The 60,948-nt window shown below is 40.8% G+C and overlaps 4 protein-coding genes across 4 annotated transcripts; 2 read left to right on the forward strand and 2 right to left on the reverse strand.

Moving 5' to 3' along the window:
• Positions 1-17,452: 17,452 nt before the first annotated feature.
• On the reverse strand, positions 17,453-29,896 carry gba2 (glucosidase, beta (bile acid) 2). Its single transcript, XM_083903480.1, has 17 exons — positions 29,460-29,896; positions 27,448-27,539; positions 27,054-27,169; positions 26,525-26,743; positions 25,569-25,808; positions 25,356-25,458; positions 23,910-24,063; positions 22,071-22,196; positions 21,775-21,959; positions 21,031-21,135; positions 20,826-20,933; positions 20,206-20,357; positions 19,922-20,034; positions 19,317-19,459; positions 19,063-19,178; positions 18,633-18,824; positions 17,453-18,289 (listed from the first exon to the last, which is right to left on the reverse strand). The coding sequence occupies exons 1-17, from the start codon at positions 29,651-29,653 to the stop codon at positions 18,071-18,073; spliced, it is 2,577 nt and encodes an 858-aa protein (XP_083759606.1). The 5' UTR covers positions 29,654-29,896; the 3' UTR covers positions 17,453-18,070.
• Positions 29,897-31,387: 1,491 nt separating this feature from the next.
• rgp1 (GP1 homolog, RAB6A GEF complex partner 1) lies at positions 31,388-36,513 on the forward strand. Its single transcript, XM_083902561.1, has 9 exons — positions 31,388-31,528; positions 31,750-31,865; positions 32,586-32,719; positions 32,922-33,005; positions 33,555-33,704; positions 33,992-34,138; positions 34,316-34,443; positions 34,540-34,717; positions 35,849-36,513. Exons 2-9 carry the CDS (start codon positions 31,750-31,752, stop codon positions 36,070-36,072), a joined length of 1,161 nt encoding a protein of 386 aa, XP_083758687.1. The 5' UTR covers positions 31,388-31,528; the 3' UTR covers positions 36,073-36,513.
• Positions 36,514-37,104: 591 nt separating this feature from the next.
• On the reverse strand, positions 37,105-39,030 carry msmp1 (microseminoprotein, prostate associated 1; the record flags this gene model as incomplete). Its single annotated transcript, XM_083905597.1, has 3 exons — positions 37,105-37,306; positions 38,693-38,801; positions 38,922-39,030. 3 exons carry the CDS (start codon positions 39,028-39,030, stop codon positions 37,105-37,107), a joined length of 420 nt encoding a protein of 139 aa, XP_083761723.1.
• Positions 39,031-42,612: 3,582 nt separating this feature from the next.
• pik3c3 (phosphatidylinositol 3-kinase, catalytic subunit type 3) lies at positions 42,613-59,744 on the forward strand. The gene is made up of 26 exons (XM_083903290.1): positions 42,613-42,976; positions 48,121-48,309; positions 48,667-48,810; positions 48,949-49,078; positions 49,274-49,300; positions 50,545-50,631; positions 50,984-51,079; positions 51,207-51,278; positions 51,376-51,480; positions 51,752-51,844; positions 51,947-52,132; positions 52,994-53,124; positions 53,475-53,556; positions 54,002-54,069; positions 54,176-54,281; positions 54,372-54,488; positions 54,883-55,014; positions 55,108-55,236; positions 55,476-55,545; positions 55,838-55,902; positions 55,994-56,078; positions 56,174-56,248; positions 56,340-56,508; positions 57,778-57,868; positions 58,663-58,788; positions 59,504-59,744. The coding sequence occupies exons 1-26, from the start codon at positions 42,912-42,914 to the stop codon at positions 59,516-59,518; spliced, it is 2,655 nt and encodes an 884-aa protein (XP_083759416.1). The 5' UTR covers positions 42,613-42,911; the 3' UTR covers positions 59,519-59,744.
• Positions 59,745-60,948: the final 1,204 nt, after the last annotated feature.

Raw genomic sequence — 60,948 nt, forward strand, 5'->3', positions numbered from 1 at the left:
TTCCGTGCCCCACACCCTGGAGCGCCACAGCGGGGACAACGACCACCACCTACCCGCCTCACTGGAGCCCCAGAGCGGATACTTTTCCAGTACACATATACAACATACCTCAAAAGGAATATAAAATTTCATCTCGTCGAGCTATTTATATCAAAAATAAAATAAAATAAATAAAATCTACAAGGCTTTGTTGAGAATAAATACAACAAAACAAATCAATCACAACAAGGCAATAAAGGCAATTACAATCGAGGTATCCTTTCTAAATGACAAGATGAAATGTTATATTCCCTTTGAGGTATGTTGTATATAATAAATAAAATAAATAAAAATATTAAATTAAAAAAAAAAATAATAATAATTTTGGCCCAACACTGCGATAGTACCCAGCTGCAGCCACGGAGACCAACACCCTGGCGTGACAGATTTTGTTTAGTTAGTTTTACAAACAAACTTACAAAAATAATCACCGTTAAAACAATAAAAAATAGAAACCTTTATTGTAAAATTATGACATGACGATTTTTTAAATCTTCCTTCGTTCTTGTTTAAGATAAAAATCACTTCCGTCAAACCACTCCCGTCGTTTCGGTGTGTAAATAAAGTTTTTAGAAAAATAAACCCGTCCATTAAACCGAAAGTTACGTATGTAACTACGGTTCTATGAATCCTGGATGACCGCCAGAGGCGGTGCTTTAGCACTGGATATCTCCATCTCGCGCATGCGCAGGTCGAGTGTTTATACCAACAAAGTCATCCATGACCCCTGATGACACCGGCTAGCCTATATCTTCCGGTGACATCAGAGGATCTGTTCCTGCAGAATCTTCTCGCGAAACCACGCGTATTCTGAGTGACGGAACGCTCTGGCGGTCATCCAGGATTCATAGAACCGTAGTTACATACGTAACTTTCGTTCTATTTCATCCTTACTGACCGCCAGAGGCGGTGCTTTAGCACTGGATGACCATGACAACAAAGTCACGAGGAATGCCAGTACGTACCTCAGTGAGAGGGAGCAGTAGAGGCGGGCAACAGGGCCACACCCAGTGGGTGGGGGGTGGCCACATTCACCCGATAGAACCTGGAGAAGGTAGTTGGTGATGCCCACGATGCCGCATCACAGATGTCCCCCAGGGGCACACCGCGCAGTGCCGCCCATGATGTAGCAATGGCCCTAGTAGAGTGGCACCTCACCCCGGATGGTAGGGGGCGACCACTGTTTTTATACGCCTGGGTGATGACATCCACAATCCAGTTTAGGGGCCGGCGTCGGAACTGAAGTCTGTACCCGTGGGTTAAGGTGGAAATCACCCAGGGGTCCGTGGTGGAAGCAGCCCAGTAGCTGAGCTGCTGCTGGGAGAAACAGCCGACGACTGTTCCTGGCTGCATCCTGCATGGCTGCTAGCGCCCGGCCATCTGATGTTGCGTGGGAGAGTGCTCTGGTATCTCTCCAGCATGCATGCAACTCCCTCAGGTACTCATCTGACGGGGGCACAGTTAAGGCGATAGGGGCTGGTTCACGCCTGAAAAAGGCACTGGCGGGAGCCGATTGAGCCTGCGGAATGTCCACCTGCAGGCGGGCAAGGGCCATGCGAATGATGGCCCCCATAGAGTCATCCCCTGACCTGAATTCAGCTAGGATTTACTGACATGCGTCTACCTGCATAGCGAGAAGATGAAAAGGAACAGATCCTCTGATGTCACCGGAAGATATAGGCTAGCCGGCGTCATCAGGGGTCATGGGTGACTTTGTTGGTATAAACACTCGACCTGCGCATGCGCGAGATGGAGATATCCAGTGCTAAAGCACCGCCTCTGGCGGTCAGTAAGGATGAAATAGAACACTATTATCACGCCAGGGTGTTGTTGTCACGCCAGGGTGTTGGTCTCCGGGGCTGCAGCTAGATGCTACTCCAACACATGGATGTATTATATGAACTGGATAGAGCTCCGCCCCCTCTGCCTTGAAGACAATTTTTACATGGTGGCCACTGTGGGTACTGCAACAAAAAATCCCATGGAGCCCAAAAAGCAATTTTCCCATTGACCGCAATAGTAAAAGAGACGCGTGTAAAAGTGTCCACAGGACACCTCGAGACATGGACACGGGCTTTTATAAATCGTTATATTATGTATTTTTAGTTCATGGAGTTTCATGTTTGAAAAACATTCCTAAAGGCCATAAAAAGCCCAGACAAATCTTATTTCTCAGAGTGACGTCACAGCTGTGTACGAGCACAGCAAAGTGCGGTCATGTGGCGTCTCGGGAACAGCGCTGCTGTCCGTGAACCGTACGATATGAAAACTTCATGAGAATGTGAATAAATGAAGACAATGAGTGGGTTTCGTTTACATTTCTAAAATATTATGACAAAGCAGGTTTTAGTTGTTTATTCGGCGCTCATTAACATTTATTTTCAAACGTATTATCGATGTATTATCATTAGCATACTCCCATCATGCCTTTCACTGTTCATGTACGGGCCGAGCAAGTCGATAACGCGGACGGCTCGTTCACATAATATGTCTCTCTCTCTCGCTCTCTCTCTGAGTGAGAGCTGCATATTAATTAGCCATGTGTATTCTCCGTGATCGTCAGCTGATTGGCTGAAAAAGCAACAAAATCTCTGAAAAGTGAGATCGCCACACCCAAACTAGGAGCGATTCACAGCGATAAAAAAACCTTAATTCAAACACAAAGTTTATGGTTTTAAGACCCACAATACTGTGATTTGAAGCATGTAGTGGCTTCTTCAAAACTTCAACTTGTGTAATTTTGAAAAAAACGGAAATCACTAATTAAAAAAAAACAAACATTTTCCTGTTTTTCTCGTTTTGCGCTCGGCCGACTTGTTCCCGCTTGGTCCGTGGCGGGTCACATATAGACGAGAGGAATTATGGTAGGGACACTACTGCGCATGCTCTATGGGCCCCATAACCCGGAAATAAACGCGGTAGTCAAAAAAATTTTTGGCATATGCGCTGGGTGAGCAGCTTCATAGGAATGAACGGAAGCGAAGGGGCGGTGCTCTATCCAGTTTATATTATACATCCATGGCTCCAACACTGCGAGTCAACAGGTTGGTTGAAGGAGGCTCGGCAAGATGGCGCACTGAGCAGTCGTATCTGTCTGAGCTCCTAAACAAAGTCCCAATGTAACAGCTTTTGAGATCTAATATTCCACTTTCCTGAACAATTACAGCCCGAACATGAAAAAAAACTACAGCTCGAAACCTTCGGCGGCAAAAAAACCTCCTATTTATAACTCATAAAGACAACGAGCATGACTATTCAACGCCGATGGAGACAGCTAACGCTAGCAACAATAAAAGAATGACTACAACCCCTCCAAATACTCTCGAAAAATCACACACGGAGAAGAAACCGAAAGGTACGTCTCAGGAAAACGAATCCAACACATTTACTGACACCATTCTGAAAGCTATCGACTCTCTTGGAAAACGTGTCGACGACCGCATGGAGGATGTTAGCAAACAGATGCAACAACATAGCACCATGCTAGCTGCTATTGCTAAATCAGTGCAGCTCAACTCAGAGGAGCTAAAAGACTGTACAACGAAAATAAAACACATGGAAAAACAGATTGATTCTCTCAAAAAAGATAATGATGACATTAAAGCTCGTTTATTGATTCAAGAAAGATACAAAAGGATATGGTGTCTTCGCATCAAAGGGAAAAAGGAGAAAATGAATGAAAACATCAGAGCAGAAGTGGTGGAGCTTCTGGGTAGAATCGCTCCGGACCTGAAGACAAAGATGGAAGAAGCAGTCGCCCCACTCTGTGGGTTGTCCACGAGCGACAGAGAACAAGCATCGACAAATCATCATTATGTTTGCGAGACGTACAGTGAGAGATGACATCTAGAGACAGATGAAGGCTTCTCTGTGTGTAAAGATGAAGGGATCCGCTTTGCTGAAGACCTGACCCCAGAGGACTGGAGGTCCAGGCAGGCAATCTGGCCAAAAATTGCCCAGGCGAGGAAGGAAGGCAAGGCGGCAGGCTTCAGGGGCCCATTTGGGTTCATAGAAGGCAAACGCATTATGGCTGAATCTCCAGATATGGGCTAATTTCTGAATGTGAAATGGTTAAACAGTGGAACATTTTGGAAAATGGGACTTTTTCCTCAAGACTTTTCTACTCCACTTCCCTAAACCTCTTCGTTAACTTTGTTCATGTGTTCTGTGTTCCAGTTGAAATCGGACATTTCTTTTTTTTCTTTTAATACAAGGGGACTTAAAGACTCAGTTAAGCGCAAAGCTGTTTTTCTGTTCTGCAAGGGGCAACAAGCAAACAACAAAGCATTTTTCTCCAGGAAACTCATTCTGATGAGTCAGATGTTAAATTCTGGTCACAACAATGGGGTGATAAAATTTTCTATAGTCACGGCACAAACCGGTCGGCTGGAACTGCCATCTGTTTCAACAGATGTCCTGGGAAGATTTTGTGTAACAAGGCGGATAAAGATGGACATTGGGTTGCCTGTGTTTTGAATATCGACAATTTTCTCATTATTCTGATTAACATTTATGGGTATAACAATGATCAAAAGAATAAGAACTTGTTGCATCAAATTACGATACTCATAAAGGAACTTAATTCAAAATTCCCCACTGATCACATAGTAGTTGGAGGCGATTTCAACGTAACCCCTGATGAATGGCTGGATAGGTGGCCTTCAAAATTCTCTAGGGAATATAAAAATTCAATTATGGAAAATTTAGCTAATAATAACAAATTAATAGATATCTGGAGAACCTTGCACAAAGATGTTCAACAATTAACCTGGCACAAACCTAATGGTCAAAGTATATCTCGTATTGATTATTGGTTGGTGTCACATTCTATTTCTCAATGTTACAGAAAAAACAATCTCTAATGGTCCTTTAAGTGATCACTGTACTATTAATCTGAGACTAAAACATAGAGACCAGAATAATACATTTAAAGATTATTGGAAATTTAATTCCCAGTTGCTAAGAAATGTGGAATACTGTAACTCTATTAAAACATTAATTTTGGATATAAAAAATGATGGAGCTATTAGCACATCAATATCCAAGTGGGAATTTCTAAAATTTAGCATTAGAAAATCTTCAATTGCATTTGCTAAAAAACTAAACAAGCAAAAGAGAGAAGAAGAAACAAATGTGGTTAAAGAACTTATGAATCTTTATAGCAAATTAAATTGGACTGAGGAAGAAAAAATTAGAATTAAGAACCTGCAATCCAGACTGGATGTGATGTATTTGTATAAAGCCAAGGGTGCTTATGTGAGGTCCAGAGCCAAGTGGATAGAAGAGGGAGAAAAAAATACAGCCTATTTTTGCAATTTAGAAAAACGCAGACAAGAATTTAACTCAGTTTGTAGTCTAATGATCGACGGTGAGGAATGCACAGATCCTAAACGCATCTCAAAGGAAGTCTTCAATTTTTACAGTAACCTCTACAAATCTTCATACTCAGAACAATATGTCACATCCTTCTTTGACAAAATTAATAATCTGATTCCGGTAATTGATGATAACTTTTAAGAAATTTGTGATGAAGACTTACCTATGGAGGAATTTGATTTTGCTATTAATAACATGAAATCTGACCGCTCACCTGGGCCAGATGGAATAACAACACATTTCTATAAACATTTTTGGGAAGATTTAAAAACCCTATTGCTCCAAGCGTTAATTGAATGTATAAAGCAAAATCAACTTTTTTTTAAGTGATTTTGCAGATTTTTTATCTGATTTAGTTCTCTGTTCAGATAAAATCATCATAGTTGTTGCGGAGATTGTTCACACTTATTAATTGTAAATCAGTCGATAATCAATCCCCTTTAACTACACAGTTCTTTGGATTTCGTCAAACTCATACATGGTAAGGCAAACTAAGAATGTTGCACTTACCAGTCTGTAGTTTTGTTGAAATCCTGTTCGTGACACCAATTTGTTACGGAGATTTGATTATTAAGTGAGTCGACCAAAGATGGAGTTTCCTGGAGTCAGAGATGAGTTAAGTTGAAAAGCTTTATTGGAAGCAGCTCAGATCTGAGGAGAACTGAGACAATGCCGAACATCAAACAAGTATGTTAACAGTTGGGCATCCTCTGTCAGTCTGCCTGTGAGTCCCAGAGTTAGGATACTTAAAGGTGCTTCCTCTGCTGATACATGGAGCTGACCTTGGGGAGGACTGCGCAGTAGCGTCAGTCCTCTGCCCCAATCCGGTCAGGCTCAGCGAAAACATGAAGAGACGAATTCTGTAGACAACAGTGCTATACCGAGGTCGCTGTGACACAACAGTTTCAGCAGGCACTGTCCTGAATTGTTTAGGCTTGTGCTTAGAATTGGGAGCTGATAACTTTAGAGAAGGCCGAATAATATTTTTCACTTAAAATAGTAGGTGATTTTAATATTCAAGTAGATGTAGCCAATAATAGTCTTGGCTCATCTTTTAAAGCTTTGCTTGAATCAATTGGCTTCAAGCAGCAGGTTAACAAACCAACACATCGTCATGGACACACACTTGACCTTATCTTAACATATGGTATTGACATACATAACTTGGTAGTATTTGATGAGATGATTACCCTGTACATGCTGCCATTAGGCAACATTATCAGGAAACACAACATAGATTTTCATTGTTATGCAGACGACACCCAGCTATATGTATCTGTACGACCGGATGACCCAAACCCATCTATTAAACTCCAGGATTGTCTCATAGACATACAGACGTAGATGACTCGTAACTTTCTGATGCTTAACACAGAAAAAACTGAGGTCATGGTCCTTGGGCCAAAAGAAATAAGAGCAGCACTTGGAGCTCTAAACCTAGGCAGTAACACTTACTTGCACTACAGTAAGGAACCTAGGAGTCCTGTTTGACCAGGATTTATCACTGCATGAACACATTAAGCATATATGTAGAACAGCCTTCTTCCACCTTCGCAACATCAAGACAATTAGAAATATTATATCAAGACAAGACTCTGAGAAACTTATCCACGCCTTTATAACCTCTAGGCTGGATTACTGTAACTCGTTACTGTCTGGATGTCCTAGTAAGTCCCTGAGAAGCCTTCAACTTGTCCAGAACGCAGCAGCACGTATACTGACTCGAACCAGACGACGTGATCATATAACTCCTGTCTTGGCTTCTTTTCACTGGCTCCCAGTTAAAAATAGAATCGATTTTAAAATACTTCTACTTACATACAAGGCCCTGAATAATCAGGCACCTTCTTACATTTGTGACTTAATCACTTTATATCAACCGAATAGACCGCTGTGCTCCTTGAACTCAGGTCTACTGGTTATTCCTAAAATAACTAGAAGTAGAATTGGTGGTTGAACATTTAGCTACCAGGCTCCTCTCCTGTGGAACCAACTTCCTCTTTCAGTTAGACAGTCTGACTCGGTCTCTGCCTTTAAGGTGAGACTGAAAACCTACCTTTTTAACATAGCCTATAGTCGAAGCTAGATCAGGTAGTCCTGATTAGAATAGTCTATCTTATGCTGCCATAGGCTTAGACTGCTGGGGGAATTTCCCATCATGCACTTAGAATGAGCACACAGACTTTGCACGAGCCGCACTTTCTCTACCCCGTTCTCGATTTCTCATGCCTCACCACTTACCCGATGTTCCCCCATGAGATGTAGCACATAAATCTACATGTAGCTCATCTCTAACTGATGTTTAATCTCTTACAGTTCTGCTGACACCAGTGAACGACATGAGGTCAGGACAGGAAAGAGGACTCCGTCATCCTCAAGTCTCTGACCACAACAGTCTTCACTACAGGCTGTGATAAACCCAGTGATCCAGATGATCCTGGCATTTAAAGACTTTTTCACTTTTTATTCTTGTCATTGTGTATTGTATGTTTTGGGTAACATCTACTGCACGTCTGTCCGTCCAGGGAGTGGATCCCTGACCTGTGGTTCTCCCTTAGGTTTCTACCTTTTTTCCCTGTTATAAGGGTTTTTTCCCTGGTAGTTTTTCCTTACCCTGGTCAAGGGTCTAAGGACAGAGGATGTTACCAACCCTGTGAAGTCCCGTGAGACAAACTATGTTTTGTAAACTGTGGGCTATATAAATAAAGATTGATTGATTGATTGATTGATTGATTGAAATCAAAAAGAGCTCATGGAAACAATGAAACAAGGGGTAATTAAATTGATTCCAAAACCTGGAAAAGATAAGAAACTTCTAAGCAACCTTAGGCCTATTACACTTTTAAACACAGATTACAAGATCTTTACAAAAGTCCTGGCAACAAGATTAAAAACAGGCATCTCTGAAATAATTAGCCCAACACAATCAGGATTTCTTAAAGGAAGGTCGATCCATAATAATATCCGCTTGGTTCTGGATCTTATTGAATATAATCACTTTATTAAGGACGATGATTTTATGTTGTTTCTGGACTTCCGAAAAGCTTTCGATTCTATTGAACATGCATTTATTATTAATACTTTTAAACAATTTGGGTCTGGTAACATATTTCTTGACATGATTGCAATGTTACACACTGATATTAATAGTTGTGTTTCCCTCTCAGAAGGCACATGTCCCAGGTTCAGGGTTGAAAGAGGCATCAGGCAGGGCTGCAGCATTTCACCTCTTTTATTCATTGTAGCCACTGAATTACTAGCTTTAACTGCTATAAATTCTAACATTAAAGGTTTAGACATAAACAACCACAAGTTAATTATAAGTCAGCTTGCTGATGACACTACAATCTTTCTTAAAAATAAGGAACAAATCCCGCTGGCTTTGAATATTATAAGGCCTTTTTCTCAAGCCTCTGGTCTGCACTTGAACCTGGACAAATGTTAACTTATGAGCATTCATAGTTGTGCTGATTCTTCACTGTATGATATTCCTGTCAAAAATGAGATCAAATATCTAGGAATTTGGATAACTAAATGTGCAGACGTTAGTGAAAAAAAGAATATCCAAAATACTTTTGATACATGCAAAAAAACTTTAAACAATTGGCTCCAAAGGGATTTAACATTGTTTGGTAGGACAATGTAGGACAATGCTAACCAAGGTTGAATCATTATCCAGATTAATCTTTCCAGCATATTCCCTAGCCATCCCACCAAGAATTATAAAAGAAATTAATAGAACAAATCTCAATTTCATATGGAAAAATAAACATCACTACATCAGAAATAGGGATGTGATAAAGGACTATGAGGATGGTGGTATAAAAGCAATTGACTTTGAAATGATGAATGGAATTTTAAAGATCAAATGGCTTCGATCCTTCTTAAGGAATGATGATGAGATATGGTTTTCGCTTCCTTCTCTTGTCTTCAACAAAGTTGGAGGGATTGAGTTTCTATTAGTATGTGACTTTGAAATATCCAAACTGCCCATAAAACTTTCCAAATTTCACCAACAGGTTTTATTAAATTGGAAAATGATGTTCAAACATAATTTCAGCCCCCATAATGTTCCATTGTGGAACAATAGAGTGATATTGAGTCGAGGGAGGTTTATGGAAGACTGGATGACAAAACAAATTTGGTCCGTTTTACATATAATGGATGGAAATGGTAACATACTTGAACTGAATGATTTTAATGCTAAATATAGCACAACTTGCTCCAATGAGCTCTATGAGAAAGTCTCACAGAATATTCCAAAGGCTTTACTCCAATCGATAAAAAATAATATTTTGGACTTACCAACTCCAAATGTACACAAAGTGAAGATAGATGATCTGGACCTTGTAAACGATAAATGTAATAATACGTTTTTAAGGCAGTATTCAATACCTTATATCCTGTAATGATTAAGTGGCGTGGACCCGAAAGCAGACGGAGACGGAAAGCTATTTCAAAACAATATAAATTTATTTACAAAAATGTGTAACATAAAACGACTTCCCAAAAGTGGGAAGCGATAGGGGATAGATGGAGGAATAGGAGGAAAATTGTCCTTGCAGCTACTGCGGGGGTGACTCGGCAGGTCGGCGGAAATCCAGAGTGGAAACAACTCACGAACGTGGCACAGGAGATCCCAGGAGAATAGGGAGACCGGAACAGCCAAGGAGTTGAGGTCCGACTCCTCCACTGGTTTAAGGAGTGAGACGTGGAAGGTCGGGTGGACTCGTAGAGCTCTAGGAAGCTTCAGGCGGGCGGCGGACTTGTTGACCATCCGCTCGATGACGAACGGCCCAATGAACCGAGGCGCCAACTTCCGGGACTCGACCTGTAGGGGAAGGTCTTTAGAGGACAGCCATACCTTTTGTCCCGGGCGATAGTCTGGAGCCGGGATGCGGTGGCGATTGGCCTGCCTCTGGCTCTGGATGGAAGATCGTTGAAGGGATGACCGGACCTGTCTCCACACCGCGTGGCACCGGCGAAGGTAGGTCTGGACAGAAGGAACGGCGACCTCCTCCTCCTGGAAGTCGAAGAGGGGTGGTTGGTAGCCCAGGGTCGCCATGAATGGAGAGATGCCGGTAGATGCGGAGACCAGGGAATTGTGCGCGTATTCCACCCATGGAAGCATGGAACTCCAGGAGGCGGGGTGGCGGGCGGCGACACAACGGAGGGCACTCTCCATGCTCTGGTTGGCCCGTTCTGTTTGGCCGTTAGACTGGGGGTGATAGCCCGACGTGAGGCTGGTGGACGCCCCCAACGCCGAGCAGAACGCCTTCCAGACCTGGGAGGTGAACTGAGGCCCCCTGTCCGAGACGATGTCCTGCGGGAACCCGTGGAGTCTGAAGACGTGTTCGACTAGGAGATCCCCCGTCTCGATGGCAGTTGGGAGCTTGGTGAGCGGTATATAGTGGACGGACTTCGAAAACCGGTCCACCACCGTCAGAACCGTGGTGTTTAGGCGAGACGGTGGTAGACCGGTAACGAAGTCCACCGCAATGTGGGACCAGGGACGACGTGGGATGGAGAGCGGCTGCAGGAGACCAGCTGGAGGGCGGTTCGAGGTCTTCCCTCGGGCACAGACGGGACAGGCTCGGACGAACTCGGCAGTGTCCTGAGGCATGGAGGACCACCAAAATCGCTGGCGGAGGAACCGGAGAGTGCGATTGAGGCCGGGATGACATGTGAGCTTAGAGCCATGTGCCCACTGTAACACCTCCGATCGTGCCGCGCCCGGGACGAAGAGCCGATTGGGAGGGCCGTCCCCAGGGTCTGGTTCCTCTCCTTGGGCCAGACGAACCCTCTCCTCCACCGGCCAGGAAGCGGCTCCCACGATGCAAGCTGGGGGAATGATCGGCTCGGGAGACAGAGAAGGTGGATCAGGTGAGAATAGTCGAGATAGTGCGTCCGGTTTAACATTCCTTGACCCAGGTCGGAAGGTAAGGGTAAAAACAAATCTCCCCAGGAACAGGGCCCAACGTGCCTGCCTGGAGTTGAGACGTTTAGCGTCTCGTAAATAAGATAAGTTTTTATGGTCTGTCCAAACGATAAAAGGAAAAGACGCACCTTCCAACCAGTGCCGCCACTCTTGGAGTGCCAGCACGACCGCCAACAGCTCCCTGTTCCCCACGTCATAGTTCGCCTCGGCCGGAGAAAGGCGTCGGCTGAAGAAAGCGCATGGGTGCAGCTTTTGGTCGGCAGGCGAGCGTTGTGAGAGAACGGCTCCAACTCCAGTGTCGGAGGCGTCGACCTCGACAACAAACTGTAGGGAAGAGTCAGGGTGGGAGAGGATAGGTGCAGATGTGAACAGTACCTTGAGTCTCTGGAAGGAGTTCTCGGCGTCATCGGACCAGCAGAATGGTTGCAGCGGAGAGGTGAGTCGAGTGAGGGGTCCAGCCACCTTGCTGTAGTCCCGGATGAATCGCCGGTAGAAGTTCGCGAAACCCAGGAATCGCTGCAGCTGCTTCCGGTTGGAGGGGGTCGGCCAGTCCCTCACCGCGCTGATCTTGGCCGGATCTGGAGACAGCTTACCCTGGTCGATAATGAAGCCCAGGAAAGGAACTGATGAAGCGTGGAAGACGCACTTCTCTGCCTTGGCATACAGCTTGTTCTCCAGCAGTCTTTGCAGCACCATGCGGACATGCTGGACGTGTTCCTGCTCGGACTCCGAGAAGATGAGGATGTCATCCAAATACACGAACAGGAATTTGTCCAGCATGTCACGCAGAATGTCGTTGACTAGGTGCTGAAAGACTGCTGGAGCGTTCGTTAATCCAAAAGGCATGACAAGGTATTCAAAATGTCCCATTGGCGTGTTGAAGGCGGTCTTCCATTCATCGCCCTCTCTGATGCGAACCAGATGGTACGCGTTGCGAAGGTCGAGTTTGGAGAATACTTTAGCTTTGCACAGAGGGCTGAAGGCAGCGTCCATAAGCGGTAGCGCGTATTTGTTGTGGACCGTGATCTCATTGAGACCACGATAGTCGATACAAGGGCGCAGGGTGCCATCCTTCTTCTGAACAAAGAAGAAACCGGCTCCGACAGGGGATGAAGAGGGACGAATGAGACCAGCGGCCAGAGACTGGTTGACGTACTCTTCCATGCATGAGCGTTCGGTCTGGGAGAGATTATACAGCCGTCGGGAAGGTAATGTGGACCCCGGAAGCAGGTCAATGCCGCAGTCGTATGGTCGATGGGGAGGAAGAGAGAGAGCCAAGTCCTTGGAGAACACCTCCCCGAGGTCGTGGTACGCCGCCGGAATCGTGGAAAGATCTGGTGGCTAGGGAACCGGAAACGGAGAGGTCGAAGGAGCGGGCAGTGCTGAGCGGAGGCAGCGGGAGTAACATGGAACGCTCCAGCTGGAGAGTTGCCCAGACGACCAGTCGAACCGGGGATTGTGGAGCGCCAACCAGGGCAGGCCCAGCACGATCGGGGAGGAAGACGACGGAATCAGGAACAATTGAAGCAGCTCGTGGTGGTTGCCGGACAGGACCAGGGCGATGGGTCTGGTGCGATGAGTGACTGTGGCCAGGATCTTGCCGTCGAGGTCGTGGATCTCCTTCGGAGTCTCGAGCGGGATCGTGGGGATCCCGGCCTGGAGGGCAGTGTCCAGGTCCAGGAAACAGTCGTCTGCGCCCGAATCGACCAGACAGGGGAGCGTGATCGACTTCTGGTCCCACCGGAGTTGACCTGGGAGGATCACACGTTTCTTTGTGGCCCGGGAAACGGCACCGCCTGCCAACACTCCTGCGTGTGTTGGAGGGCTTAGTCCTTTAGGGCGTACTGGACAGTTTGCCCGTTGATGGCCCAGTTCGCCGCAGTAGAGGCAGGCCCCGCTTCTCACCCTCACCGTCCGCTCCGCGGAGGTGAGTCGAGTACGCCCCAGCTGCATCGGTTCAGGTGAACCAGGAAAGGTAGAAAAAGGAGGCAGAGGAATGGGAACCGGATTGTGGGGACGTGAGTGGCTAGTGACGCGCCGACTACTCGCCGTTCTCTCTCGATCCCTCTCCTGGATGCGATTATCGAGCATGATACACAAGGCAATGAGTGAAGCTAAATCGTGGGCGTCGTTCCGTGTTGCTAGTTCATCGCGTATTTCTCTATTCAGATTTCTAACGAACATAGCGCGCAGCGCCGCGTCGTTCCACGAACTCTCCGCAGCGTGAATGCGGAACTGAATAGAAAAATCGGCCACCGACGAATTGCCCTGTTCAGTGTTGATTAATTTGGTGGAGATGTCGGACTCCTGAGGAGAGTGATCGAAAACCTTGCGCAACTGGCTGGTGAACGACGAGTAGCTAACTGAAGCGGGGGCTGCGTTGGATAGCGTGGCCGTTGCCCACTGAGCGGCTCGCCCCGACAATAAGTTTACCACGAAGGCAATTCTGGCGTTGTCATCGGGGTAGGTGCGTGGTTGTAAGCTAAAAACTAGCGAACATTGAAAAAGGAAGCTTGTGCATTTACCAATCTCCCCGGAGAATCGTTCGGGGATGGGGACAAAAGGTTCCCGCGGCGAACTAGTGGAAGTGGCTAAGCTAGCGCTACTAGCCGCAACTACCCGCTCCGCGCTAGCGGAAACGGAAGTGGCGGAGGCTACGGGAGGGTCAGCCGACCTAGCAGCATTAGCCATGAGTTCGCGGAGTGAAAGAGAGATCTTAGACAGCATCTGACTATGGCGCCCGATGAGTACGCCCTGGGCGGAAATAGCCTGCTTAAACGCGTCAAAGTCCGCCGGGTCCATGTTGGTCAGATCGTTATGTAATGATTAAGTGGCGTGGACCCGAAAGCAGACGGAGACGGAAAGCTATTTCAAAACAATATAAATTTATTTACAAAAATGTGTAACATAAAACGACTTCCCAAAAGTGGGAAGCGATAGGGGATAGATGGAGGAATAGGAGGAAAATTGTCCTTGCAGCTACTGCGGGGGTGACTCGGCAGGTCGGCGGAAATCCAGAGTGGAAACAACTCACGAACGTGGCACAGGAGATCCCAGGAGAATAGGGAGACCGGAACAGCCAAGGAGTTGAAGACCAGCAGGAGACGTGACGACCTGGAGCGGAGACGAACGGGTAAGTAACTTTGTGAGGTAAGTACAGCGAGAGAACTAGCAGCATGTCTTTACCCATGTAAGTTCGAAAACGATCTGACACCGGTGAGGAGAAATGGCTCCGCCTTTAAGCCCCGCTGATTACACATCTGGTGCAGGTGAGGAGGAGCCGCGCAGGTGCAAATGATCACCGGTGTCTGGGAACTGGGTCAGCCACGCCCCCTGCAGAGTCAGAGGAGAGGGAAAGAGCAGCAGCCACAAAAACAACACTAATAATAAAATTGAGGAGAAGGTGCAGGTGGAATCGTAACATATCCAAGCAGAACAAAAAGCTCATTCATTCTTAACGATTTAAACAAATCCGAAATTTCAACTATTCGTACAAAATACTTAAAATTCCCCATTCCCCCCAAGTATAAAGAAGTTCACATTAAAACTATAAACAACATTTATCCTTCAAATGAATTTATGAAAAGCAGATTCAAATTTGTGGTAGAAAATTGTTATATATGTAATATAGATTTGGAAACAACGGAGCATGTGTTTTATGAATGTAAGACTGTCCAAAATTTGTGGAAATCTCTCCACGACTTAATGTCGTCCAGTTCCACAGACATGGACTTTTGGTCCTCTCAAAATATTCAATTAGGGGTAATCCTCAAACACAAAAAGACTGAGTTTTTAGTGAATAATCTCATTATTATCACAAAATTTTACATACACAAATGTCGATATGCTAAATCCCCCCCCCCCCCCCCCCTCTTGGCCCGCTCTTAAGAATGAACTTTCCCTGTTACAAAAAACTCTGAAACTAATAAATAGTCCCCAGGCAATTAAACTGTATACATTTTTAGTGGAATTGAACATTTCATAAACCCCTTGTATGTAATTGTTTTTGTATTTACTGGTCTTTTTACTTTTATGTTATTTATTTACTTATTTATTTTCTATTCTGTTTGTTTTTTATTTTATTTTATTTATCTCTCTATTTTGCCCTTATCTCTTTCCTGATTCTTGAATATGTTGTATGTCTGATTTAGACTTGAGATTGTCATTGTCAGAATTCCTCTTATTGGTTCCTCATAGGAGGTGTGATGTACTGTGGAGATATGTAGAATGTTGTCGTTTTTTAGGAAAGTTTATCATCATCCTTGTTTTGTTAATAAAGCATTTAAAAAAAAACAAAAACAGGTTGGTCGAAGACCTGCACGACAGCGCCCCCACAAACCCGGAGCACTTCCATTGGTGTTTTGGGGTTTGCAGTGCATTTGCCCCTGTCGGCCACCGTAATACAAGGACTATCTTTATCTTATCTTAACGATATGTGTGTAGTTAACTTAAAATCGTCCCTGGGTGGGCTTGAACCACCAACCTTTCGGTTAACAGCCGAACGCGCTAACCAATTGCGCCACAGAGACTATGCACTTCCTTTTCGAGGCTGGCCTGAATCCATGACCTACCTGTATCCGAAGGGTTTTCACATTTATTTCCACTTGCCGTATCCAAGTTATATTCCTGTTCACATGTATCCAAGCCTGTCTAGGATCACCAATGCATAGAAATATTCCTTTGACGTTCCGGTTATGAATGACGACCAATAGGTTCAAACAGTAAGACAACGTAATCCAATATCACGTACTGACCAGACGGTCAAAAAACCTTATTACACCTAACTTAATAAGCTAAAACGGACACATGAAACCCTAGCCTGCTAGACATTCTTAGTACATATATCAATGCATCTTTATATCATAGCCAGCAAAGACATCAAAGTGCCTATGGTGTCCTTTTAGCCAAAGAGCAAAATTAGCAACGAAGCTACACATATTTAACAAAGGCTTAAGGCCAACAGTTGACGTTAACTATTTACAAATGACAATGTAACAAGTAATCCTGTACCAACCACCCAAATCAACCCCAAACTAAACCCAACATTGGCTCCTACACTTACTATATCTTTTGTGTCTTGCTTCTGTTTGTATTCTCAGCAAAGACGGAGCAGGGCACTGGATAAGAAAGACGGTTTTTTATTTTCGAATCAAGTCCAAGTCAAAACGTCCCTGGGTGGGCTTGAACCACCAACCTTTCGGTTAACAGCCGAACGCGCTAACCGATTGCGCCACAGAGACTGTATATCTTAATGTGGGCGTGGCCTACACCACAATCTACCTGTATTCAATTGAAAAACTGCTCTATTTAATCTCATATACATCATGTACATATGTTGTATTGGGTAGTTTAATGGAATTTGTATCAACGATCTTAATCTGAAAATGAAAATGCTGAAATGGGCTGTAGTAAAGATGTAAACATACCATAACATGGACATACTTCAAACATGACAGGAACAGGAATTGGAAATCGAGACGCTGTAGTACATATGCCCGGCCTGTGAGTGGTGCTGTAACGCTAGAAGAAGACGCTACACACATTACAGGTACATCCATAATAATAATAATAATAATGTATGTTATGCTATATTATAGTTCACTATGGGTGAGCATGGCATGAAAAAGTGTCATATTTAACTCCATATACATTAAAGGCTGAGTAAGTACATTTACTTTAGGTATATACTGTATCTGTTTACAACCCCCCCCCCCCCCCCTCATGCAGGCAGAATAATGACTCATTTTCTTATATTCATAGATTTATTTTGCATCTCATACAGATTTAAGAGAACGATTTATTTTCTGAACAATGCAGTATGTGAACCCTTTTGAATAGTATCATAAATTAAATGCATGAATTAGAAGAACATGTGCCCCAGATTAGTTAAAATATAATTGAGACTGTAAAACACTATGATTAGGATTGACACACCTCCGACAGATGATTTCATTCCACCGTGGTTGTTTTTAATATATTATTACACGTTACAATCAGAGTTGGTTGCATCTTATTCAGCAAGATTGTCATGACATGAGTATTAGATCTTGATAAAACTTTAAATGTCACTGCCACATTCGAGCACAGTAGATATGGGCCAACATGCAACAAGGCACAAAGCGCTATTTTTCGAGAAAACACTTCCAACATTTGCCAATTGAGAAAAATAAAGTGACTCTTTTCAAGTGTCTATCTGAGCCAGTCATAAATCAACTTGATTTGGTCTCAAACCTTTACATATACTCATTAGTTTTAGCATATAAACGTGTTGCAAAGTAACTTCACTATGTCTGTACTACAATTGTAAATCGTTAAATGTAGTGTTGTTTACGCATGACCAGGAGGTTCAAAGATAATTTTGCAGGACAACTTTTAAGGAGCAATACATACTGACCATTACTTGGACAGAGCTTGGCCCATGCTCTGCACTGTACACCTCCACCTAAAATGTTAAACTCTACCCCTAACCCAACCAATACAATGGCTGCAAACAGTGGTTGCTAACTTATTAACCATGGTAGGTTTAACCTTAACCCAGAAAAAAAACACCAAAGGGAAATTCACAGTCTGTCATCAGTAAAAAAAACAAGTGCATATGGTGGTGGCTTTGCAGGTGGTTTTCCAGAGAAAACGTCATGGAAATCACTCACAAGTCAAGGTTGACTATAGTCTTTGCACTGGGAGTTGTTTTTGCTGTTTTTTGTCTCAAACTCCATCTCAGCTCTTGTTCTTGTCTCCAGCTGATGTGGGCGGAGTCTTCTGTGAGTTATCTAAGGCGAGCTGCATCGCCCAGATGCTCAGAGGCCTCATGTAAGCCAACGAGCGGAAGCAGCCCTTCTCATTGTAGGCTTCGGGAGTCTGGAACGCCATGCCACATCTTTCCCACACGGTCCGGTAGCAACCTTCTGCTGTTCGCAATCCCTCGTCCCGCATACCCTGAGTAATCAAAACAACCAAATAAGTGTGAGAAGTTTTGTTAGCATTACTCTATTATGAGTAAAGCCATTTTGGATTTGTATATTAATGTCCACTTGTATAAACACACTTATAGGTAATATATTAATTTTCTGCCGGTTAACTCAAGTAAGACTAAGTAAGCCTAAAGGGAACACTTTTTGACAGACTTGTTCTCTCACAGAAATCAACACCCAAGCAAATTCATATGCAAAAAAAAAATTTAAAAAACAACACCACAGGCAAACGCCCTTTTTTGTGGGTTTAAGCAGGGTTTGCAAATCCTGTGTATACCTTATACTCATTTTGTCCTCGACAAACTCACCTCATGGATCATAGTGGCTGCCAGTCCGTACACGACTCCAGTCCAGACCTCATCCGACTGGACGCTGGAGCGGTCGGGCACTCCTTCAGGACGCATGCCGTTCACTGCCCCCAGCTGGCCGCCAGCGAAGCTCATTACATTCAAGTCAAAGACGGATTTTAGTGTGGTCAGAATGTTTTCTTTTGGGAAAGCCTAAAGGGAGGAAGCAGTGTTCAGTGTCAGAATCCTGAAAACATTCCCGTTCAAGTTCATGGTAACCTGTCTGTCCTTTCAAACCTTCACACGATGTTGAACTCTAATCGGCTCCACACGACTCTCAGTATAGCTTTGTGTTGCAATTTTTGAGTCAAACCTTAATCATAAGATCGATATTACATGTGCATAGTACATAAGTCGTCAGCTGACAAACATTTGCTTTGCGTTTACTTGCCCGATAGTCTCCCTCTCCCAGCCCTGATGCTTTTAGGAACCAGTGGCCAGCACACTGGTCAGACATGACACTGTTTGAATGGGCTCCACCACTGCTGTCATAGTTGTAGTACTTTCCTAAACATGACATTAAATTAAAAATAAAGTCTCAAGCAGCTGATTATCACTCATTATTTGGACTATCCTAAACCTGCAAGATTATGTATCAATACTGCATATTAGCGCCCGAGAAACGGGGGGGGCGTTTGAACTCACCGTTCCACAGAAGTTTTTCGAACGCAACGCTGCCTCGGTCTAAGATGTCTCTGTAATATTGGTACGACTCCTCGTTGTCCAACAGTCTGGCAATCTTACACATCACACACAGGGATGCCAACCACAGCCCGCCACAGTACGCACTGTTAAAACACATAAAATCAACAACAGTTATTTTTCTTATAATGCGATCTAAATCTTACACACTTACAGATTATATGTACTTGGCCTAAGACAAAATATTACTTTATGTTTTTTTAAAGGTGCCATATGTAAGAATGTGGCCAAAAACGGTTACTACATTCAAATTCAAAATACCAAGGTCTTTGAGGTTTTTCATTTTCTGACGTAACTGGCAACCCGTGGTTGCTCAGCAGCTGAGGCTCTACTGACTGCAATGATTGGTAGACGGCGGTAGGTGGCGCCACATTCCAAAACATGATTTCAAAACATAAACATGATTTGCAGTCTGCAAAATATTTTTTTTAATGCAAATATTCTGCCTGTACTCTTTGTTGTTGGTGAGTTCAATATGTTATATGAACATTATTCCTGAGTCTCTGTAACATATTAGGACGATTTAGTTTTTCCCATCCTGTCCACACACTTGCCTTGGTCCAGTCACTGTCCAGCCATCATACGTCTGGTCAGCAAATCCAGAGTTTTCTATCAGTCCATCTCCATCAAGGTCAAACTTGAGCTCTGACTCCATCACCACCTGACACATGGACAACAGTTGGGGAAACAATTATGTCAGTAAAATGGCTGTACCAGTACTGAAATTCACAGTGCTAAAACACCACTGATAACTGAAACTAAAAGCTTACTGTCATGCGTTTTTTGATGGATTCAACTCAGAGTAAAGTGTTTCAAAGACCGTCTGTTATACCTTACAGATGGGCCACATGTCCTTCAGATACTGAGTGTCCTGGGTGAGATGAAAGTCCCTGTAGACCTGCAGGACAAACTTCAGGTTCAGGTCCTTCCAGTCTGCCGTGTCATGAATGAGGTAGGCATTGACCCGCTGCCACGGCTCATCGTCTGGGAAAAGAGTCATCATAAGCCTCGTTTGTATAGTTTGTTACATTTTGCAATTATTTGCATTTATACGAGAAGTTAGAACTGGGAATGATGTCACGCATCAACGAGTTCAACGTAGCTCAGACTAGCCACTATTAGCAATACCAGTTGATAATGACACTATATGTGGTATTTTACACACACACAAAGATTCAACAGTACAATGTGTACGACCAATTTACCGTTTGTCTTCTTTCCATCTTGAATTTATTGTCAGTGTGTCATGTCACGTTATTTATGTAGCTACCACAGCCAGTGGTGGGGAAACAAGATTTATCAGGAACTGAGAGAAAATTCACCATCACAACAAAATATGTTTTAAGGCTTTGCAGAACTGAGAAGAAACCTATGATTGCCTAAATTTAACCAATGTTTTTAAAGGAACTAGGACTTCCCTTGGGAGTTGTAGTCTTGTAATTGCGGTCTTACCTGGGTCTCCGATGTCATGAGGCACCACATTTTTGGTCTTCACATAAGAACGCTGCCCGTTCATCAGATGGAGTCTCTCTGTTGTGTCCTGCTGAATCACACTGCCGGCTGAGAAGAGAAGAGAGTGATGCTTGGTATGGACTTTATCGAAACACACACACGTGCTTTAATAATTGAAAAAACACTGACATAAAGATTCACTCACCGAGGTCATATTGTATACTCAGAGCGATTTTGGGCCACAGCATTATGAGTGCAAAAGAGGCATAGAAGTGCACGTCGTATGTGTTGTACATTCTGTACTCCTGACCTGAGAAACAATAAAAGTTAATTAAGACGTGAATCTTTCTTCCTTATTTTTGAAGGAAAAGCACTTTTTTTTCAATGATTATAACATTAAATGAATCAGAAATACACTCTATTGTACATTGTTAATGTGGTAAACGACTATTCTAGCTGCAAACGTCTGGTTTTTAATGGAATATGTACATAGGTGTATAGAGGCCCATTTCCAGTGTTCTAATGGTACACTGTGTTTGCTAATCACGTTAGAAGGCTATTGGATGATTTCTTGTGCAATTACGTTAGCACAGCTGAAAACAGTTTTGCTGGTTCTTTAACGAAAGCAAAGTTTGAAGGTCAAATTTATTATTTTGAATAAAAATTATTATTTCTAATCTTGTCAATGTCTTGACTATATTTTCTATTCATTTTGTAACTTTTTTGACGAATAAAAGTGTGACTTTCAATGGAAAACAAAAAAAATGATATAGGTGACCCCAAACTTTTGAACGGTAGTGTGTATGTACTTTTATATGGAGGTCGCCATGTCACATGGTTCTACAACGACATTCTTTCTGGTATGTGAAGGCTACTATCGAATAATACTATCAGTTCCCTGACTATGACACACTGCACCTTTAACCAATACAATTTAAATGACATTTACCTTCAAGGTAGGCAAAACGTCCATACTCCTTGACTACAGCAGGCTGAGCTGGAAGACCCCCGTCCTCGCTGCGAATGCCGCCGCTGACGTCGGCATCCTCCGGTAGCTCGGTCCACACAGTCCCTCCATCCACCACAAAGTACAACTCATTGAACAAGGCCGATTTATACCAGGAGGGGAGAGTACTGTAATACAGAGAGGAAATACAGGCCAAGTTAAGTCAGTGCATTTCCATCGCATACCAGAAACGAGGTGATGTCATATGGATGTCGAGAACAGAAACCTGTGTCAGTTACCTGTCCTGCAGAATCGGTCTCTGCCACTCCTCAATGCTTTTTTCCCACTGTTTGTAATGTGTAAGAGCATAGTGACTGAGAGACGGGGACGCATCGCTGTTGGACCCAAAGTAACGAGTGTACCTCCTGGAAAGAGAAAACACCACAAAGTGGTCATGTCAGCAGCACAATAAGTCTCTAAATTCATCAGAAGATGCAACAAATACAAAAAAAATGTACTGTACAGTCGTGTGCGTCTGAACTTTGTATTCTCTTACTAGATCTGATTTATTTAATGTTATATTCATTGAAAAAAATGCTTTTCCTTAAAAAATAAGGACATTTCTGAGTGTGCAAAGCAGTAATCAAAGCAAAGGGTGGCTACTTTGAGGAATCTAAAATATGAAACATATTTAGAGTTATTTCACACTTTTTTTTGTTTACTGCATAATTCCATAGTTTGGATGCCTTCAGTTCAGTGAGAATCTATACTGTAAATATGAATATGAATATTCATGGGAATAAAGAAAAAACATTCAAATGAGTAGGTGTGTCCAAACTGACTGGTTGTCATTGAGATTGTCTATTTGTTTTAATTTACATTTGATCATAAATGAGAAGCTAAAAATGCATGGAATTAGATTTGTGTCAATATTTTCAAACGCCACTTTTCACAAAGCAAACAACACTTTTTTAAAGAGGCTAAATATTTGAAAAATATTGACACAAATGTAATTCCAGATTCCCAGAGTCCCTCTTTATGTGCAGTAGTGTTTATCTAGCTGCTGGTTTCTACTTTGGTTAAAATTTGACTACAAAGTGTTGTTTTGTTTGGTTTAAATTGGGCGTTTTCCTATTTCATCTCAGCGCTTTGTCTTGTTTTCACACAGTTGCTGTAAGGGTTTGCTTACATGTATAATTTAGTTTAAAACAGTAGTGTATGAATTATTTCAAATTTAGTGTATAAGTTAGTGTTTGTGGCACACAAATCATCCCAATGGCAATAAAAGATGACACGGACGCACTGTACGTGATCAAGTTACTGCGGTGAGGACTAGTAGTTCCTATATTGTCTAGTGATGCTGAGAATCGTTCCTCTACTACTACTTTTTAGACTTACATCAATTAAAGGCAATTACTGACTATCAAAATACCTTGTGCTGCATCATCAGATAACCTACTATTGTGTGGACCAAAACTCTCATGCTGTGTGAAAGACTTTTGCCAGCACAAACCAATATTTACATACTATTAGTGTGGTTGCTGCTCCTCTTTCCTCTCATTTCTGCTCTTGTCCTAATTCTTCCCCAGCAACAGATTAGGGTCACAAGAGGAAGTGCATGTATCACGTATATAAGTTGAAATGTCAGATTCTGTCAAACAACTTCTTTATTAACGACCGCTGTGTCTTCCCACACGCTCACCTCGTGACCCACCTCTGATCAACACGACCCCTTTAGCTCCTTCACAATAAGAGCTCCCACAATAAAGTTTCCCTTTGTATTCACTGATGGACATATTTGTCACATAAACGGGAAAAATACTTTCATTGTGTCAAACAATGTGGAATTTGACCAAATGTAAACGTATCATTTTTGTCAAATGCTTATCATCATTATTGGTCTGATTTCTTTTTTATCAAGATTCTATGTTGAGATTGTTTAATTTCTGATCTTCTAAATCCTGCATAAAAAACCTCAAACTGATTTTCTATTCATTTTGCAACTCTTTTAATGGAAAACACAAAGAAATTGCGTAGGTGACCCCTAACTTTTGAATGGTAGTGTATGTCAGGGACACTGACACTGAATGGAAGAATACACATGAATCAGAGTAAAAAAGAAGCTTTAGCCGTTATACCTTGCGTGTACCCTCTCTGCAGAACCAAAGGTGATTTTGGGCATGTCCCAAGCCAGACAGAACTCCAGCGTGTTGCGGCTCTGAGCCGCCACCGAGCAGCCCTGAGCCAATGCTGCTGCCACCGTGTCCCCCTTAGACGTAGGCGGGCTGGAGCCTGCAGAGGCACGACGAGAAGATTAGAGATTCATTTGGTGAGGTGAGCAAGGTCCAGCGCGTAACGTTTAAGAGGTTTTATTGACAAGAACTATATATATTACACTTTTAGAAATAAGGGTTTTAAAAGGGTCCTTTTAAACCATTTGCTTCTGAAAAACCCAGGGTTTTCAAGGGTTCTTGGTAACACTAATGGTTCCAGTAAGAACCATTTTGATCCAGAGAACCCTTTAAAACCCCTTTCCTGAATAAAGGGTTTTAAAGGGGTTCTTGGAACCTTTATAAATAGGTTCTACCTGGAGCCAAAAAGGTTTCTCCTATGAGGACAAGCCGAAGAACCTTTTATGGTTCTACTTAGCATGTGTATTTCTTCGAGTGTAGGGTGCATCGAATAACACAATTCTTGAATTTTGATATGGCTGGGTGCTAAAAGTGTTCCAATATATGTAGAAACAACACATGCAATCCATTACATGATGATTTATTGGGGCCACCGTGCAGCTGTTTTTGTTGGATAAAGTGTTAAACCAGACTGCAGCTCAAGAAAACTGAGGTGATCTTTCTTTTTTTGTGTTGGGTATGTATTATTACATATTACTATCAAATCTGTAGTTGTGTCTTTGTATAGTCATATTTATAGGTATTTGGTGCTCATTACGCCTAGCTAACTTTAGCTAGCAACAGTTTGCTAACCACAGTTAACTATCTATGTTTCAATATTTAGTATTCCAGAGTGGACAATGTCATATTCAGAGTATTGATGTCTCATGTTTATTGAGAGTAGCATTGTAGTTGTTTCAGTAAATGAACATTTAAAATATAAGTATATTTGCGAGCACAGCTAGCTACTCTGGTAGTGATGTAACGGTAAGTTATGATGAAGTTAGACTATGTACACATCAAAGTATTTTGCATGTTTTGAAGCAGAATCAGACTCATAAATCAATGAAGGTGGGAAAAACAGAGAGAGTGGAGAAGTGTGATTCCGTGTTCACATCCTTTCTGGTCTGTGAAGGCCACCGTAGTTCCCTCACAGAGTTGTTTGTTGCATTCTGTAGTTTCACCATTAGATGTCACTAATTATTATACCCGAATTGTATAAAAAGATTGTATTTTTTTCCAAGAACTACGAGTTTATTCTTTGCTGACATTATTGAGCGTTTATCTCTATTTTCGTTTTGAAAATACTGAAGTGGTGCATCCTTGTAGTGACTATATTACTTTGCATCATACTATGATGTTCATTTCTCACATTAAGTGAATGTTAACATCCGTTAAACACCCTCCACTGACCTGTGGGAGAGTCCAGTCGTCCATCAGTGATGAGGTCACTCCACAGATCACTGCAGGTTCCCTTTGGGCTGAACGCTGTCTGGTGACTGACCTCTCTGTCCGGCTGTTAAAATATGCACACAAACAAAAGTTGTCACACACACAGTATTGGTGAATCTAAGCCCTGCTGCTCATTAGCACAGCAGATTTGAAACGGCTACTATTCCTTCATACCTGCTCTCTGGCTGCGACGCACAGCGTGTAAGGGTTCACTGTAGTGCAGTGATGCAACAGGACACCAGACACAGCCTCCCCGTCCTTCTCCAGATGGAACGGTTCATTCCAGTGTCCCCCGCTCTTGTCGTTCTTGTGCCCTGAGCCGTTCACCATAGTAAACATGATAGAGACGTCTAGATCGTAGTCATTCTTATTCTCTATGTCCCACACAAACACAGCCACTGGGAGACTGGAGTCCTAAGAACAATGATTTCATTATTAGATGTTTGTACGGAGGACGAGCTTTGAAAGAAAACATGTCAACCTACACCGTCTGTGATCTTTGATTTGAGGAGAATGCATGCAAACAACTGGACTCAAACGCCTCCATGCTCTGCACTAGAGCATTTTTGGACTGAATTTATGCTGTCACCTTATGGAATTAAAGATTTTGAACTTAATGGATGTTAAAAAGACAAGGAATGACGCTCGACAGCTAAATTTGTTTTAGTGTGTGATGTAAAAGGTCAAATGGAAAAACCCCAGATACCATCAGGCTGAATGGGGGGCATATTTGATTCAGTGAATTGTTTCCCTACGAGTGCTTGCATGGTGCTACAACAAGCAGCACAGTAATGAGATTAAATGGAACAGTTGACCTAAAACCATAGACTAAACTGTGCATGTAAAATACTGGAGTGTTTACATCGTCTGTTATGTGAAGGCCACCTGATGCTACTAAGAAAGGGAGGGGTGAGCAGAGTTTTAGTTTTGAGGTTTGTTCGAATCTGCGGTCGCACCATTAGATGTCACCAAGTCTTACTCACTCAATCTTTAGGTCTAATCTAGGCCAGTGTTTTCTCAATCCTGGTCGTGGGGAGCCACTGTCCTGCATGTTTTAGGTGTCTCCCTGCTCAGCCCCAGGACCAGGATTGAGAAACCATGATCTAGGCTCATCCTAATCCTGAAGTTACCTGGTATTCGTGGGGAATGACAGGAGAGATCTGTCTGCAGGTCAGGGTGACATTCTGTCCCGGCAGGTGGTAGACAGTCCAGGCGCGGGGGTACAAGGCGTGATAGAAGGCATACTCCCCACAGAAGCCCCAGTTCCAGCCTTGTAATGTGGATGGTCGCTCTACAGAGAGCACCTGCTGGTAAACGGTTTGCCCTCCGCGACGCAAACAAACTGTGAACTTAGAAAAGGAAAAAAAAAACAATAGTGGATTTTTAATCCATTTTTTAACAGTAGAGAGTGACACTCATTTCAAAATAATGGCTATCGAGTCAGAAAAACATGACCCATAAATGTAAACAAACAGCCAACATCGTTTTAAGCCATGTTATGAGGGCCTACTTTATCTCACCACGTGCCTTAATGATATGTGACGACTTATCGGTGGTGTAAATCTAGCTCTTGCAGGTCATGAGAGAATTTGCCGGCGTTCAGATTAAATGACTTAAATGCTTTGACACGAGTCTCAGTCAATTCAAGAACCTGTGTACCTGGTTGGCTGTGACAGTTGTGTAGTGGTACATTCCTGGGTTGAGTTGCCATCTGCAGAACTCTCCCCTCCAGCCTCTTGTGATGGTACCTCCTCCAATACCACCGAGTGGAACACCTGCATATCAGGAGTGGAGAAAACACTCAGAGTTCAATTTGTGCTGCTTGCTCATCCCTGGTGAGATATTAAACACTGAACTCCTGTTCTGAAGACAGAATTGTGATATGGTCGTCGCCATGTTGAGGTTTTTCAGCTGGAAGTTCAGAGGTGCCACATGTTTACTGACTGTGAATCAAGTAGGTCATCTCCCCGCAGATTTCTCTCACCATAGAACTTCAGCAAACCTCCTGAGCATGCATACATACAAATTCGTTCTGAGACAGACGTGAACTCACCGTATATTTGTTTCAAGGGTACCGCATAGAATATGTCAATGAACGGAGCCTTCTTTTCCACGCGGGTCTTCTTGTACCACCATTTTATATACCTGGTTGAACGTAAATACAGTACACCAATCACATTACGATAAGTGACAGTATGTGTATGCTGATAATATGCTATATTATTTCTTTTGCTAAATGTCCCAAAGGCCTGTACCAGATTGGATAATAGAAATAAGAAATAAGATAAGAAATTGTTCCACTTTGCTGCTCCATTAGCTAGGAACACCGGAATCTCAGAGCGCTGGTTAGTGGATGGTTTGAATTAACTCTGGATAACATAGATGATGTGTAGATGTTTGACTGATATGTTAATTCACTATATGCTAACAATTCTATGGTGTATAGTTTAATATTTTATGAGCATGTAACTGTAGGTGTTCATTTTCTCTGCTTCTTGAGACGAGACACAACACATTCAGGCACAAATATTTGTGTTATCCTGTTCAATAACATTACAATAATAACGTTACAGATGACGGCACTGTTAGTTTTAATACTGTTGCAAAATGAGTATCTGATCCATTACTAATTTTTAGTCTCAGTTCTTTTCCAAATAAAGTTGTTTTGACAAATCTTAACTGATCTTGGGCCCCAAAGGTAGCCACACACCAGGGCAGAGAGAGAAGAGAGAGAACTGTGCAACTGCACCAGGGACACAATTCTACATAACTCGCCTGATGTTTGTAATGTGAGCATTTTTTGTATATGTCTTTGTGCAGCACTCTCTTTGCACAGGGTTTGTAGGGAAATTAAACAAAATATATACAGTTACAGGAGACTGAGACCAGGGCCTCCAAAGTTCAAAGTCTGTAAGTAATCTATTATGGTTTGCAAAGCTAGGCCCTTGGATTGTCAGTGTTTGGTGAAGGAGGGAGGTAACTTTGCGATCAGCATTATGATTAAAATACACTCAACAACGACAGAAACACAAGTTTTTGGTTTTGCTCCCATTTTCCATGAATTTAAGTAAAAGATTTCCTCAGAAGTGAAGATGCCTCTTGGATGAGAGGTGAAAATGACGTAACTCAAGCTAGTTCAGTTGCCTACAGCTAAATAATTTTTCTTACATGAGAACTCCACCTTTACTACAATAATCCATCCAACTGGCAGGTGATCAACATGCTGATTAAAGAACATGACTGTTGCACAGGTGTGCTAATCTAAAGCGGGCAGCTCTTTGTGCAAATACACAAATGTTGGATTCATATTTTTGTTGACAATATGAATTATTCATGAATAAATTGAAAGAGCCATCCAGTGCAGCTGCAAGCCTGCCTTGCATGAGAAAACAGCACCTGACTTTCCCGCAAACAATAACCTCACACAAAAGCACATTCTAGAGGGGAAAAAACGCTTGTGGAGAGTCAACACAGAGCAAATGAACGGTAACATTTTGAGTGTGTTATTTGCCATGGGCAGGTTACAACATTATGCAGATTCTATTGTCCTGCAGGTGGAATGCAATGACTGGTTGCCACCCTAAACTCAAGTTGCAAATACAGGCAGAGTACACAAACCTAAACCCAAGGCGATCAGAAGCTCAGCACCAGAAGACCTGTTCAACTGCTATTTAGACAATCATATGGCAGTACCTCAGTGGATTTAGGCATGTAGTCCTTTAACCTACTGTATGCAGTTCATCAGTGTTTGTTGAAAATATTGACAGAAAATCTCTGGTATCAAACCACTTTGACAAATATGTAGAGAGCCACGCAGGAAGTACTGAACCAATCTTTTTAATTAACTGATTCTATTGATTCAGTACACAGCAGTTTTGTGCAGCTGTGCCATGACAACCCCACCCACGTCAAGGATGTACCATAGTAACGGACAACAATTACCTTAACACAGAGTTGGTTTAGGAACTGTAGTTTGACCTATGGCGATGTGAACTTTAAACAAATTCTTTGTTTGATCTATCAACTGTATTTTTTGAAAGGAGGACAACAGTTAGTACATCTTACCTGACACCAAAGCCAATGTGTTCCCAAATGTAGGACAGCGAGATATCACTTCCTTGATAGGGCTGTCTCTTCTCCTTGAACTCGTGTGCCAGACAGATGCGCCAGCCCTCCTCGGGTACACCATATCCCATCTCCTTAGAGACATACCTACTAATGAGGTCTGCTGTGGATTTCTCACCCCACTCATCTGTCATTTTGGACAAATTTCCAGCAGCGCAGAGCTTAAAATACAGAATGGGTGTGGACAGGTCTTGTGGAAACAAGCACAGACCTGTCACCACCTGATTTCAAGAGAGCCAAATGTGCCCGTCAGCATGAAGCAGACACAGTAGCAGTGAAGTAGTCGCTGTGAACGGCTTCTGGTTATTTCAGACTGAAAAAAAACCCTCCTCAGCTGACAAGTTTTTAATACTCGCAGAACAGGTTTTCTGGTTTTATCCAGGAATTCCTTCACAGATTATGTCCCAATCCTACCATTAAGTTATCAGTTTCCACATGATCAATCGGGTCTCTAGATCATATCCACAGGGGCAAATTATATCAGTTTCCTTTACCACAAACTCAGATATCCTGTATTTTTAGAGATGCCACTTTGTTCTCTGAATGGATGATAGCTTGACACAGTGAGACTGAGGATCTCAGTCAGTTAGCTGGTACACCTACAGTGGGATCAGACAATGTCATGTTATAGTATTAGAATGTGAATAGCAAAATGATACAACATAATTTGTGTTAACTGGTTTATAAATAGAAAATAACTAGCTGTTATACGACGGGCAAATTGTCAAAATGTTATGTTACACACACATTTGCTCTTGTCATCTTATTTTGTAATTAAGCTAGCAATAATTTGTCATCTGGATGGTCCCCTTAAGGCCCACCTGCAATATCTCTCAGGCCCACCAGTTGGCCGCATCCCACATTTTGGGAAGCACCGGTTTAATATACAGTTATTGCATGTATCTGCTTATCACCAGGAGAGCGCATACGAAGCCACCAGCACATTGATCCTGCTATTAGCTGCAAGGTTATATCATATCAGCATAAACCTACTCTAAATGTATTAGCAAACAGCAGCAACTAACTCGACATTCAAAAAATAGAGAAGAGTATAATGTTTTTAAAATACCTCGGCAACGTCAGCACATTGTAACCTCTGTTGTACACTGATCTGTAATGTAAATAATTCACATTTGACATATCCGGCGTCTTTTGTCCTCGAAAAAAGCCTACCGTGTGAGTTTCTCTCAGGCTTTTCACGGCTGCCTCCTCGTATTACTGCATTCTTTACTCCAAACCTCAAACATGCTGTTAAACTTCACTGAATCGGAAATTGAACAATGCTTAATATTAGTCAGCAGCTCTCACGGTCACAGCAGATCGATTGTGTGTGCCTGACAGCCCTGTTCCAGGGGCTTGTATTCTAAACAGAGTCGCTGTGGTGTTTGCCGAGACTGTACCATTCGGATCAAAAAGGGAAGAGTGCATTAATCTCCTTTTTTTTCTTCTTCTAAATGACAAGTGTCACGAAGTTTCCGTTAAATATACAATTTAAAAAGGTTTAACAAGTAACACTTGTGTCAACAATGTACAGTGTTAGTGCACAAAACAACGGCTATTTGTAAATATTTAATCAACTGATCCCTACTCGTGTTACCTCTGCCAAGCGATATATGTTTAATGGCCGACAAAAAACTTTCCCAGGGTTCTTCTTTTTTTGTTATATACTTTAATACATCGATCGGCAGAAGTAAAAATACTTTTCTGACATTAATATAAACATTTTGTCAACGCTAATGTATATTTCATACTATATCTTATATTTATTTCACACTTTTATTTTTCCGTGGTTTGCGATTGGTCGCACGGCATCGGCTACGGCATACCTGCGCTTGGATTTTTGTTTACTGTAGTCGGGAATGGTGGCTAGCTACAGCAGCTAGAAAAAAATGGTAAATTCTTTCAGAAACACGGTCAATAACGGCGTTGGTTTACTCAAAAAGTAAAATTGGGCGTGTTCCAGCAAAGGGCGACTCAACAGTCTTGCTTCTGTATAATTTGAGGCCAAGGTTTGTGTTTGAATAATCCTAAAATCAAGCAAATAGTGAGCCGAATCTAACAAGTTAACATCTGTCTGTTGCCATACTACACAATGTTTAGCTAACTGGGATAACTAAACGTTTATATATATATATATATATATATATATATAAAGATGACATTGTGGTTTGTTCTCCGTGTTAGAAATCGTGCTTTGAAACTATGTAACGCAACCTTGTTAATGTTACAGATGATCGAAGTGTTGGCCTCCATGGGGCGAGGTCCTGTATTTCTGGCCGGGGAGCTCATGGAGTGTCTCATCACATTCACCAACCCAATGTCCCACTTGTCCACCTCTGCCACCAGGTACAACTTCCCTACTTTCACCCCCCTTGTATTGTTAATCACACAGCTTCACACAAAACGTACCGCATGAGTTTGTTGGCAAAATAATGAACGGTTGGAAAACGTGTGGAAGTAACAAACTAAATCAAATGCTACGTGTTTTCACCCTTTTATTAGAATAGAATAGAGGATGGGCTACATTGGCAAATTTAAAGCTTTATTGTGTTTTTGAAAAGCCAAAAGCGATAATCATATTTCAGCCGTATGTGACTGTGTGAATCATATTTATTTAAGCAGTATGGTAAAGATGTGAGGGTTATGGCAATTCAAATGTAAATGTTTACAAACAGTATATATAAAATAGGTTTTTTTTGTATTACTAAATCACACAATGATGATCACACACACTAATAAGCACTAAATTAAAACTAAGCATTTACAAGCAATAGCAACTAGCAAACCCACTTTAAAAACTAAAACGAATGAAACATCCCAAACTATTATAACCATGGTGCTTGTCCATGGTGAGACTTGTATTCATTATTATTATTTTCTGCCTATCAATGTGTTTTTAAATGTATATGATTTGTGGCCTTATCGTGTTATCTAAGGTTAGCTCCTAGTGGACTGGCATCCATGTGATGCAGGACATTTCAATTAGTAATTTAATCACTTTTTATCACTCATTCACAACATTCCACTTTTCCATTGTGTAACCGTTTTTTCCCATTTGTCTCCCAGTGAGATGTTGGCATGGGCCAGTGCCCAGATTCACTGCCAGTTTCATGCCAGTGAGAGCAGAGTGGCTCTGCCAACCCGGGGCAACAAACAGGATGTCCAGGCTGAAAGTGACACTGTGCTCATTCCAAGTAGAGGTCAGTGGGAGTCTGGGTGAAAAAACACTTATTAGCTGAATTAGTAGTTTTAGCATAAACAAATAATGTTTTGCTTGAACAAATAGCTTACACACAAAGGTTTTAAAGGATTCTGGGTTTATTAACTTTGTTTGAAATTAAATTCTTGCTTCATGTGTCATATGCCGACAATTTCTGCAACACAAATGTTCGTCTTTTACAGGAGAGCGAGGGCAGTGTGTGCTGGACACACCACCTAAGATACTGTTCTGTGACCTTCGTCTGGATCCCGGGGAGAGCAAAACATGTAAGTTAGTGTTGTCTGTGGCAGAATATAGATCCACACAGCAACATGTTTTGTTTTTTTTGTTTGAGCTAAATGAGCTAAATCTACCCGAGTACCACAAGGTTGGTGACTGGTGAGAACATCACCCATAAGAATCTGAAATCCCATTGCATGGCCTCCAGAATTGCAATTTGGTGCTACATTGTGGTTTTGCAACTGAAAGTTCAGAGGCGTCACCTGCAACCAGGTTTGGACAATAGCAGATGTCTGCTCATATGTGGTACAGTTTATTGCCTGTTTTCCTCTAGATATGAACATAAACTATTGAAGAAGAGATTAATTAGAGATTGAGAAAATTAACCCCTCGAGAAAATGGTTACCGACATTATCAATCGAGAAGTAGATAGATTATTTTCAGGAAGAACCCAGAAGACTCCATACATTTTTTATATAAAACCCAAGAATCTGATATAATAGTGCTTAGAAGATCTTTACAAACCAAATATTTTCCTTAATGCAGCATTTATAAATGAACATGTATCTTTCTGTTTGTGATTTGCTCTGCCACAGATTCATACAGTGAAGTTGTACCCATAGATGGTCCTCCTAGTTTCAAGGGTCAGTCAGTGAAGTATGTCTACAAACTGACCATCGGCTGCCAGAGAGTCAACTCTCCCATCAAACTATTGAGAGTTCCCTTCAGAGTGCTGGTTCTGCAGGGTGAGCAGCTGTCTTGTTTTTAATAAATTGTCCGCCTCCACTACGGTAGGTGGTGATAGGCCTTGTCAGCGTTACTTTTCCTGCTGATCTATTACATCACATATGCTGGCATCATGGAGCACCATTACATGTCTTTCTATTCACCAATAACTTCAAAATGTTCAATTCTTTAAGCTGAGAGAGCATCATTTAAACAACATATAAGAAACAAAAAGACAAGGGTCTCATCTTGTGATGGTAAGTGTTTTCGTGCATGAATGTCTGACATGTTCTCATCCAATCTGTAGGCATGCCAGAACCTCCATTTCCTCAGGATGAAGAGGTTTCCCCATCTAACCCGTTCTTAGAGGAAGAGGAGGCGAGTCGCAGAGACACTCGGTCTTTGGAGAGAGCGCTAGACATGCTTATGGTCACCACCTCGAGACGCTGCCCACGTAAGTACCAGCAGTGGGTTTTATATTAGTAAACCCCACTGTCTTTAGATCTGAAGAATAGTTTTTCAGCTACTACTGTAAAATAGTAAGTTAATTAAGATTTAAAAAAAGGTGAGGTAAGGTGGAACAGATTGAAACACTGACCTTGGCTTGCACTCTCCACTGTCTTTTCTTCAGACATGTTCAATATCACCAACATGCGAGGAAAAGTGGCAAAGTTCTGCATCTTCAAGACTGTTTACAGACTCGGGGAGGACATCATCGGCACGTTCAACTTCTCAGAGGGTGACATCCCCTGCTTACAGGTGTGTTGTGTTAAGATTCACTTCATTGATTGATTGATTGATTGATCCGTGCGCTATGGCTGTGTGAGTGAAGACGTCCTGCTTGTGTTTTTGCAGTATTCGGTGAGCCTCCAGAGCGAGGAGGAGATCCAGCAACAGTACCAGCGACGTCCCGGTCACGCCGTCAGTGTGAGTGGACACGGGCGACACCTGGAGTCCTGCCTCCACACGGCCTCCAGCCACTTCTCCCTCCCCATCCCCCTCAACGTCACACCAGGTTTCAGCACCGATATAGGTCAGTCTCCTTTGTACAGAACCATATCTCAAGTGAGTCCTCGGGTGGATTTTATGAATCGGTGATAATTTTTACTCTGTCTTATGTCATTTAGAATTACAACACAAATTAATACCAGTCCAGCAAAAAAATGAATGAATCAATATAATCAAACATATTCGTAAGCACCTGGACAACGAAAATACTGCTATCAATGTTTATATTACCTTATATCAGGGGTTAGATTTGATGATGTGAAGATTCCTAATGCACTGTTTTATAACAATTTTATTTTGTCACAATTATAATCTTTAAATGGCAATGTCACCAAATCTAAGCTATACAGGTGTTAACAAATGGAAGAACTTTGCTCACATAAAGTAATACAGGCACATGGCAAAAATTTTATTTTGTTTTATAACAATTTAGCAGTTGATGGATATGTGTATCTGTCTGTCGCTGCCTCTGGTTTCAGGACACAACTCCTTACCAGCTGAGCTAATGGGCGTGATTCTCGTTATAGTGCTTCTTTAAAATGTGTGTGTGTGTGTGTGTCTGCGTGATCGTATGTAGAAGAGTTTACTGTCCCAGTCTGTCCTTGGCCATAAATAATACATTATAAAACTGAACCGCAGCTGCGGCCTGTATAAAATTGTCGGACAAGCCTGCCTCAAATGTAACATGGCTTGTAGGAGCCATTTGGCCTCTTCCCTGTTTAGCTTTTTATGGCCACTAGGCGGCCACTAATCATCATCTATTTTGATTATGAATTAATCAGTTTGAGGTTTGGGAAACACTGACCATGTTTTCTGTTAACTACTTATCAATTAATCGAGAAAATAATCTTAATATTGTTTATTTATTATGCAAATTATTGTTAGTTGCAGCCCTAGCACAGTTTAACATTGAAGGAATGCTGGGTGTAAATGTGCAGCTGCTTCCCCCAAACACTGTTAGCATTAATTTAAATATATACACTAGATAATGCCAAGCAAATAAAAGGCATCCTCAGCATCATATTGTATAAAAAAGTATCAATAAACATTGGTATCAATAAAAGTGTGTAACAGTTAGTGACGTCTAATGGTGAGTCTGCAGATTTTCACATCATATGTGGATAAATCAAGTCCAAACTCTGTCCTCTTTGTTCAGTCTCTCTTCGGTGGCGTCTGCACTTTGAGTTTGTCACAGCCCGGGAGCCCATGGAACCGCCCACTGTACTGCAGAACCAATCAGAGGTCACGGTTTGGGCCGGGGCGGAGCATGTGGACGTGGATACCTTCAGCTGGGATCTGCCTATCAAAGTCTTGCCGACCAACCCGGCCCTGGCATCCTACGTTTCCCAGTTTACAGGGAGGAACAGCATTAATATTTGACTCTGTGATCAGGTGTTATACTGTTTAATGTTTTTGTTTCTATTTTCCAATGAGGAATCTGTATTACCACAGATGTGCACATTTCTTCAACAAAAATGCTTTTTCTTTTGTTTCCATTTTTTATGCAGACCTCATATGTTAAGTTATAACCTATAATTTACCTTTTTTTCTTGAGCATTTTACGATGCACCGCGACTTTGAATACATATTCCTTTTCAGGAAGACAACCGCACATTGACCGTGTAAAGTTCAACTCTCTCTCTGTTGTGCGTGTCTGTATTTATTTGCTTTTTAAAACTCCTTCACACACTTGCACACTCGATATTTTGGACTTTGAATACATATTTTTTTTTGTTTCTTATCTGAGATATTTTTACAGTTAAAGTGTCTTTCTTTTAACATAAAGTCTAAAACAAGGACTATACTGAGATGTAAATACTACAAGAGAATTAAAAAGTGATTTAAATGTATAAAAAAACTAATTTCTCTTTGTAAACAACTTTATTTTGGGGTTAAATGAGTTACAGCAGAGAACAGGTCAAATTCAGTAGATTGTGTATGTGTAGACACGGTATTATGCTTATATGTACATCAAGCACTGGAATAATCTGGCATTTGACATCATGTACATAGATTTTTTGTACAAATTCTTTTATACTGACACAAAAAGCTCCCAGTATGTATATTAAAGGAAAGGTTCCCTCTAATTTAAAGCCTATGACGACCACAGAGTGTCTGATCCCGAAAAATAAACTTTATCTAATGAAACTCTAATGATTATTTGAATTATCACAGTTGGTGATTTCTGCTGGAAAATTCTGAGGATTTACTTAAATATTACACAGACAAGTGTCACATTTCCTTCACTGCTAATGCAACACTGGCAATTGTACATGCTGTTAATGCTTTTATATTTGTACAGTATGTATATGACAAAAGTTACTGTTATTTAATTGAAGTGAGTAATGTAATGGTTTCACAGGCAAACAGACTGAACACATCGTCGCTGGTTTTTGCAGCTTTCTGTAGTTTCTACCCCTCGAACAGCTGCTGCTGCTGCTGCTGCTGCTGCTGCTGCTGCTGAAGCTGAAGTGATCCATGACTGGGATCCATGAGGTGGTCGCCGGGGAAACAGGGCAGACGAGGATCGGCCGCCTGCACCAGGGTCACTTTACAGGTCACTGGCTCCACCCGCACCTGACACCACGCAGGGAAATCGACTGGCCGATGTACCCTGCATATGCCGGGAGGTAAAGATAAATATTTGTGAACTTTTTCAAGTGTACGCACCGTAAGCTTTTGTGTGAACTATGCACCATTAGTAAGGTAAACTTCAGTTAATGGAAGTTCTCAGCTATGGCAGTGAAAATAATCTCTCCATGCTAGATGCTAGAGAGTAACTTAGGTACATTTCTCCAAGCGCATACTTTTTTGTTTCTCCATCCATCCATTATCTACCGCTTTTTCTTCCACCAGAGGGTCACGGGGGGTGCTGTGCCTATCTCAGCAGACATTGGGCGATAGGCGGAGTACACCCTGGACAGTTCGCCAGTCCATCACAGGGCCACATACAGAGACAAACAACCATTCACTCACACACTCACACCTACGGTCAATTTAGAGTCATCAATTCACCTAATCCCCATATCGCATGTGTTTGGACTGGGAGGAAGCCGGAGAACCGATTTTGCTTCTGATAAGTATTGTACATGTAGTTTATTCTGAACAGCTATAGTTGAATATTACTATTCTGCTGCTGTTATTTTTTATTCTTTAATTTTTAAAAAAACATTTAGTACAATTTCTAGATAATTTTATTAAATATATTTTACTCTGTTAATTAATATAATAATAAGTTATTGTTTCAGATAGAGGTTGACCAATATGAATTTTTCTATGGCTGATATCTGTGCAGCTGATGGTCAACAATATAATGCCACTTTTCCTGCATCAGTTTAAAAATAACAAAAGATACAACCCATTGCTCAATTTAAATAAACAACTGTAGTCCGTCTTTCCACTCTGCTGCGTTTGTGTTGGCACGGCAGTGCTCGTATTTACTTTTCATTAAAAATCGTGAACAAAGACAAGAATCGAAAAAAAAATTGTCAAAATAAACTTTTGGTTTTTGGGACAGCAACATTTCTGTATACATGAGCAATAATCAGTCACTGTCGATTATAAAAATAAAATACTGCTACTTCTATGTGTAGAGGAAACTGAACCTCAATCATCTACAACTGCTGTTTACACCAGTGACCACTACATTGGGTATTTTATATAAATATAGGTTGTATTGTTATTTATTAATGAATTTTACTGATTTTATTGTAATATTGTTTAATCTTTTACCTGTTTGAATAGTTGTTTATTTTTCTTCTATTCTATTCTAGTAGTAACAACATTTTTAAGGGAACACATTTTCCTTGTATTGGGTAAGTATTTTATTATCTCCATAAATAAAACATTGTATCATTGCCTCTACTTGAATAAAGGTCTGAATGTCCTCCACTGACAAATGCAATAACAAAGATTCTTCCCATGATGCGTGTCAATTTTAGATCGACTGCTGTGAAGTGACTTCATTCACTTCCTCTGAAGCTGACGTTTGTGTACTCACGTCTCGCAGCAGCCGACGCCAACCGGGTGCAGACACGTGCACTGCATGCAAGCGTTGTCCATCCAGCTTTCACCCAGTGAGAAGTGTCTTCCCTCAAACACACACCGTGCTGGAACGACATGTGGAGGTCAGAAAAATAAAATTAGAAGTTAAAAGGGTGTGTTTTTTTTGTTTTTTTTTTACATGAAGAAAATATGTCCAGTGAGATGTTAAAAGTTTGAGGTCTCACCTCTTGAGTCGAAGTGGCACTCCATGGGTGCAGCAGATCCACCGCTGCTCCACAGGAGAAAGCCTGCAGCAGCAAGCATCAAGTTTACTCTGGCAATTTCCATCTTCATCTGATCTGGACAGCAGACTCTGGTCCCTCTTCTGCATTTGCACCCTCATTTATACGTCTTGACTGCTTCCACCATGGCGTGGAGGTGTGGTTCACAGTCCAGGCTGTGCCATCCGCTGGGAATGAGGAGGTGGTGTTTTTTGGTGTTTTTTATTTTTTATTTTTTTTTTGAATGGAGAGGAGGGAGTCTTGTGTCTTCTTGGCACTGTTTTTGGCGCTTGTGAGATCACCTCGGTGCGCTTCAGCAGGCATGAACCTCCAAAGTGATAGAAAGAATGACACATCCATGCCATGACTAAGAGAGGGAAAGGAAGGAGTGGTGAGATGAAGGGCAGGAGGAGAGAGAGAGAGAGGTGACGTCCAAGTAGAAGAGGAGGAAGAGATGGAATTATCAAACATGATTCACCACAGCGCGACCTCTCCTATGGTTTTGTAGGACATGTTGCTGTTCAGCGAGTAAAGATGTAACACGCGCACACGTAAAGCGGAACATACACCTACAGCAGATTGAGTGTGTCGCTATAGGTTAGGCACCAAGAGGCCATGAGTGTACAGTCCCTGATAAATGGTTACAGATGATTCCATACAAGAAACAAGTTGTCACTGAATGCTTCGATGCGTATGGAAATAATATGAATCATGTGCTATGGCTTTCACAGTCCCTTAATATCATCTCAGCGCCTATGGAGCATCATGTTGGAGCATCCAGGTTCACGGTGCAGGCCAACATTAAAATGTCAAGTGAGGAAACATCTTTTGGGAAAATGACTCTCAAGGAGAGTTTGAAAAACATTGAGTTTGTGTCAAGGAAACAATGAAGCCCTTTAAATTGTTACTCATTCCTCTCTACAGGTCCATTACACTGGGATGTACGAACGTACTCAGTGGACACTTTATTGGGTACAGACGACCTAATAAAGTGTCACGAGTAACACCTGGTGTGGTCTTGTGCTGCTCTAGCTCATCTGCTCCTCTGAATGTTGGCATCAACAAGGCATTTTCTCTCAGAGAACTGCTGCTTCTGAAACTTCTGAAATATTACAATACACTCAAAGTTACTTAAATCACCTTTCTGCTGCTCGGGCTATATGAGTTGCTGTTATGTGATTGGCTGGGTGTACAATACGCTGGGTGTACAATACTCTGGTATTTCTGTTGCAAATAAAACTATTCATCAGGATGTTATGGACTGACTGAATCTACAGAGAAAAAAGGTTCCACATAGTACATTAGCATGAATTTTATTTTTGGGTTGACTCTCACAAATTCAGCTGGTTCATCATCAGATTTGATGTCAAAATACAAAAACAGGTTGAAGAAGAGCTTCAATTTTGAGAGTAATATCGTGATAGATAGATAGATAGATAGATAGATAGATAGATAGATAGATAGATAGAGTCTTAGAAATAAGGGTCCCAAACGGTCATTCTACAAGGGCTGAAAAACTTCTGAAAAACCCTTTCCCGATGGATGGATAGATAGATAGATAGATAGATAGATAGATAGATAGATAGATAGATAGATAGATAGATAGATAGATAGATAGATAGATAGATAGATAGATAGATAGATAGATAGATAGATAGATAGATAGATAGATAGATAGATAGATAGATAGATACCAAGTTATATGAAGACAATTTGCGTTGCTTAGTTTGAAAGAACGTAATTTAATTTAATTTAAACTAAAGTTAACCAATTATACAATAACAATTTGCTTTGTTTAGTTTGAATGGACGCTGATGACATGTGTAGGTGAAAGATGGGGTACGCCTTGGACAGGTTGCCAGTCCATCAAAGGGCCACATTGAGACAAACAACCATTCACTTTCACACTTGCCTAATCCCAAAAGATGCATGTTTTTGGACTGTGGGAGGAAACTGAAGCATCTGGAGAAAAACGAACACCAGAGGAGAACATGCTTGATGCAGAAAGGCTTCTTAATTAGAAGTTCAGCCCTGAAAAAAAATATATAATTAAACCTGGCTTGACATTTCAGCACAATATCACTCAATGGTCCAATAAAGTATTAGCTCATCTTCTTCCACTTGTGTGCTATCTGTACATTGACATCGGAAAAATCCTCTCAACCTCTTGCACGAGGCCCCAGGGCCAAATGACCTGTTTCTTCAAGTGCCCTTTCTCTGGTACCCCCACAGTAGTAACAGAGTCCTGATCGGTGGTGCTTCAACAGTCTCCGTTTTATGACTCACACTTGCCTCGCTCTGGCTGCTCAATGTTTCTATGAAGACCTGTTGTCATTGATATAAACATACAGGTAATTAAAAAGGCCTGATGGAATAATTTGGACATTTCAGAGTTGGATTTCCTTTTGTAATCATTTGTTTAGTTTGGATACCATTTCTGTGCTGCAGGGGTATTGCTCTGCTACAATACAGTGATGACAAGTTTCTAGCCCGATGAGCGGTCATCATCTCTGATGAAAAGGGAGGAGCTCATCAAAACAAAAGATGAGGATTTTCCTGTCACACGCCTGTTTCCCTTCACGGATATGAAGTTAATTGATGACGAGAGCATTTTAAGTGGAGAGACTTTTGTGTTAAAATTTTACGAGAGTGGTGTCATAAAACCATCACAAGATGATTGTTTTTTTCTGTTTTTGTCATATTGATTAACGTTTAATGTCAACAAACTGCCGACATACTACAGATAAGTGGTGGACCGGGGTGAGGGAAAGGTGTATCGTATTTCTCTGATACCACAATCATTTTGGTATTATTATTATTGTATTGACAGCCGTATTGGAGTGGAACCATTTAGTTAGTTCAGAGAAGACTGAGAGGAGGACTCACTCAATGCTCAGACCACATCACACCTTAAATAACGAGGTCCCCAGAATCTGTGAGAGTAGAATGGGAGGCAGAACCTTCAGTTACCAGGTGCCTCTCCTGTGGAACCAGCTCCCAGTGTCACTTAAAACCTTCCCTTTTGATGAAGCCTATAGTTAGAGCTGGCTCAGGGAAACTTGATACTACTGTTATATTTGATAATTTTCCCACTGATGCCTAGTGGTTGCTTATTTTGTTAATGGTTGGGTTTCTGTTCTCTCTATAATTATTGTAAATGTTTCTGTCTTGCTATGTACAGAGCCTTTAGTTAAGATGCTGTGATTTTTTATGTGCTATACACATAAAGTAAATATGTCTAATCTCCAAAGCCTTGAGGTGCTCACAGTAACATTTATCAGTCATGTTGATGGGTTTTGCTAACAGAGGGACAAACAAATGCATGGTGAGAACATTTCCATTTTCAACTGTATTTCCTGAGCAAATGTACATGTTCTGGTCATTTAAGAAAGCATGCCTTTTGGTACAAAACACATTCTACATTAGACATTTAAAAAAGGCACCTCGTGGCCAAAATATTGTCCAAAAGCCTTTTGAAATTGAGGTTAATGTACCTTTAACAAGCATGCCGGAAGACGGAAACTCCGCCTCTTTTCTACTTCCCCTTTGCTCCACGAGGCTAGGCTAATCAATCCACGATACAGCGATAGTCGGCCTAGTTTGAAGTGCTCCAACATCGAGAATCGATTACTATAGGCCGACTGGATGTCAGTTACTTACTGCGGTGTTGTTTAGCTAACAAAAACACAAAATCATGTTCGTCAGACAGCTGTTAAAGTAATATTTCCTGTAACAACAGGTGTTCATATGTATATATTTTAACCCAGTGCAGGGACTGAAATCCTCTCTAACCGTGTGGGCGGTGTGTAGGCTGAGCTCCGCGGACTGTTTTTGTGCTGCTACGGGGCCCTGTCTCAAAGCCAGCCGCTAGCAGGGGCTTACAAAGCCGTCCGGAGGATTTCATGTTGAAGTCGTCCGGTTGTTGGTGAAAACTAGGTGTTTTCCTGTCGGAAGATGGACACTGACAAATTCAACTATGTTTACAGTTGTGACTTGGATATCAACGTTCAACTTAAAATGTAAGTTTTGACCGAAATCGTCGCTTTCGTTTGGTCATGCTGAGTCAATCTGTCGGGTGACCTGACCGGGTGTGTATGTGGGCACATGAAACCGGTTTACACACTGGCGTTATGGGACAGAAGTCTCCACAACGTAAATAATATTGAATATAATATTCATTATTTAGGGATGGTCATCAGCGAAATTAATGCATGTTTCGTTTTTCTCCGGCTTTGAATACATGTTTTGTAAAGCATATTGTATCAAGTTTAACCGAATGTACCGGCGATGGTAATCGACAGTAATAATTGTGTATTAGCTAGGGCTGAACCACCTTGTGTAAAGTTTCTAATTTACTTAACCCTCAGGGGTCCCTCTGCCCTTTTCGTGGCTTTCTGTTTTTTAATTGTTAAGCCATTTTGTCTGTGTTGAATGGATATAGCTCAAATTTTCCAAAGGTTATTCATTTTTGGTAAACTTTAGAACTGTCATCTCACTTTCTTAAATTAGCCTAAAATGGCTAAGCAGCGCGAGAACTAACAAAAGTGTTCTTCGTGGCAGAAAATAGCCACCTTCCCAAAAACTGCTATAAAAACATTATATATTAATATTTTTTTCCACTTTAAATTGGCACTCTTTTAAAGCTACTTCAGCCTGAAATATATATATCAAATATTAATAATATTTAAAAAATGTTAACCCTTTAAAGGCAGGTTTGTTTTCACAAATCCACTGGTTTTTTACCTAAAAAAACACAAAAACTACAATAATTCCTGTAAAATACATTTCAAGGAATATTTGGTTATTATAATTTTAAGGCCCTAAGATGGGTCAATGATTGACAGCAAGATTGATTTTGATTGCATTGTTAGTTTGTCTGCAGTGGCAGATTTAAAAAAAAAAAAAAAAAACTAACCTAATGTGTTCTTCGAGCCTGAAATCGCCCCATTGAAAACCATTGAAAATACTATTTTTGATCAGACATTTATCTTAACATGAAATAATGCATTTCTTGATATTAAGGTTTCATGTTGGACTACTAGCATTAAATTTAATATTTTTATATTTGTCCACCAGGTGGCGCTATGTTTTCCCATTCAAAGCATTGAGCTAAGTTTCACTGTTTTCTGCACACATTTCTTGCTACTAAAATGATAATTGAGTGCCACTGTTGATGTTGGATAATGTCATGTGTATGTGTTAAAAAATTGTCTGAGTGTGTATTTTATGTCCAACTTCATAAGACTTTTTTCTTAGAAGACCACAGTCAGCGTTATAAAATCATTCAATAATAAAAACAGCGATTCGCCTTTTAGCACTTCAAAGATAGCTTAGCAGCAGGAACCAAAAATAAGTTGGACTTTGTTTCGAGTCTTGCTGAGATAGTTCTAGTATGCATGTGCACTGCAGCCATGGTTATAAGTATGAGCAGTAGTGCAGCAGCAGTCATTTTGGAAATGGAAAGACTTTACACCACACAGGAGGCTTTGGAAATGATCATGAACTCTGAGGATTCAGAGGCCGACATGAATGAGGCCTCAGAAGTAGAAACAGACCAGCTGTTGTCCAACTCCAACTCATCTGAAGACTGATCTGAAGATGAGAGAAGTGGAGGTGGATTATGCTTTTATGAAGACACACAATGGTCTCTTCCATCCCCTGAGAAGGCAAGAATGTGCTACTCCACAAATAAGTAAGTAATACAAAGAAAAGGAAAGGAAGAGAGAAAGGAAATATTACAACAGATGCAAAAGGTGACAATAACCTTGATCAGGTACGTGCCATTACGCATCAGTTACTCACACATTTATTTATTGTTACTCTTATGTTCTTGTCTAAAATATATGTCAGTTTTTTTGTTGCAAATGTCCTTATTTGGCATAACATAAATACTATATGTATCATGAGAAAGAATACTTGGATACATTTTTTTATATTGTTGTTTCAAGTGTTGTTGTTTTTCTTTTGTTAGGTTGTCGGCACCAACCCCTGCAGAAGGAGAATAAAACGGTAGCAACTGGACCTTTCCACAACCTGGTTGATGTTTGGCTGTATAACACCTTTATGCTGTGGTGGGAGAGATGCTGGTGACCCCCCACACATCGAGAGGAGAGGGCAGCTTCCCTGCTCATCAGCTGCTGCAGGGATGGTTGCATACCTGCAGGGTGCTGATGCTGCAGGTCCTTTTCTCATGAGTAAATGTGAGGACAGGAGGCTGTGTCATTTTTGCACTGATAGAAAGACAAGAGTTGGGGAGTTTATGTGCAAAGACCAAAGCCTGTACATTTGCAGTCTCTGCTCCACCTGAGCTGGACTCTCACACATGCTGCAGTCAGTCAGTCAGTCAGTCAGTCAGTCAGTCACTCACTCACTCACTCACTCACTCGCCATCTCTATCTTTTCCTTTCTCCCATCTCCAACAACACACCTAACTGCCCCATGTTTCATATTCAATGTTCATCATTCAGTGTCCTTCTTTGCAAAATAAATGGTTTTTTCAGGTTCAACTTATTATTGTTTGTTTATTTATCTTAAAACAAAATATGGTAATAATTATTTAGCAGGGAAAAAAACATTTCGCTTGTAGCAGGAGACCGATTCAAAATCCATCATATATCACAAGATGAGATTATTAAATTGGATCTGCCACCACAAAAAACTAACAATGCATTAAAATCAATGTTTCTACCAATCACTGACCCATATCAGGGCCTAATACTAATAATAATAACCAAATATTCCTTGAAATATATGTTATGATTGTTACTGGAAATGATAGGAAATTACTGTAGTTGTATGGTTTTTGGGGGGTTTTGTTGATGGAAAAGAAACAGTGGAGTTGCATTAATATAATGGCCTTTAAAGGGTTAAAATGCCAAAAATATAATTAATATTTGACATGTATATTTCAGGATGAAGTGGTTTTAAAAGATAGACTAATTTAAAATGGAAAAAAATATTAATCTATAATATTACAGCAGTTTTTGGGAAGTTGATATTTGCTGCTGCTATGATCGAATTAGACAGTTTTTCTAAAAAAAAATCTGACATTGCAAAAAAAATAACAATGCATCAAAATCAATGTTTCTGCTAATCATTGACTCATCTCAGGTTCTAATAATAATTATAATCAAATCCTCCTTGAAATGTTTTTTATGGAAGTTATTGTTGTTTTTCAATTAAAAACAGTGGAGTTGTGAAAACAAAGTGACCTTTAAAGGGTTAAAATTTCAAAAATATTATTAATATTTGACATGTATATGTCAGGCTGAAGTAGCTTTAAAAGACTGACAATTTAAAGTGGAAAAAAATATTAATAGACAATGTTTTATAGCAGCTTTTGGGAAGGTGGCTGTTTTCTGCCACGAGGAACACTTTAGGGATTTTTTGGAAAAATCTGGCACTGCAAAAAAAATAACAGTGCTTCAAAATAAATGTTTCTAGTAATCATTGACCCATCTCAAGGCCCAATAGTGAGTACAATCAAATTCCTCTTGAAATGTATTTTATGGAAGTTATTGTTGTTTTTTGTTTTTTTTTTCAATAAGAAAACAGTGGAGTTGTGAAAACAAACTGGCCTTTAAAGGGTTAAAATTTCAAAAATATTATTAATATTTGATATGTATATTTCAGGCTGAAGTAGCTTTAAAAGATTGACTCGTTTAAAGTGGAAAAAATATTAACATATGATAATCTTACAGCAGTTTTTGGCAAGGGGCTGTTTTCTGCCACGAAGAACACTTTAGGGACTTTTTTAAGGGATTCCTGAGGGATAATTTTTTTCTGACAAATTGCAGTTGTAATTTGATTTTTGATAGTGTTTTAAGGGTACGACGTTGAAAGCTTTAAAGGAAACATTTATTAAGTTGCACGTTGCAGCTGGGTGGCCTTCATCTCCACCTCCAGTAGCACATTCCCCTCCCAGGTGTGTTGATTAACCTGTAGCGTACAGTTGGCATCAAAACTCAAAAGATGTTTTTGTTGTGGGCTCCTGTCCAAAATGGCAGTCTCTGTAGAGCTGAAACTAGCTTCTGATATAAATATAAAAAGCTCATTCTGAGGTATTAAAATATATATTCATATAGTAAAGTACTTACTTTAACTTAAATTGTATACACAGGACCTTTAAGTCTAGCCTCATTTCAGTGTCAACTGAAAACAAGACTAAGCATCGCCACCATATGAGATTTCATCAAGGCAAGGTTTAGTTCTTATTTATAACCTCTTATAACTTAGCTCCTACAAACAATAACAATAATTAACTGCACAAGACAGGTGCACATTCAGAAATAAAAAATGTGAAAATCAACAACCGTTGATTACTATTGTGAATAAGATCAATGAATGGATTAATGATGTCTGCATAAATGGTAGTCACTGTCATTACACATTTGTAAAACTGTGAAGCCATATATTTTTAAATTATGTGTTGTACTTTATAATAATAATATAAATAATAATAAGGAATTGACTTAAATGCTGCCTTTCAGGACACCCAAGGACACTGTAAATTATAGTCATAGGACATTAAAACATAATTGACTGTAACTGATTCATAACCGATTAATCAAATAATAATTAATCATAGTAATCCTCAATGAAAATTCTCTGACTGGCCTACATTTGGAGGATAAGTAAACAATTCCTCACATTTGTGAAGACAAATCCAAATATTTTTGTTTTATTTCATAATTAAGTGACCATATTCACAACATGTTTTCGAAGTTGGACCGAATTCCTAACACTTAAAGTAAACAATGTTTTAAGCTTATTCTCTCTCCAGTAAATTGAAATCAACCAATTGAACCAGTCGGCACATGACTCCGACAGCATGAAGACCCCACACGCACAACTAGCTCTGAATTAAAATCATGTATGTAGCTTGTGAGTCTAATTATTGCACAATGATAATTAATAAAGTGGTTTAAGGGTGTCAACAATGTAGACACAGTTACAGTTAGCTTATCCTCTTTTTTCTTTCGAAGATGTTAATCTGTTAACTTGTATTAAAAGTTTAAGTAGTTCACTAAATTTAAGACACAAAATGGCTCAGCCAATTAAACGTGAACTTTAGACTCTGTAATTGGTCATTTAATCCTATGAGTTGTAGCCATTTTAATAAACATCTGTGTTTCTTTCTTTTCTCTGTTCTCCCCTCCTCCAGAGGCAGTTTAGAAGGTAAGCGAGAGCAGAAGAGCTACAAAGCACTGCTTAAAGACCCTATGCTGCGGTTCTCTGGCCTCTACCAAGAGAATTGCTCCGACCTCTATGTTACCTGTCAAGTGTTTGCCGAAGGAAAACCGCTCGCCTTACCTGTCCGTACCTCGTACAAAGCATTCAGCACACGATGGAAGTGAGTTCCAGTCTCTGTGTTTAAATGAAAAGGTCAATAAATTGCAGGTTTATGTTCTCAATGGTTGTTAAATTAAAAGTTAAACATTTTACAAATTAGTGACATCTGATGGTGAGAGAAAAAAACAGGGATTTGTCTGCTCATGCCTCCATTTCCCAAGCATGTAAGGGAAATATAGTGGTCTTCACATACCAGAAAGGACATTGTTCTTGGTTTGTAGAGTTAACTTTCGACTTCAAAATGCAAAGCACCCATTGTAGCTGATTTGTTTGTTTGAGCTGCTGTAGAAAAAAATAAACAAGCAACATTTATTGTAGTATTTGCTTTTCTTGTTTACTCTTCTGCTGTATTGTGAAGCTGGAACGAGTGGCTGCGGCTCCCGGTCAAGTACCCAGACCTTCCCCAAAGTGCCCAGGTTGCTCTCACAGTTTGGGACATCTATGGGCCTGGCAAAGCTGTACCTGTGGGAGGCACTACTGTCACTCTGTTTGGCAAGTATGGGTAGGTCTAACATTATATCATTACTTGTGGCGTGAATTATGCCACCAAGTTTCAAGATCAGCGTTTGCTTAAAACAAACAGCTGCAAAGGTTTTATTATAGAAGTGATCAAAAAAAATGTCGTCCTGTCTTGTCCTAGTATGTTCAGACAAGGCATGCATGACCTGAAAGTTTGGCCAGGCGTAGAGGGAGATGGAGGGGAGCCCACCACTACACCAGGACGCACCAGCAGCAGCCTGACAGAGGACCAGATGGGCAGGCTCGCCAAGGTACAACATGTTTCCTATCAGGATAACAGGGTTTAAAGAGAGAAAGATCTGTAATGGTGAAGATGGGGTAAAGGATGTGACTGGAAAGCAGAGAAAAATATGAGTAGAAGAGAAAGGACAGTGTGAAAAGGAAACATTGTGTCCGTTGGATAAAGAGAGAAAGCAAAGCCCTGTCTAAACAAACATCTGTTCCAGGGCCCTGACCTGGAGGTACTCGGTGATGTGAGTACAAGTGGAGGAGTTAGTGTTGGCCATGCAGAATGTGTGATGTGTGTGTGTACAATGCTCAGGCCAAAATGTATTTGCACACTTAATCTTTTTCTTTGTGCCACACAATATTTTATGTCACAGTTATCAGGCTGAAATAAATCACCCTGTGTCAGGAAAGTCAATTCAACTTCTGAATAGAGGTCAGCCGATCGTTTTCTATGGCTGATGCCAGTCTTAAGAAGTCAGTGCAGCTGATGACCACAAAAAAGTGTCATATATTGGCCAAAATCCATTTTTCTGCCATGTGAGTAAAATAAGTAATTAAAAAATAACTAATATTTCTTAATAACAAATTGGACAAAATGTACTTAATTGAAATAAAATTTATTTAACAGTATGTATGCTCTGTCTCCAATCTGCATTTTGTGTCTGCACTGCAGTGCCCTATATTAAGTAGAAAAAAAGTATGAACTAAATATTACAGACATGAATTTTGTTGCACATTATTTATTTGTTTAGCTTTATTAATCAACAAAAACTGCTTGTATTTTTTTTTAAAGAAAAAATAAGGCAAATATTTCGCTGACTATTAGTCATAATTGGTAAGATTATGAAATCCTGTATTTCGCATAAACTAGTATAAATACATTTTGGTGCTGGTGTGAAGACGTGTTGTCCACAGGTATGGCTGTGTTCTTGAACGCATCACACATTAGTTTTTATGTTCTCTTGCGATATGTTGGTGTATTTTGTGTAAGTGTGTGCATGGATTTCATGAAGTCTGAAGTTGTTGAAGCATATATTTTTAATTTTTAGAAGTTGAGGTCAGGGAGTATGTTTTCATTTCATACCACCTGATTGGTGCTATGAAAGATTATTTTTTAAATCATGTCTGTCTTAAAGCAGAAGAGCTTTGGGCTCTATCTTTTAATAACAAGGTTGTTTCTATATATGTTGTTTTAAGGGTGAGTGCTAATTCTAACCTGCTAAGTTGTGGGCTTCCTGTTCATGGCCAAGTGTGTGCTTACATTCCCACACCCACACTGACTGAAGAGTGGATTGGCTGCTGAGTTTGTGAGCAGAGATGCTGGACTGGCTGCGAGCTCACCAGAGTTTGTGCATGATTGGTTGAGCTGTTTGCACACCAGCCAACATGCTGTGACAGGATGTTCTGTTGCAGCAGTAGTGGTGTATTTTCTTAATTTTGTTTTTGTATTTGAGTAAAATGTCTTTCTCCCTCTCTTGTGTCCGTTCAGCTGACGAAGGCCCATCGACAGGGTCACATGGTGAAGGTAGACTGGCTGGACCGGTTGACCTTCAGAGAGATCGAAATGATCAATGAGGTGGGATGATTTAATTAAGTCCATTTACTCGGGGTTTATTAACAATCATGAATCAGCTTCGGAAGTCAGAACTCATTAGCATTCAAAACCAGATTGAAAACATTGCCCCCACCTCCCCATGCTCAAGGCCTCATGGGTTGCCATATCTTCTCTGAAATAAGGAGCTGCAGAGCTGGATTATTGGCTGGATTTTTATCTGTTATTTCAATAAAATGTGTTTGAAAGGTGTGCGAAGAAAGGAATAAATTATGATGACGAGAGGAAAAAAGTAGCACCACGGTTTGCCTGTGACCAGAGCAGGCTACACACACACACCCTCTTATCTAAAAGTCTTCTTTGTGTGTCTCTGCAGAGCGAGAAACGCAGCTCTAACTTCATGTACCTCATGGTGGAATTCCCTCGTGTCAAAACAAATGACAAAGATTACACTATCGTCTACTATGAAAAGGTATTTTCATATTTATGAGCATGAAAGCAAGCTTCATATCAACATGTAATGTCCACTAATTGGGAAACTTCCTGTATAATAAAATGTCTCTAACTGCTGTATTGTTCTGTATATGGTCCCGTGTTAGGATGGAGACGACACATCACCCATTCTTACCAGCTGCGACATCGTCAAAGTTCCTGACCCACAGATGGGAATGGTATGAGGACAAACACATTCATGTTGACTTTGATGTTGTTAGGTGAGTAAAAATTGGAAAATGTTTTGAACTGTTGTCATTTTACTTTCTTTGGTAGGAGAACCTGGTGGAGAGCAAGCACCACAAACTGGCCCGTAGCCTCCGCAGTGGGCCGTCAGATCACGACCTGAAGCCCAACGCTGCAACACGTGACCAGCTAAATGTGAGAAGCTGTTTGTCTTTTTTTGTAGCAGGAAATAAAAATAATCAACAGATCCATTAAAATGTGTAAAAGATGTTTATTTAAAGCTGTAGTGGGTAACGTAAATTCAAACGGTAAATTTAAACAAATGACCATTAGATTCAAACCATTGTCAATGCTGATTAATTTTAATCTGCTCCTCGCACATTTCTCAATAAAGACTTTATTTAGTTTCAGTGTCAATCACTGAAACTGTTCAGTTTTTAATGTATATATGTGTGCATGCCAACAGATCATCGTGAGTTACCCACCAACCAAGCAGCTGAGCTCTGAAGAGCAGGACCTGGTGTGGAAGTTCAGATACTACCTCACCACACAGGAGAAGGTGCGTGTGTTGATCCACATCTACTGTCTTTTAAGAGATCGCTCTCCAAACCTCACTTAAACTAACCAAATCCTCTTTGAATTCTTCCTCCTCATGCTTCAGGCTTTAACTAAGTTCCTCAAGTGTGTGAACTGGGATCTGCCCCAGGAGGCTAAGCAGGCTTTAGAGCTACTGGGGAAGTGGAGGCCCATGGATGTGGAGGATTCCTTGGAGTTGCTGTCGTCCCAGTTCACCAACCCAACAGTCAGACGCTACGCTGTGGCTCGGCTGCAGCAGGCCGATGATGAGGTAGGCACTGATGGCAGAGGTCAGCAGGAGTGTGAATGTGTGTAGGTGGTTGATGGGTTAGTTTGTGTGGAAGGAAGGTTTTTATTCTCTCAAATACAAATATGTTTGAAATATTGTCATAGAGGCCATTAATATGAAACGTCTGAAATGTATTAAAAGACCTTGGTGTTTTTAAAGGTAGTGTATAAAATTTAACTAACTAATTTAGTAGTGGAATTGTGTGTTTCAGCTGAATTACCCTCACTTTACCCTACCTTTCCAAGCTTGCAGGAGAACCTATGTTCAGTTAGCATTGAGCAAAACTCAAAAGATGTTTAGTTTGTCAATTGTGAGCTGTTGTAACCTTTTAGCAAGGAGCTTGTAGGGGTGCACTTTTCTCGCATCTGTCGTTACAAAGTAATCAAAACTTGGATGCTTCCAGCATTACTGAAGTAATAAAAAAACAAAAATGATGGCTGGTAGGTTAGCATTATATTATAGACCAGCTTGACCTACTTCTTTTGTCAGAGTATCAACAGTTGAGCTGAAGGAGTTCTCCTCATTCTAAAAACTTGACAAACTGGCGTGTTGTTACAGCGTCACTCTCGTTTATATGTGCATCTGTGTCTTTATGTAAAAAAGTAATGTACAGTGTTTGTGCAAGCCAAAGGCATGCAACAGTGTTATATGTAAATACAGACCATTTACTTTAGCCTAGGCCGCATAATGAATTTCCAGTATTAATATTATTCACTATAAACTAAACATACTTCAGCAACAAAATATTTCTAGAGCTAAACTGAAACAGTACTGAGTCTGATATGTGCTGATGTGCATCCACCCTCCACCATCACTATATTTATGTACTTCTTTCTTCTCTAGGATCTGCTGATGTATCTTCTGCAGCTGGTTCAGGCGCTCAAATATGAGAACTTCAGTGATATTCAGGGAGGCCTGGAGCCAGGCAGCAAGAGACACAGCCAGGGACTTTCAGATGACTCGGCACTGGACAGGTTAGTACTTTGGATTAGGAATTGTAACAGCTACTTTGGCTGTGGATCATTAATATATCAACACTGTTCGCAGCTTTAGGAGGAAGCCACATGTGGAAGCTGTCCTGTGATCAATTCTACGTCCAGTTGCCTGGATCTAAATTTATCCCAGTCATTCTCACTTGATTATTTTTCTTTTAGAAACCATTATGAAGTCATTGGGTTTTTGTGATTATTGGCATATCCACAGCTCTGCTGAGAGCAGAGAATTGCAACTGCACCCGTGTTGACCTAAAAATAAAACTCACTCCATCATGTTCTCTGATGCATTATTATTAATCCGTTCTGGTTTCTTTGTCCTGTTTGTGTAGTTCACAGATTCTATCTGGCACATCTGTATCCTCCACTGTGCCACAGAAAGGCAAGGAAGGAGCTGACAATGAGAGCCTGGAGGTAAAAATGTATATGGCATATGTATATATATATATAAATGACATAGTTAAATTAATCTTGAACTGCATGGGCATTGGGCAATGTACAATATGTGCTGCATCATGTCACTTGACCTCTGCTACCACCCATTGGCTTTATTTTACATATCAGCTTAGGTGATATTGATGTCTCAAGACTGCCAGCACAACATTTGTTGCTGTATGGATTCAGTAACATCTGAGTAGATCCATGCATACATTTTTCATTACACTAATTCGCATTTACTTTTTTAAATGTTCTGTATTTAAGGTTTTTTTAAGCACAAATTGTAAATATGCTTTGAGCAGGTTGATTAAAAACCCAACAATCGAGAAGGACACATTCATGAAGCAGAAGCTGGAGTGTTAATTGTGTTTACCTGTCATGATGATGTATGAGAAAAGTCAGCACTGTGTGTCTTTTGTAGCAGGACCTGTGTACGTTCCTCATATCCCGTGCTTGCAAGAACTCCACACTTGCCAACTATTTGTACTGGTGAGTACACACAGCTCGGACTGTTTGTTTCCTGACCAGAGCAGTTTAGTTTATGACTGCTGAGTTTGTGCATCTCTGAGCAAACCCATTTGATTTTCCCAACCAGGTATGTGATCGTTGAGTGTGAAGATCAGGACACACAACAGAGAGATCCTAAAACCCATGAGATGTACTTGAACGTCATGAGGAGGTTCAGTCAGGCTTTACTCAAGGTCAGCAGATATCTTTGCATTACAACAGACGCATTTACTCTCCTCCTCTCAGCATTTGTGTTATTTATTAATGCTCTTTCTTTGCTCCAGGGGGATAAGTGTGTGAGGGTGATGCGGTCACTCTTGGCTGCCCAGCAGACATTTGTAGACAAACTGGTGCAGTTGATGAAAGCTGTGCAAAGGGAGAGTGGAAATCGCAAGAGGAAGGTAACAAAATGAAATTGCTTTTGAAATGCCTATTAAAATAGAAATTAGCCATAAATATCCCATACCTACTACTCAAGAAAAAAACAATTCAAGCAGGTTTTTGTCTTTTTCTTTTGCATAATCTCTGCGCAATGCTATGAAATTAATGGTACACCTGAACATTTAACAGAAATTGAACTGTCACTTTTTAACTTAATGTTCTCCATGTAATTCATATAACATGTTGCAGTAACTTGCACCCTTGCTATATTTAGTTTTGCACGCTATATAAAGAAATCCTGCCATTTTTTGTTTATTTTACAGTAGCCTGACTTCTTCGGATGCAAACATTGCATTAACTGGAGCTGATCCTGTTGAGTCAAGTTTACATGAGTGTGTGTCTGTCTGTGTGTAGACGGAGCGCCTGCAGACTCTGCTGGCGGACAACGACAAGGTGAACCTTTCAGAGATTGAGCCAATTCCTCTTCCTCTGGAGCCTCAAATCAAGATCAGAGGGATCGTCCCTGATACAGCTACACTCTTTAAGGTACTTTATTCTCATTAATCACTTCCTCATCAGTTTAAGTCATTGAGAGATCCTTAAATACAAAGGTTATCATTTGGTCTGTGTGTGTGTCAGAGTGCACTGATGCCGGCCAAGCTGATCTTCAAGGCTGAGGATGGTGCCATGTATCCAGTTATTTTCAAACATGGAGACGACCTCAGACAGGACCAGCTCATCCTGCAGATCATCTCACTCATGGACAAAGTAAGAATACTTACTCCAACATTCATATTAAAATTTAAGTGTGTGATTGGTCAGTGATCTCTTTGGCCATCTCAGATGATTGGTCATCTCACTAACTTGCTTTAAGTTTGTTATCATTTTTTCTTTGTACCATCTTTGATTTTTGAACGAGTGTGTTGCAGGTATAATGTTAATGAGTGTCCAACATTTTGATAATTATACCACAGAATACCACTTAAAAAATGACAATTTGTCTTCAGCTTCTGAGAAAAGAGAATCTGGACCTGAAGTTGACTCCTTACAAAGTTTTGGCAACCAGCACCAAGCACGGTAGGACCACTCATTACTCTTATAATAAATGCAGTTTTATAGATTGTATTAGTATTATGTACTAGTTATGTTGAAAACACCTTTTTTAATAATCTGGATAAAAACTGACAAAGGACATGTGGCTTTAGTTGGTTGTTTTCTCTATAAATGCAAGGAACGCATGTCTGTGACCATTCAAATGCACAAAATAAAGCGCTGAAATACAAAACTACACAAAAACAGGTACACATTGATCATTTATCAATAAAAGAACATCTTAGAATAATTAGGAAAAACATTGTTTTTGTTTAAGGTTTTATGCAGTTTGTCCAGTCTGTTCCTGTTGCTGAAGTCCTGGCTACTGAAGGCAACATCCAGGTGAGATGTAGTTTACATGTGATATGTAAAATGTAATAAAACGACTCACAAAATAATATTTTCCTTTTAATCATACCATATGTTTTAACAGAGCTTCTTTAGAAAACATGCACCAAGTGAAAAAGGTCCGTACGGCATCAGTTCCGAGGTGATGGACACCTATGTTAAAAGCTGTGGTGAGAGTTCTATCAGATGTGGTGTCAGTCTGTTGGTATGATTTACTTTGAGAACACACAAACTCACGAACAGTTCACTGATCTCTGACTTCCAGCTGGTTACTGTGTCATCACATACATCCTCGGAGTAGGGGACAGACATCTTGACAATTTGCTACTGACAAAGACAGGTGAGGAAAAAGGCTCCACATATGTACTCTTTCAATGTACGTCACAGTTTGCTGAACTGTTGAGAACAAGAATCTTCTCTCTTCCCTTTAGGGAAGCTCTTCCACATCGACTTCGGCTACATCCTGGGCAGAGACCCCAAACCGCTGCCTCCACCCATGAAGCTAAGTAAAGAGATGGTGGAGGGGATGGGAGGCATGCAGAGTGAACAGTACCAGGAGTTCAGGAAGCAGTGCTACACCGCCTTCCTGCATCTCAGGAGGTGGGTCTAAAAGCGTGGCAGCAGGCACATCTCGTTTTGATATGTAGCAATAATAATCAACATGCAGTATTTGCGTAAACCAAGCATATCTGTCCACTCCCATGTTGGTAAGATAAGTCATTTATTAGACCCACAACAGCAGCAAAGACAGTAAAGGTTATACATAATAAACAAGCACATCTTTGAATTTACAATATATAAAAAATATTGACATTTGAGAATATAAAAAGTATGGATAGTAAGTCACCAAAAATATGTATGAGGTTGATATTTTTAGTGTAAACAAGGATTACACATGAGATATTGCACTTATATTGCACCTCTGAATTTACAATGGCTTGGTTGCACATAGGATAAGTAACATGTTACATGTGATATACTGAAAGCTGTGCTTTTTATACAGTCTAACAGCAGCAACAGGGAGGAAGGACCTACTAGTAAATCATGAGAACATGATGCTGATTTGACTTAAGACCAGTATGGATTGGCCTGATCCAATGTTTTTACAATTGAGATTCTGCCAATAATGATCCAGTATTTGTCTTGATAACGGAGCTGCACAGTACACCATTTTAAATAAAATAAAATAAATGTTACTGTCGGCAGAATAAATCATTTGATTGGGATACATCACCACCTTGAACTTAAAGGTGAAGTAAGTAGTTTATAGTGACATCTAGAGGAGAGGCTGAAATTTACAACAACGAACTGCTCCTCTGCTCACCCCCTCCCTTCCCTGAGCGCTACGGTATCCTCAGCCGGTCAAATGTCGTCCTCGTCGTCTTTCTCCGTGTCAGCAGATGAGGTTCTAGTATTTATTCAGACAACGAGAGGGAGGGGGAGGGGGCGAGTACAAGGACGAGGGATAGCTCTTCGTGGCCGCGGTAGAGCTGTCAGAAGCCGGCAAGGGAGAGGGCGAGCTACCGCGGCCGTAGCAGACGAAGCAGAGAGAGTGAAGGCGGGACTTCTGCTACAAGTAAAGGGACGCTTGATTTGTTCTCTCGCGTTTGTCCTTACAGGCTCTGGTAGAAACATGGCGTCCCCTGTTGCATTGCCAAAAATGCAACAGGGGCCCGCGACCATGTTATTTTACATGACTTTTTGAAACACTACGAAAATGAAACAAAAAATTATTATACAGCGACGAGACAATGCAGGAGCACATAATATGTATAAAAAAGTGGATTTTGGGTCATATAAACCCATAAATACTACACGGTGTCCCTTTAAGTCAGTGAAACATCCATTTCTCTCCATTTCATTCTGCAGATACTCCAACCTGATCCTGAATTTGTTCTCGCTCATGGTGGATGCCAACATCCCTGACATTGCTCTGGAACCTGACAAGACTGTTAAGAAGGTAAGTGTGTTATTACACTTGAATGCAGTTATTCTATATTGTGTATCTTTTTATGTCTCACTATACCAAAGTTCTTTTAGTTTTGTAATGTGCATACTTACATACTTTAAATTTGTTTACATTTATTGTTACATTTGTATTGCCTCGTGGTGCTGTTATTTATATTATTTTTATATTAGTTTTTTTAAGTAGCATTTCAAGTTTCTGAAAATAATTATTACAATTGTTTTGTAATGTCGCATTGGTCAAAATGGGTTGAAAAACCCATTGAAACCCGTTGATAAATGGTAAAACTTTTTAGGTGCCAGTTACCTAGGACAATAGTATCAATGATGATACCCACTTAATAAATTGATTAGTTGAAAAATGTTGAATTGGAGTTGTCACGAATAGTGTTTCACAAACTCAAATGAATCAGTTTTAATGATGCAAGGAAACCAGGACATATTCTCATTGGAGAAGCTGACCTTGTTTTAATTATTTAAAAAACGACATTCAAACCAATTTGAATCGATTATCAAAATAGTTGACATTCAATCAGCAATCAATCAATCAATCAATTAATTAATTAATTAATTAATTAATTAATTAATTGATTAATTAATTGTTGCAGCCCTAGACACTGTACTGGACTATGACATTGTGGTGACACTTTTGGACATCTTACTGAAGTTTGACATCTTGGTAAAAATGTGAGGCCTCTGGACACTATGACTTTGTATTGAAATTTTTGTTGCACCTGTACCTTATTTCCTGGTGACTGTAAAACAACAGCTGACTATTTTTGCCTCCAGGTGCAGGACAAATTTCGATTGGACCTGTCAGATGAGGAGGCGGTTCATTACATGCAGAGTCTGATCGATGAGAGTGTGGGTGCTTTGTTTGCTGCTGTGGTCGAGCAGATACACAAGTTTGCTCAGGTAAGAACACAGGGACATGGTTATCTCAAAACAGTTGAGATGATTGTCTGATTCCCATCACAAACTAAAGTAACAGACAATTATTTACAGAAATTACTGCTGCATATAAGATTAAGATTAAGATTCCCTTATTAGTCCTCAGTGTGGAAATTCCAATTACTGCAACCGTGAATTAGTGAACACACACAGCACACAGTGAGGTGAAGTACAAACTAACCCGGAGCAGTGAGCTGCCTGCATTCAGCGGCGCTCGGGGAGCAGTGAGGGGGTTAGGTGCCTTGCTCAGGGGCACTTCAGCCGCGGACTGGTCGGGGATCGAACCGGCTACCTTGCTGTCGCAAGCTCGAAGCCATTTTCATAATAACAAACATATGAATAAGCATCTTTGTTTGCCCATATTCTCTGCAGGGATAGTATGATAAAAAATTTCGTCCAAATGTCACTTATACATCATAGTATAATATGTTGAAAATTTGACAAATAAGTCATAGTATATTTTTATTATTAATATAAATATATTTTTTGTCAAATTTTGGACGACATACAAAAGGATAACTTTTTGGTCAAATTTAGACAACATACTATACGATGACTTTTTGGTCAAATTTTGGACGATATAGTAGTAGGTCAATTTGAAAAATTTGACTAAAAAGTCATACTGTCACTGTTCTCATCTCAGCTGACAGCTTATAACTCTGTCCTTCTCTCTCTTCAGTACTGGCGTAGATGAGCAGATGCTTCTGAGTGGAGAATGAAAAAGTTTGAACGCACGGCTGATGACACGTGACTGACGCAGTGTGCAAGAGAACTGAGTGAAGAAACGCGTTGACACTGTAAGAAAAAAAAAGGCCAAGAATGCACTGCCAACTTTCACTGCAAGAAGGCTAAACAGGGACATGAATACCTTTGTTTGCTTGTGTATATATATCATGTATATTAATTATTGTATGAATTAACTTTATGGCCAAATAAAAGACTATTGATACAACTCAACTCGCTGGTCATTTGTGCTTAAGTATATTTCTGAAGTGTTTTTTAGCCCCAAAAAAGTTCTGCCATAAAGTATGACTTTTTTTGGCAAATTTTGGACCACATACTGTAATGACATTTTTTTGGCAAATTTTGGACAACATACAAAAGAACGACTTTCTTGTCAAATTTTGGACGACAAAGAAAGAACAACTTTTTGGTCACATTTTGGACGACAGTATAGTATGACGTTTTTGTCAAGTTTTGGACCAAAAAAATGCTTTTCAAAAAATGGTCACTTTTGGACGACAGTATAGTATGACGTTTTTGTCCAATTTTGGACCAAATTTTTTTTTTCAGATAATGGTCACATTTTGGAAGACATAGTATATTATGATGTACTACTTACTCCCGTATGACGTTTTTGTCCAATTTTTACAGTGGCCCAGAGGTGTCAGGACAAATACAAAAGCCACAACACGAATACAAAAGCCACAACACGAATGCAAAAGCCACAACACAAATGCAAAAGCCACAACACAAATGCAAAAGCCACAACACAAATGCAAAAGCCACAACACAAATACAAAAGCCACAACACAAAAGCAAAAGCCACAACGGAAGTGACCTACAACAGAAGTGAACGGAACCGGATGTTGACAATTTTTTTTTTTATGGATGTTGATAATGCGGCGGTAAGGACCGTGATTATTAGTTAAAGCGGAACTAGACCGAAAGTTCCTATTATCGCTGTTTTTTTTGGTGTGTATCTGCGTCATTACCTTGTTTATGAAGCCTGACGGTTCGAAACAAACAGTTCAGCCATTGCTGAGAACGTTGTGTTTTATTGTAATCTCGGGGCTCAACGAGATCACTGACAATCCCGTAATAGTTACGTAAGCAGCGGTTCTCCTGAACAACCGATCGTCCTGCTCCGGGCGGTAGTCCGGGTACATCCGGTTGTGTACATTGAACCGCAGAAGAAGAATAACGTCCGTTGTGGAGGTGTTTCACGAGCAACAGTGTCTTCTGACTCTGGGTCTGACTCCGGTTTAAAGTCATAAAAGGGACTGCGGCGGGGAGTCGTGACGAAGCTATTTTTAAACACTGTTAAAACGATGTTTTGATAATGAGTAGCAATGCATCCACCGCTCCAGAGAGGGAGCTGCGCTTCTGAGAGCTGACGTGATA

The sequence above is a fragment of the Microchirus variegatus genome, assembly GCF_963457635.1.
Source record: "Microchirus variegatus genome assembly, chromosome: 2".
Classification (NCBI taxonomy): domain Eukaryota; kingdom Metazoa; phylum Chordata; class Actinopteri; order Pleuronectiformes; family Soleidae; genus Microchirus; species Microchirus variegatus.

What these genes read in the sequence shown, in the direction of transcription:
- gba2 (XM_083903480.1), bottom strand. Translation starts at nt 29,653, where the DNA reads ATGACAGATGAGTGGGGTGAGAAATCCACAGCAGACCTCATTAGTAGG. An exon ending in TGGGAGAGGGAGACTATCGG is followed by an intron (nt 18,825 to 19,062) that starts GCAAGTAAACGC and finishes TCCTCCCTTTAG; the next exon opens with GCTTTCCCAAAAGAAAACAT. An exon ending in CAGCCACTATGATCCATGAG is followed by an intron (nt 18,290 to 18,632) that starts GTGAGTTTGTCG and finishes TTGATTACTCAG; the next exon opens with GGTATGCGGGACGAGGGATT.
- rgp1 (XM_083902561.1), top strand. Translation starts at nt 31,750, where the DNA reads ATGATCGAAGTGTTGGCCTCCATGGGGCGAGGTCCTGTATTTCTGGCC. An exon ending in TCCCGGGGAGAGCAAAACAT is followed by an intron (nt 33,006 to 33,554) that starts GTAAGTTAGTGT and finishes GCTCTGCCACAG; the next exon opens with ATTCATACAGTGAAGTTGTA. An exon ending in AGGTTTCAGCACCGATATAG is followed by an intron (nt 34,718 to 35,848) that starts GTCAGTCTCCTT and finishes CTCTTTGTTCAG; the next exon opens with TCTCTCTTCGGTGGCGTCTG.
- pik3c3 (XM_083903290.1), top strand. Translation starts at nt 42,912, where the DNA reads ATGGACACTGACAAATTCAACTATGTTTACAGTTGTGACTTGGATATC. An exon ending in ATCAACGTTCAACTTAAAAT is followed by an intron (nt 42,977 to 48,120) that starts GTAAGTTTTGAC and finishes CCCCTCCTCCAG; the next exon opens with AGGCAGTTTAGAAGGTAAGC. An exon ending in CTGACAATGAGAGCCTGGAG is followed by an intron (nt 53,557 to 54,001) that starts GTAAAAATGTAT and finishes TGTCTTTTGTAG; the next exon opens with CAGGACCTGTGTACGTTCCT.